The sequence below is a fragment of the Sebastes umbrosus genome, chromosome 9, assembly GCF_015220745.1.
Source record: "Sebastes umbrosus isolate fSebUmb1 chromosome 9, fSebUmb1.pri, whole genome shotgun sequence".
Classification (NCBI taxonomy): domain Eukaryota; kingdom Metazoa; phylum Chordata; class Actinopteri; order Perciformes; family Sebastidae; genus Sebastes; species Sebastes umbrosus.
In genome coordinates, this window is record NC_051277.1 from 20,039,624 (window position 1) to 20,111,712 (window position 72,089).

A 72,089-nucleotide genomic window follows, 5' to 3' on the forward strand; every position below is an offset into this window, starting at 1 on the left:
GTGTTTTCGTGCACACCGTACCATGTCCCGGCAGCAGAGGACGGTGTAGGGCTAATCAGACAGTGATCTTTAAGGGGGGATGCTCCAAATCTGAATTTCGCCAAAGGCACCCAAAACTATAGCCTGACCATATCTGAAAACTTTCCATTCACACATCAGCATTTGTTCATCCATATCTGAAAACTTTCCATTCACACATCAGCATGCATTTTCAGCCTTTTTGCTCATCCACTCTTTTTGTTAGTTTCGGGTCAGAGTGAGACCTCTTAGTGGCCTCTCTCCTATCTCTGCTGTCCACGTCCCCGCGGTGTCCGAGTCCTACCGGCTGCGATGCGTGTTGCGCGCACTACATCCAGGGTTACGCGCCTCCTCAGCTTCAAGCACAGAGAAAACAGAGAAGGAGAAACTTCATAGAAATGGCGGCGGAGGGTGCTACGACTCTCAAAGGCTTGCGAGCCCAAATGGGTAAGAAAACACTCAACGTTAGTGGTCGTTTATTTAACCCAGTTATGTCTAAACAAGGCAGTAACTCACTTTGTACCGCTGGCTGCCGTTGAACCGGGTTAATGAACGGTGAAGCTAGAAGAGGCTAGTAACGTTAGCTCTCTCTGTGTCCGGTTATCTGCTCACAATGGAGCCGGGAAACTCTGCTTCTTCTTCCAGCATGAAGTGTGTGGATTGAATGTAACCACCCTAGTGGATGGAGATGTTTATACGTTGTGGAAAAAGCGAGTTAAAGTGCTTGTTGTTAGCTGAAGTTGTGAGGTGTTGTAGCCTGAAAGCCGGTTGACGTATCACGACTATCTGGCGCCTAGCTTACCTCGCTTTACTTTAGCTTCACTTTACTTTACAGCGTTTTAATCACGCTGTTTTAACACAGTGCACGTTGTGTGACTGTGTTAGACTAGACAGACCAACTCTGATGAAAGCTAACTGTGTTGTAACCCACAGTAGCTTTAGATAACTCATCATCACTCAGGGGGATTATTGTCTGAAGTGATCATCTGCTATCCTGATCAGGAAGAGTTCAGGAAGTGCTTCTCTCTCTCTGTGTGACTTGATGCCAACAGTAGACACCCAACAAGACAACTTTATTCTAGCTTTACAGACAAACACTCCTCTTAATCTTGTACAAAAGTGGTTGCCAACAGTAGAAACCAAACAAGACAACTTTATTCCAGCTTTACAGACCAGCTTGCTTGAAAAACTCCTCTTATCTTGTACAAAAGTGGTGGCCAACAGTAGAAACCAACTTTATTCTAGCTTTACAGACCAGCTTGCTGAAAAAGACTCCTCTTATCTTGTACAAAAGTGGTGGCCAACAGTAGAAACCAACTTTATTCCAGCTTTATAGACCAGCTTGCTGAAAAAGACTCCTCTTATCTTGTACAAAAGTGGTTGCCAACAGTAGAAACCAACTTTATTCTAGCTTTACAGACCATCTTGCTTGAAAAAACTCCTTATCTTGTACAAAAGTGGTTGCCAACAGTAGAAACCAACTTTATTCCAGCTTTATAGAACAGCTTGCTGAAAAAGACTCCTCTTATCTTGTACAAAAGTGGTTGCCAACAGTAGAAACCAACTTTATTCTAGCTTTACAGACCAGCTTGCTGAAAAAGACTCCTCTTATCTTGTACAAAAGTGGTTGCCAACAGTAGAAACCAACTTTATTCTAGCTTTACAGACCAGCTTGCGTGAAAAAAACTCCTCTTATCTTGTACAAAAGTGGTTGCCAACAGTAGAAACCCAACAAGACAACTTTATTCTAGCTTTACAGACCAGCTTGCTAAAAAAAAACTCCTTATCTTGTACAAAAGTGCTGCTCTATATATCCATTGGACAGTTGTGCTCATTTGTTGACATATGGCATAACCCCCCTCTCCACTCTCCAGGGTTAGGGTATGTAAAGCATGTAAACATGTTCTAGTAGAAACACAAAATAGTATCAACCTGAAAAAAATAGCATAATATGGGACCTTTACGGTAAATTTTAGGAAAACTGTCATAGTATGAAGAACACACCAGAAATACACCATCAAAAATATCTCATTTATACTGCATGCTCCAAATCTGAATTTCGCCAAGGGCACCAAAACTATAGCTGGAAATGAAATAGATTCTTGTATAAAAATATTTTACTGCAAAAGTGGTTAAATTGACAGATATTGTGATACACCAGACAGACAACTTTATTCTAGTTTTACAGACCAGCTGCTTAAAAACTCTTATTTTGTACAAAAGTGCCGCTCTATATGCATTGGACAGTTGTGCTCATTTGTTGACATATGGCATAACCCCCCTCCACTCTCCAGGGAGGAGGGTAAACTATAACAATGTCTGACCTGAATTTGAGATAAAGTCTAGTGTGTCAGACACACTGCTCCGATAAGAAGGCTGCATATTTGCTTGCTTTTGATGAAGTGATAAAGTAGTTTTGGTTGGACCAGCAGCCCTGTATGTCATCTGTTAAGCAAAAGGCATGTTGCATTTTTGTAAGTAGTACTATGAATGCCAACTGCAGCAGCAAAGTCTGACCTGAATTTGAGATAAAGTCTAGTGTGTCAGACACACTGCTCTGATAAGAAGGCTGCATATTTGCTTGCTTTTGATGAAGTGATAAAGTAGATTCAAGATTCAAGCCCTTTATTGTCATTGTGTAGTACAATGAAATTAGATTGTGACAATCCCATAGGTGCTAAAAAAGATAATACAATAAAAAAAGAGTGCAATATAAATATAAAAGATAATACAATATAAAATATAAAAATATAATATGTATATTGATGAGATGACAGTTTTGCCAGATTACAGTTTTGCCAGATTATTGCACAAAGTGTCAGTCAGATAATCATATAATTATTGCACCGAGTGATCAGCATGTTATTGCACATATTCGTAACAGTAGAAGTAGTTTTGGTTGGACCAGCAGCCCTATATGTCACAAACTTGATCTGTTAAGCAAAAGGCATGTTGCATTTTTGTAAATAGTACTATGTATGCCAACTGCAGCAGCAAAGTCTCTATCAATGCTTCTCATCCATTGCCTCAGCTGGCCCCTTCCAGACGTAGACATGGATGTTTACTATGTCTGCATCTGTGGGCATGAATGCACAGTTTGTTATCACTCGAGCTGCAGTTGGGCTGACAGTTTTTTACTGTTTAAGGGTAAGAAAGGGGAGTTTTCTGCATACCCAGTGTGGGTGTAGGCATGTTTTACTCCTGGACCGTATTTAGTCCATATTCTTCCTGTTTCCCCTTCACTTTTCCATGCAGTATTTTCAATCTGGAATTTACATCCACCCAATTCTGTGGCTTTATGAAAATATCCACAACATTTAGAGTTGAAATGTGGGAATCCTGCCATTGCGAGGACTAAAAGGATGTCAGTTTGCTCTGCAGAGAGGACTGACAATAATAAAATAATGCTAGGAATCTAGCTCATGTGCACGGTCATTTCCACAAGAATGTGAGCAAGGATAAAAAAATGTACCCTGCGTTTATGAACACAACTGCAAGTCACATTGCAAGGTTATCCTGATCCTGGCGCAGCAATTGCTGCTGCAGAATTAAAAGCATGAGAAGTATTTCTGAATTGGTCGGATTTAACCAAAGGAGGAAATGGATCAGCCTCAGTTTCAGTGTGTATTGTAGTTTCTTGGATCTGTCCACTTAGCTTGGCTCTTCTATCACAAATGTCCCACCTTGATTTTATTTCAACCTTTTGAATTGACTGGCGGGATGTATTACAGTATAAGTGTGTGCGCTCACCAAAAATTTGAATAGCAAAACATGTTGATTTGTATAGGCTATAACTAAGGTCAGTATATTGTTTAAGGGCAGGAATCATTTGGTTCGTTGATTATTTCTAGTTTCTTTTTGGATTGTTCTTATTTTTCTTTCATTTCCCATTAGAAAAGACTTGCATGCAACACAGCTGCATGCACATACACAAGTTCCCTGACAACTTTGCCTAGAGATTTGGGGGTTTGAGGATAAATTCACATTTGCAACCAGTTCCAAATTGTCCAATTATCAAAAGTCAGTTACTCTTGTCGATGCTGACACATTGTAAACAACTACATAAAACTGCGAAGCACATCTGTGGCGTCTATGAGGCATGTGTCAAAGTTTGGTTTAATGTGGTACTCGAGCTACAGACAGCTAAAAGATAAGTTGTGTTAATTAGACAATGTATTTGTCACAAATAGTTAGATGTTTAGTTTGGCACTTTTGGTTCTAAGTTGTTAAATAATTACAGGTGAAATAATCTTATAAAGTCTATTTACAGTCTGCTTTTTGTATGGCTGCCCTTTCTTGGTGGATTAGTCAACTAATGGTTCGTTTTGGTCTTAGTCAAATAAGATTTCTTTAGTCGATTAGTTGTTTTTTAATGTTTTTTTCATGCTGAATGACTTGTTTCCAAGAAACTTATGAGCAGATCTCTGTTAAACACAAGATTTAAAAAATGGTGCTTTTGTGTGATTCTTTGTGGTGAAACTCAGTTTTACAGATCTGTCGATTAAATCAACTAATCGATAAGTCATCAAAATCGTATCATGAGTGTTAGTAGACTAAGAATTTCTGTGGTCGAGGACATCCCTACCTTTTTGGCATGTAACTAGTTATACCGGAATACTTGTAATTTATAGGTAACTTTTGTAGTATTCATAAAAAGAGTTGACCATATATTTTCTCAACAGAGATTGCTTAATGAAACTTAACACTGTACTGTACGTGCTCTGTTTTAGCTCCCAACTGATAATGCTTTTGGATATGATGATATCCTTTCAATGCCCATCTCCACTAGAGAATATGGTCGACCTGGAAGAGGAGACTCCCTGGGAAACTGGGATGTGTCATCATTATCCTGCCAGCACTGCAAATAGCCAAGGCTTACCTTTGCATGAACAGGTCCTGAGTAATCTCATTGAAGATCTGGTGTGTGTGTTTGTGCATGCATGTGTTTGTGCACGTGTGTGAGCGTTCATCAGCAGCAGTGTTCTCTGAGGACCTGAAATCTTGAGCCAGTGACGGGAAGCTCCGTGTGCCACAGGTGGCCAAGAAGGATGATGATTTTATTGAAGCCAAGTAGGACTACACAAGGCAGTTTCTCTGATTCTGGATACAATTAACAAAATTAATTGCTGGTTAAAGTTGTTTTGGTCGGTTAATTGACCTGTTGTGTTTTGGATGGAGTTGAGTATCTCTACGTACTTTTAGTACTCTGTGGCTTATGGTTGTCCATCCTTGCATTAAACAGCACAGACTACGGCTGCACAATTTATCGAATATTAATCGCGATCACGATTTTGGCTTCCCACAATTAAATGAATATGTTAGACTGCGATATTGACGTTTAAAATGCGTGCTCCACTCAGAAACATTTGTTGCATATCAAATGAAACGCTTCCTCAACCAGCCGCCAGGAGACAATCGACATGTTTTGGCTTCATTTTTGGGGAGAAGCTTTTTTCAGCTTGTGAAAAACTTTGCTGAATGTTGCGGCTGCAGTCCAGAGTAGAAGATTAATATACTGTATATTACTTGTATACTGTATATTACTTGTCTGCTCTCACTGAATTCAGGTAAAGAAGAAACTTATTTGAAGTCTTCTTTTGATGCAAAGATTTGTACATTAGCAGGAATGCAGCACAACGTGGAAGTGAAAGCAATAAAAACATTTTCTCCCTAATATCAATAAATAATCGTGATCTCAATATTGATTAAAATAATCGTGATTAGCATTTTGGCCATAATCGTGCAGCCCTAGCGCAGACACTTTCTGTGCAACAACCCACTTGATTGTACCTTGCAGGCAGCAAGGCTCATTAAGGGCTGCAGTTGGAAGGAGGGACTAAAAAGAGTCCTAACCCACTCTTGCTTCTCCACTATACCGACATTGTCTCTGTGACAGAGCCTGTAAAGATGCTTGTTATTTAGAGAAGTAGCATTTGATTATTGTTAGCATTCGACTAGACGTGTTATGATGTAATGCAGGCTGGCCTGTTTCCTGTTAAGTGTTCTCTTTTTTCTGGCCTGCAGAGCCGGGTCATCACCAGCCCCCCTGGTGGTCTTTACTGCTGCCATAATAACTCTGCAGCCTGAAGGTTGGATCTAATCAATATGTATATGTGCTGCACTCACAATGTTGTTCCAGTGTTTTTGAGCTATTACTATTACCTAAAACTGCTGGATGATACTGTAATCAGTATCACAATAGCTGTACTTATATGTATATTCAGTATACTAACTGTACACATGTCACAATATTACCAACCGGATTTGGCTGCAAGTAGACTGTTGATTATTTTGCTTGATTAATTGTTTGATCTAAAATGTCAGAAAATGGTGAAAAATGTTGATCAGTGTTTCCCAAAGCCCAAGATGAAGTCCTCAAATGTCTTGTTTTGTCCACAATTCAAAGATATTAATTTTCCTGTCATAGAAGAGTAAAGAAACAAGAAAATATTCACATTTAAGAAGCTGCAATCAGAGAATTTAAACTTTCGTTTTTCTTAAAAAATTACTCAAACCGAATAATTATCAAAATAGTTGCGATTAATTTAATAGTTGACAACTAATCGATTTATCATTGCAGCTCTAAACCAGATTAATAATCATAGACTATAATACATCACGTTAAACTAGGTCCACGTGATGACCTTTTTGATGACCACATGATGATTGAGTGGAAATGGCGCAGTTCGCCCACTGTAGACTGGATCTTTAACAGTATCTAACACTACTAGCTACACATACCTGAACAAATGATTAGAGCTGCAACCATTAATCGATTAATTGATTAGTTTTCAACTACTAAATTAATCGCCAACTATTTTGACAATTGATCCATCAGTTTGGTTATTTTTGAGTCACAATTCTCTGGTTCCAGCTTCTTAAATGTGAATATTTTCTGGTTTCTTTACTCTATGACAGTAAACTGAATATCTTTGAGTTGTGTACAAAACAAGACATTTGAGGACATCATCTTGGGCTTTGGGAAATACTGATCGACCATTTTCTGACATTTCATAGACCAAACAACTAATCAATTAATCGAGAAAAATAATCAAAAGATCAACCGACAATGAAAATAATCGTTAGTTTGCAGCCGTACAAATGATTATCTAGCTGTGATAATGCCATTGATCAACCTGGTGTATGATTAAGGGCCATGTTAATTACTAGTGGTTTTGTCCCTCTAATTTATTGAAGTGTTAAGCTGAAGTCTGTCGATGATGCAGCAGCAATGATTTATGTTAATGTATGCAAATCTCCATAGTGATGGATTGATGAGAGATGGCTCCTCTGATTGGCTCCTTTCATTTCCATGAGCACACCTGGCTCTCTTGAGGTCTGTTGGAAAAACAGGATCTCTTCCCCCGTCTCATTTAAGCACTTAAATCAACACATGAATGTGTGTGTGTCAGTGGAGAGGTCATTGTTCATTTATTCCAAAGTGCTGTTTCTGACTTGTTCTTATTTTTGCACGTATTTTAGGTACATCCACTGTAGTTGTGGCACCCAGAAAATCAGTATTCGATCGTAACAGAAAGGCTCATTAAACTGGATATTACAGCCAGGGATTTTATGCATAAGTAGTCTTGCTCCTACAGAAAGAGTCTGCATGGTTTTAGCTTAACAGTTGTTGTTAGCTACTCAGCCCCTTTGCTTTCCTGTCTACTTTTACTTCCCTCTACTGAAGTCGAAAACCTGTCATGTCACGTACTAAGAAGTCATACTATTAAAACTTAACATTTTAGTTCTCAACTAAATGGTTGACAGTATTTTGTGCAAGTCACTACGGTTTGAGCTGCACCTTCATAGATTTAATTCTAAATCTAATAGGGTTGCACAATTAATCAACATTGTTTTGAAATTGCAATATGCAATACTGCAATTTTCAAATCGCAGGATGAGGAGGAAATCGCCGTATTTGTTAAAGGCGAAATATGTGTCAAAATACCATTTTAAATTCAATATTGTGGTGCTGCAGAGATGACCTGGCCTACACATCATATTCTACCGACTTAAGAAAACATCTTTGTTTGGTACAGATCCAATCAAAAATCACACCATAACAATTTTATTGTGTTGTTTTTCAATGAAAATGAGAATAATCAAAAATTGTCATATGCCTCTCTAATATCGCAAATCATATCGCAATTCCAATATCAGTCAAAATAATCGCAATTATATATTTTTTCAAAATCATGCAGCCCTAAAATCTACCGATTATGGGTTGCGTTGCAATATCAGCATCAGGTCATTCACAGGGAGTTACTGTTGATATACTGTATGTTGCACAGCCCTAAGTAAGTAATTGTTGCTGGTAAATTAACGCATTAGTCTGATGAGTAAGCCTTCAAAGCTTTACCAATTTTTTTTTCTCTCTATTTAGCTATGAATCATCTCATTTCAGAGTCCATATCTACCTTGATACAGGCCTCATCATGGTTGAGAAGCTCTTCATCCATCCTGAGCTGCTGTGTTTATCACTTAGCAACAGTTACCCTGTTACACAGAGTGCTTGGCATTTATTTATCAAATCTTTTTTTGTCTTTATATGAAGGTGGAAAGAAACAGGGAAGGTTGTAGAAAAGAGATATGATTCTGGGCTAGATTCAAAGCCAGGACATTTCAGTAACATGATCTGCACCATTGATCCCTGAGCCATCAAGTTTCAACAGCTCAGTAACTTTTAACATATTTTTCTTTTGGAGAGATGAATGCGTTTTTTTCTATGTATTTCTGATTCATTCAATTCCCTAGAATTGGATTGCTTTTCCCTCTGAATATAGATCAGCTCCTTTAGCCCACAGAGCCCCGTCTGTTTTTCCTGTCTATTCCCATGAGTAAAGGAGAATGTGTTTGTGTTGTCAGAAGGTTTAACAGCAGTTTCATCAGTGTCCCAAAATCCATATGCGAACCTATACTGTCTGCACAAACAGTGTGATACTAGGGCTGCATGATTTTGAAAAAATATCTAATTGTGATTATTTTGACTGATATTGCAATTGCGATATATTAGAGGGAATTATAATCTTCACATCATCATCCTCATGTTCATTGAAAAACTTGCGTGGTTTTTGAGGGGCTCTGTACCAAAAAAAGCTGTTTTCTGAAGTAGAATATGAAGTGTAGGCCAGGACATCTCTGGACACACATCTATTGACACACTTTTGCCTTTAACAAATATTGCGACAAATATTGCGATTTTAACAATTACTGCGATTTTGAAATTGCAGTAGGCTATATTGCGATTTTGATAAAATTGATTAATAGTACAGCCCTGTGTGATATACTGTTTCATGCACCATAGCATGCTAAGTAAAATGTTTGCTTTGTATGATTCCCTACCACATATACAATCTAATGGCACAGGATTGGTGACTGATTCGAGCAGTGGTTCTCAACCAGGGAAAAATGGGGATATAGTTTATTTTCAATATATATAAGAAGTCATAAGAGTGACTATTCCGATTATAGGTTTCACTTTATCCATGGTTATCTCCTCAACTGTACTTGACAACTAGAATTCTTGTCTTAATCATATCTAAGAACTAAAATTTTATCAGATGGAGGTCCCTGAAGCAAAATCTTATCAAATGGGGGTCTGTGACCTAATGTTTATCAATTTAGGGGTCCTTGACATGAAAAAGGTTGAAAGCCATTGGATTAGAGCAATTATTTACTCTTTTGTATCATAAAAGATGGTAAAAGTGCAGTCAAATCACAGCCATTTTTTCTTAATTTACCTACTGTTTAGCCTACCAGTGGTTGAAGAAAGGAGTCTGAGAGCAAAAGTGAAGTGACCAGTACACTTTCCCTGGTCATTAGCAACAGACTTTGACCCTCATAAGCTACTACTTGACTGGAGAGCATTGATGCTGCTGCAGAATATAGATAATCAGTGCTTTGCCTCTGTCATCTGTCTTTGCTTTGTCCAGCTCCTGGTAACTCTGATATCTGGTTTGTTACAGCAACTTCAGGAGGATTGTTTGCTCAAAATCTCTGTGAAAGTTACGTAATCAGTCTTAAAATTATCTATCCAGATACCCTGTCATGTTTCTTATTTCTTCTTTTCTGCACTCAAAGCATATTCGATAGTGAACAAATGTTAGCTCTCATTTTGCCGGTGTTACGAAGGGCCCTTTGTCCTCTCAGCTTTCCAGAGAGTAAGGCAGTAGAGTAAATTTCCATACAGATAGGACATGCACACCATGCTGCGCCATGATCAGTGCCTGTGGTGGGCACAGCATGAGTATTTTCCATGCACTAAGACCGCACGGTAAAAGGTGTGGCTTACTTTGATGACGTCCAATAAGTGCCTTCATGTAACCATTTCAATTCTTTGTGGCTGCTTCTTTTGAATACAAATCTCTATAAGGCTGAACTCCCTATTCCTAAAGCTGCTTTATAAAGAAAAGCATTTTGTGATTTGCTGGTGGAAAGTGATGTGAAGTAGCAGGAAATCTTTGCAGCAGCATGTTAACGACTTTTCCAATTAGGGGTGGGTGAAATGACAATATTACAGGGAAACAATATAAATGTGTGTACCATCACAGTTGTATATATCACAATAGAAAAAATATATATACAGTATAATATTGTGAAATAAAATGACATAGCCCCACCCTTATTTCAGATACTATTCATGGCAAAGAAGAGCAGATCTGAAAACACTGCAGCTGCTTTATGTTGGAAAGAAAGAACAGAAAATGTAGCAGAGCAAAACTACAGTAGTAGTTGTCAGTGTTGTTACCCGCTGCTTGGAGGGTGCATATTTAACAGTGAATACAAATTGTTGACATCAAATTGGACATACAGATTTAATAAGTTTAGACAGAAGCACTCCTTTGTGCACCAGTCAATCCTCAAAATAAATATGAAGCCTAATCGCAGATCAAATGTACGTTGAAGGGTCCTGAATATATTGTCTATGTTAAATGTATGTTTCCTTTTTTAAACATAAAAATAATGCCTCCAGCCATGGCTGTTGCTGGCACTGAGGCAATATGTTTTCGGGTTATCCGTCCGGTCCATTCTCGTAAACGCGATAGGAACTCCTGGAGGACATTTCTGGAAATTTGGCATAAATGTCTGATTGGATTTTGGTGGTCAAAAGGTCAAAGTCACTGTGACCCCACGTCCATCCCACTCTCGTGAAAGCGATACCTCACGAACACCTGGAGGGAATTGTATTACATCTGGCACAGACATCCACTCAGACTTGAGGATGAACTGATTAGAATTTGGTGGTCAAAGGTCACTGTGTCCTCACAAAACATGTTTTTGGCCATAACTCAAGAATTCATGTGCCAATTATGACAATTTCACACAAATGTCTAATAGGATAAAATGATGACGTGATGACATTTTGGACAGACATGGATGTAAACTGCAACATGACTGGTTGGCGGAGGCATACAACCGCGAGGCGGTAATTCTACTTTTGACTTTGTAGAATTTGCAAATGGAGCTGCTGAGATGCAAGAAAAAATTCAGACTTTATCTGACAATAAAGTGATATCATCATCATCATGTGATCATGATTTGCCACATCATCCCACAAGCAATGGAAATGGGCCATTTCTTATCTTGTCTCCTCTCTGAAAGATGAGGGAGAAGCAGGACTTTTGTTCTTTAAGTACATTTAGTCGTCATTGGATTTGCCTTTCTGTGACACTACATCTGACATATGAGTGGGGGTTTTCAGGTTGACAAGCGAATCTGATCTTTATATTAATTTTTCCAAATTAAGGTACGTTATCAATTACCTAATATTTTGATGTTCTTCATCCAATTGAATGATGCCTGTACTTTTGCGTGTTCTAGTGCAATTACTACAAATTGCATACTCTGCACATGTGATTTGTAGCACCATAAATAGGAAAAAAACTTGTGAAAACAGTCTGGTCTTTTTAAAGAGACATACATAAGTATGATGTAATGATGATAACAGCAATTTTGTCAGAAACTTGCAAATCACAATTATTCAGATTTAATGGTTGTGGCTACAGTACGACTTGAGGTCAGTGATGGAGACAGTGAGAGAAAGTATTCATCAGTAATGTGAATATCACATGACTGACCATCGTTTTGCTTCTTCGTCAGCAGTTCTGTAATGCTGAATACACACTGACACAGAAGTAAAAGAGACGGGAGAAAAGGCTGATACCAGGGCACATAAAGCTTGATCACGTCCTCACTGTTTCCTTCCTTCCTTCCTGCCCCTGTATCTCTTAACCGTGATTTTCCTGTTAACAGTTTTGGCTTAAGAAAGTTCTATTGACCCTGTGGTAGTCCTGGTGGTAGAGTTGATTGTATTTGCTACCTTAAAAAATTGCTGCAAGCACAGGATGACTTGAAATTTATCATATATTGATTGTATTTAATGTTTATGTTTTATGGAGTAGTTATGTTAAAATGTGGTCCACTCCTGGGTATATTAGCTGTATACCAGGAAGCTCAAAAGGGTTTGATTCCAGACATGTTTCTCACAGCAGCCCATCCCTCCGAGCTTGTCACAGAAAGCAGTGTATGGCTGGCTGCAGGGTTGACCATGAGCGGGGGGTTATGTCAGATAGCTGAATAGCTGGATTGTTCTGTAGCTTCAAATCCGTTGGATCTCTCTAGAACTAGCATTCCTATGGAAAACAAAGCACAGACGAAAACGGCTGATTTAAACTTGATTGGTTTGGAGTACCCAAAGCAGTTCTGTTTCCTAGATATTATTTGATATACTGTACCTGCCTTGTCAGTCATGGCATGATGTGACTGTAGTTCTCTGTGTGTAAACTGTGTGTGTCTGTGTGCTTTCCTACATACAGCTGCAGCTGCACAGGCACAAGCTGAGGAGCGGCGCAGCCTGTCAGGGAACAGCCCAGGACCTACAACCAACGCAGCAGCAGCTAAACCTCAGGGGAATAGGCCAGGTAAATGACACCACACCTTGACACAGAAACAGATTGGTTCCCACAGATCCTGCCCTGTCACCGCTCTATTGTCATCCATAATCCGAACCATTAGATGCAACACAATCCACTTCCACCACCCTGTCAGTGTAGCTTACAGCAGGTAAACCATAGTCATCATCTTATTACTGTAACAGTTGACAAAGCTCACATGCACATATCTGCCTGCTTGATGCAAAGCTGTTGTAACAATATGCTGCATTGTAATCCCCCCCTCTGTTCTCTGAATATGAATTGCTGCATTTGTTTTACCTTTTAACCACATACACACACGTATGTGTTTGCAGTCATTGACGGTGCTGCAATTAGAATAGACGACCGACTGCGAGTGGCAAAAGAGAGGCGAGAGGAGGCAGACAGACAACAGGGTAAGAAGGCGATCCCAGTTTCTGTGTGAAATTATTTTAGCCCAAGACAACATACTAATAAGTGACTTTTTTTTCCTGCGTGCATGCACATACTGTACGTGTGTTCAGTTGTGCGAGACTCTCAGATCATGGAGCGGGAACGCAAGTCCAAGATGCAAGTGGAGCGTCAGCTGGAGGAGCGTCAGAAAAAGGTTGATGAACTGAGAAAAAAGGAGGAGCAGAAACGATTGGCTGTGGAGGAGAAGAGGAAGCAGAAACAGGAAGAGGAAAAGGTAGCTGCAGTATGGGTGGAGTCTTGTGTCTCTTGTGACTAAAATAATTGAATTTACATAAACACAGGTTTATGTTGCAGCAATTTTAAAAGGAGAAGAAGATCATTTTGAATAAGGGCAGTGTTACTGGGATAACAGCCTTGTTATGCATTCATTGTAGTACGATTATGACATCTTGTCCTCTGGTGTTGCTCTGTTGTAAATGACTTGCATTTTTCTCTTCCTCTGCTCCTGTAATGCTGCAGGAGCACTACGAGACAGTGATGCGGCGGACGTTGGAGCGTAGTCAGCGAGTGGAGCAGAGGCAGAAAAGATGGTCCTGGGGAGGACTATCCACAGACTCAGATGGGCGAACAGGTAAAAGCCCTTTCATCACCTTAATTAAAAGTTCACCCTTTCTTTTCTGTACAATTTGACTTTCATCTCTCACTTGCAGTGGTGCATCAAAGAGCCAGTTAGTAAACACCAAAAGCTCCTCACTTCTTCAAAATAAGACATGAAAGTGGTCAAGTTCACAATGTGATCATTTCACCACAGTAGCCACAATGTACATGAAAGGAATTCAATTTTTTTTGCCATCAGCAGATGATAATGCCAGATGACACTCTGTTTTCTTCTCTCAAGCTGGTATTGATACGCATGACACTCGGTCAAATGTGGTCATTCAGAGAAAGGCGCAGTAGTCTGTATGTTGTGTATTCTTAATGTGTTTCACCCCGATATCTAGCTGCTATGAGCTTGGTAGCTAAGGAGAATAACTTCCTGCCATATTCACACATTTGTGTTGAATTGCAACTCTTTTAAGTCATTTTCAGGGGCAGATATAATAACTCAGCCTTGTTATCAGTCGAGCATTAAAGTACCCATGAAATGAAAAATACATGTTCCCTGTTTTAATCCTGTGTTAATTGTTAATTTAGCTGTTACATGCCAAATATATGTAAAAATTCAGTATCAGAGTATTTTTACATCAAAATTTGATCAAAATCCCTGCCTTTTCTTTTCCTGTAAACGGTTTCAAATGTTTGATGACTCCTCACTCGGGGGCGTTTACCAAAATTCATCCAATCAATTAAGACTTTGGTCGACAAGCTAGACACACTGGTCATATAAAAACACTGAACAAATGATGACTCTTTGGTGCCACAATTTTAAATACTAAGGTGAGTATATTTATTGCTTTAGGCATTGGGTGTCGAGCAGTTGCTGGCAGCCAGGTTTCACCTCTTCTCTCTCTCCTTGTATGAAGGATGTGCCTCAGCATCTTGTATTTTTGCGTTCCTCTCTGAGAGCTTTCTTTTCCCACAGGAGACTCTGATGCCAGCACCTCATCTCCAGTAACTATAGTTATCTCCCCTGCCTCGCCAGAAAAGCCACCAAGGAGTCGACAAGGTTTTGTTTGTTGATAATTTGCTCACCTATGTAGCAACACAGCATGGAACACACACTGGCACTCCAGATGGCTTGGTTACCTACTACAGTATGCTTCCCACCAACCCTCACCCCACCTGCAGTCTAACTGGCAGCTTTTCACTAACAGTTTTTGTATGGTTCTTAATGTGCCTTGTACTGGGTGAATAGCTGGAAGTGTAGCTTTAGGTTTTTCACTCACTCACACTGTCGAGCACCTCTGGGTCACGTGGGCAACTTTGCATGGAAGCCCAATCGAATGGCACACACACAAAACAACACGACTAATATCACCTCTGGATTCTCTGGCACAGATCGTGTAATGTTGGTGATGCTCACCTCTTTGGAGTAGTCAAACATAAGCATCTGTTGTTTACTAACCACCATGCCTGGCTCTGAAACCACAACAATTTTGTTATGGTTTGTTAAAAATGTACATTTTCATGTTAAACATGATATTTACCAGCAAATTCATGCTGTATATCATGTTTTTTGCGTCACTAAATGTACGCTGCATTAGTAGCACATTAGATAAATGGGTTAATGGAGATAGTATTTCACTGTATGTAGTTTTTATGTATTTTTATTTTAGGTATATTAATGAAGCAGCATTTTACCCTTTGCATATTAGGGGTATTAGGATCTTGCAGAACCTTGTACTCCCTTGTGTGCACCCAAATGCCCTCCTCCATTGTCCAACCTCCAGTGTAAACCCCGCCTCCCTTGTCTGTCTCTCCTCCTCCCTCTTAGTGGACAAGCGCTCCACATCCACCATGAACCTGAAACAGCCGTCCGAGGCTGGCATCAGCAAACGCCTATCCTCCTCCTCCGCCACCCTTGTAAAATCTCCTGACAAACGTAAGTCTCCTGTCTTCCCTCCCTCCTTCCTCATTTGCTCCTTGTCCCCCTCCTTCCCTCCCTGCCTCCTTTCCTCCTACCCTCCTTGCATTCCTGTGCTGTGTCTTAACTAACGTAGTATGTTCCAAACAGTCTATTATCAGCCAGGTACATGTATTTCTGTGATGATTAATGTACTGAGATCTATCAGGTGATTAACTCTAGATTATCTGTAACACTCTCTCTTCCAACTCTTAAGCCTGGAGTGAACTCTGACCCCTGTGCTCTACATATCCAGGGTTTTACACACAGACTCACTGGAGCACTGACAGACTGGTAAAAAAAAAAATGCTTTAGCTCTCTGTTTCTGGTTCCAGCTAATCATAAATTAGCATGGCCTCCCAATTCTGCTGCATCCATGCACTGTGCACCTCTATGAAGCAGCATATGGTGATTCGTTATTAAATGTACTCATAGTGGTATAGAAGCCTGTCACAATATTCTTGAGCATATTTTGATTCACAAAAAGTATATTTGATTTCTTATGAAAAAATAATCAACACAATAATCACAATAATTCATATTTCTCCACAGCTTCTATGGGCTGCCAGTGCCACTCCTTCTTTTCTGATATTGTTGATTTCTCTGTATCTTTCAACTTGTTTAATATTTATGCTTTTTCTTTCCCAGGTCTATGAATATATTCTAAAAAAAGTCTGAGAGCCGTTGTACCATTCACAAGAGAGCACTGTAAATTCACCATTGGGTGTTTCGTCGTTGTCTCTCAGGTGTTAAGCAGAGGAGTTCGTCTTGTAACCGGTTGTCTAACAATGACAATGCTGCTCAGGCCACTAAGGAAGAAGGCAAAAAGCTTCAGGTGGAACAGACAGGTGCAAAAGATCCCCTCTCCATCCCACATCATGCTTTCATAACAAAGATGGGGTATAGTGCGCAATTTAGCAAACCACCACAGGTTATAGAGGAAATATTCAATAAGTTGAAGCTCTCTCATGGCTGTTAATACCTCAACAGGGGACTAAGATTGTGTCCTAATTATTATTATCCGATTGGGCCGTTACATCTCTCCTCTGTGTACTATCACTCGGGCCACACAGGATGCATGAGCAGCATGTGACGGCTACCTCGCTGAACTGTGCTTCGCTGCTATTGCCAGCCCTTTCTTTATACATAGTTTGCCTTTCATAATGGTAATTTTCTTTCATTCATAAATGTAATTTATATTTATTTTAGACAGAAAAAGGTAAAGAACTGTGCGCTTGTTTATTATTATTATTAATAATAATAATAATAATAATAATAATAATAATAATAATAATAATCTATAATTAAAAGCCGGTACTCTATTTATTTATGGAGCCGTACAAGTTATTGCATTTTTCTCAACACTGTCTTGCAAATATTTCAGAATAAAAGCCTCGTGTCAACAAATGAAAGAGTTCTGTCCACAGAAAAAAAAAAGCTGGATGGCTTTTATTTTGACACAGGAAATGTTGTTTAAATTATTTACTTTTTTTCAGCGGATATATACATTGAAATTGTAGTAATATTGCTGGTATGATGTCAATATACTGTTAGAAGAACAATTTCAATCTCTGTTGTTGCTGTGAACTGCGCGGCACACAGAAAAAAATCGGCGAGACCTCGAGTCTTTAGAAGAGAGGCAGCTGACACGCAACCGAGCCACGCCCGAGCTGCGCTTCTCACGTGGGCTATGTGGCTACTCAAATCTGTTAACATGGGCGAAATATAAAGCAAGAGGTTCCGCGACGCACACGCGCTGCTCACGCATCCAGTGTGGCCCGGGTGTAAGGCATTAAGGCATTGTCTATTATACTTCACATCAGCTGCTGTTTGCCCTAGCCTGGTGACTCACATAAGGCCAAATGAAGTGCACATGACTTGTAAACTGTCTTTGGGGATTCCTTGTTGACTCCTTCCCACTGCCCGCTTGGCTATAACTCCACTTTCATGTCCGTAGGCCGTTCCGTCAAGAAGAGAAGTTCCTCCCTCACACGAGTAAGTGTGGGCAGAGCACAGACCCCAACCAAGCCTGATAAGGGGACAACGGATGATCAAGGTGGCTAGCATGAACAATCAGAAATCATTTTTCTCATGCCCCTATCTGCATCACTCGGGCCTCCCTTTTTGAATAACAAGCATGTTGCTATGATGTTAACAGCTTGCTCATTCTGAATATGCTCGGTTTTTAAAACCTTATCAACACTGTCGGCTACTAAGAGGTCTTGGGGGATACTTGGCTAATTTCAGTGTCATCAGCTATATGGGACTCTTCTTTATGTGTTCCTTCCTTCTGTCCATGGTCTCTTCTAATTAAAAGTCTTGCTCACTGACTGCTGAATTACCCCGAGGCAGCTGCTAAGCCTCTCTAAACTGCTGTGTGTCTGTGATTTACTAGGAACACTGCTCGTTCCATGTATGCCTTAACCTTTCTGCTGTCAAACCAGATCCTGTGCTGTGCCATGTTTCTCACTGACAGCTTATCTTGTTTTAACGATTTTTTTGTTCTCTTTTCAAGTGACAACCCAGGAATGGTTTTGTTGCGTGCCGTGTCTGCACTAACACAATGTATTGTTTTGTTGTCACAAAGTGTTAATTGTTTTCTCCCTCCAAGATGACGTCATAGCTGGATTTAAGTCACTAGGCTCGTGCTTCAGTGTGGTGTGTGTCAGTGCCATCCCACCATAGAGCACAGAAATGACCATAGCAACTCACTGCACTCTGTGTTTTGCCATTAACTACCAATGCTTTTGTTTGTCCTATAGCCATGTCGTGCGGATGATCAGCTGTTAAAATGTTCTTGTTCTGTATACATGTTTGTTTTGTGCGGTTAACCTAGACAATAACACAACACAGCTACCATCGTTCATACTGACTTAATACTTCCCATCTGCATAAAATAACATTTTATGAAAGGTATTTAACCCCGAAACTCCCACACATTTTCATAACCGTATCTCAGACTAATAGCCCAGATTCTTAATACCTGGGTGCAGAGCAGCGAGCCGTGCTGTCATGCTCCAACGGCTAGCACTCAACAGCTAACAAACAAGTCTGTCTGCAACAGATGTCTTCTCAGTAAGGGGCTCCTAAGGGAAGTGTGTGACTCTCTCTTTGAAGAGCTAGCATTTAGGGACAAAATCAATCCATCAACACTTTACCTCTTCTTCTGGTGTGATTTCTACTTTGTAGCTTAGGTAGCAGCAACGACTTAAATGGGGAATTAATTCTTTCATTTCATCGAAGCAAGAGCTCTTTGTTTCTGCTGTGAGATCAGTGTCCACCATAGTAAGTCATAATAGAGTGCTACAGGAATGAGTCCTAAAACCCGGAAATGAGTTAGCATTTTAGCACTTCCGGTTCCCTCATCTGGAAGTCAATGGGTTTTTTGAATGGGTTTTTAGTTAGATGCCTGAGATAATCTGTGGTTATCACAAGCTTAAGAGATTTTAATGTTTTGTTCCACGATATAAATCACGTCAGTAAATATCCTACTGGTGAATTTTGAAGCCTTGTGTCTTAAAAAAAATACGGTTAACAAGTGGCTAAATGAGACATCTAAACATCATCGTGTTGTCTCGTCCGCCCCTTACAGCCTTGTTGTGTATACTTTCGCTCATGCGACCGTGGTGTAGTTCGTTTGTAGCCTAACGTTAGCTTTTTACTTCTGGCAATTGCATTTACACTTCAAAAATCACGAAAGAGGTGTTTGTTGGTGGAGAAACATGTAAGTATCTTACACGTTTGTTTGCCTCAAAGCTTATTTTCTTCAATAATCAAAAACCCTAAAAATGGAAAAATCCCATTGGCTTTTTGTCGAGGGAACCAGGGCGATGCTAACTTCCTGGTTGGGCTTCAACAGTACGTCATCCCTGGAGCACTCTATATGCTGACCATTGTAGTCAGCCTCTTTATTTTAATCACATTTGGCACCTTCTTTATATATTAACCATAGAACAGTTTGCACAGCAGAAGCTAAAGAACTCTTACCTGGTCACAGTCACTTACCCTATCACTTTTAGGTTTGTTTCACTTCTCATCTTCCTACCCAATAGTATTCTTCTGCCAACTTTGAAGTTCACTAATGGATTGTTTTTTCCCATCGGCACACTAGGGACCATTGATTTGACCTAATTGTCTCCTTTGACTACTGTTTTAACTGATCTTCAGTTACCAGTCAATCAGTCTTTGGTCTGTCTCAGCACTCCTCCATGGCATCCTTTCCTCACTGTCTCTTACTGACGATCCTCATTTTATTGATTATCACTGAAACTTAACTGGATAAAGACATTTGATAAGGAGGAGCCCATGTAAGATTACTGAGACATAACCTTTGGCTGTTTATGTTGATTCTCTCCTGTTGGTTAAATCACATGGTGACCTTTCTGAACTTCATTGACCCCCCCCCCTTACCCCCTTTCTTTGTTTTATCTTCATTCCCCATTCTCATCCACTCTTTCCTTCTTGGCCTCTTTGTTCTCCTCTGTTTTTTCGGGGGATTTTTCGGCCGTGTAGCTCGCAGGCCACCGGCCGGCACTGTGGACGGAGGGGTCCTTAGTCGCCTGCTCACCCCCACCCAGGCCTCACTAGCTAGGAGCAAGAGCGCCGCCGTCCTGTCAGCTGAAGGAACAGATGCTCCAGGTAACCTAGGAGACCCTGATAAGAGAGGAAGGATGGCGAGACACAGACCCATGTCCTTCCTACTTACCCTCATTGTATGGTAGAAAGTAGGCCCCGTCGCCGCCAGTATCACATTACTAGCTCTAAGCTCATATCCCAGTGCCCTGCTGCAGACCCTCATGCTTTTGGAGCAAGCCTCTCAAAGTGAATGGTGGCTTCTTGGAGGTGGTGGTGGTGGGATTACAGAAGTCGCTGTGTGTTTAAAAGCCACTATTGTAACGATCAGCTGTTTATGCTATGTATGTACAGTAATTATTTGCAGCAAAGTACACTCATGTGAGAGAGCATAGTTACTCAGTAAACATTTACAAACACACACACACACACACACACGGGTCCAGCTCACATGCACTCTAAGATCTGACACAATTGGCTGTTGTGTGCTGAGCTGATCTGAGCAGGGCTGACTTGGCTGGGAGTGTTTCTCTGCATCTGAAGAGCCTCAGGGTCCATGCTGGGAGATTTACTCTAAGCTGCTTACCTGTTGGTTGTTGTTACGTCAGAATGAGACTCTTGTGCTATTGCATGTGTTCTGGTAGTGAGACCAGAGTGCTGGGGACTCCAGTACACGTCGCTGAAATAGTAATTACTGGCATTATCTATAGAATATAGGAGCTTGAAGTCACTAATCGGTACGTCTCCATTCTGGTGCTAGATTTTGGTCTGACATTTAATAGTACAATATGTTCTGAAGTCATCTAGGTGAGGTTTTACGTCGTACCGGATGACTTGCATGCTTTACATTTTAGTGAAGTGTTTCTGTGTCATGCTATGATGGGTGTGAGCTGCAGTTGGCAGCGGTTGAACTTGAGGATATGCATAGTCCTAGACTCAGCAAGATAGAAAGAACCATACTGTAAAGCACTGACTCACTCCAAAGCTGCAGCTCTATTCCCCGTGTTGGTTTTAGGTTGTCGTGTTTATTGACCGTCCATTACAAACCCATTAGCGGCTATAGATCTTCTGCTAAGTATAGCCCCAGTAGAAACATGACACATCTGCATTAGCAGCAGCAGCAGCAGCAGAAGCAGCAGCAGTAGCAGTAGCTCATGACAGGGTAAATTTCCTAGTCACCGTAGCTGCTCAGTGCGCAGTCGGAATGAATTACAAAACCCATTTGTGAACAGGCTGTGGCAGGGAGAGTTCTCCAGGTCTCAGGATTATAATGGCTAATCCCTCAATCTGACACAGCAAGCTCATAGCCAGTGGAGTCTTTACTCTACTCGCTAACTACAGGCAACAGTTAAACTCTGTGGTAAGGACAGTAATTGTTATGTAGCAGGTCGGCATTAACTGGATCAGTTTTTCCTGTTTACAATACAATTGAGATTTGCTTGTGTGTTGAGTTCTTTAGAAATTGTAAGGCGATGCTTGTGCCAGAGACGGCTTTGTAGTGAAACCACAGCAAATGTTGCATTCAGTGTCTGATCTGCAGTCAGGAGAGTTGCAATATGTTGACAGGAAGGTTGCAAATTACCCTCATTTTTTTAGTTACCATAACTGAACACCACAAACAACACTTATCAAGATAAATTGTGCGTTTAGTGTACTAATATATCTGTGTGATATGTGTTTGCAGTGTCAAGTGTTTGATGTACTGTGTTGGTGGTAGGTTTTGTGTAGTGTGTGCTGTGCTGCTTGGTGTTCAGGTGTGTTCATGTTGTGGCCAAAGGCTTTGGCACCTGTAGAGTGTCTGGAGATTTTGTGAGATTGTTGCTCTCTGCTGCTCATGTCTTCTGTAATCTCCAGCCTAACTAAAGAAATCCAGCTGTTGCCTCCCCAAAGTGCTACATCTAACAAATCGCTTTTTTGTGCTCTTGTCCCCTTACAAATCACTCTCCTGCATTTCAACCATCATCTGCCCTCCCTTCCTCTCTCTCCCTCTTTCCCTCTCTCTTTTCCTCCACTCTCTTCATTCTTCTTTCCTTTCGCTCTTTGCTGCTTTGCTGCCCAACTCGGCCGCTTATCACGCCTCCCATTGGTTGTGCTCCTACTGGCCCTGCGATGACTGTGTCCTTTACCAGAGTGTCACCTGTGTCCTCGCTCAGCCTCTGCCAATCCCCTTCACCCACCGCGGGGACCCGTGCGCAGCCGCAGCATTGACCGACAGAAGAGCGGCATGACCACCTCCGTGTCGGCCGACGGAGCCCTCGACCCTTCACTGGTGAGAACTTCTCTTGACATTAATGTTACTAACACCACTGACCTGAATCAGACATTTACAAATAGGCACACATAATATTTCCTGAATGCCCTCCCTGTGCTCCTCTCCTTAAGCTGTGTTTTTGTCTCCTTATTGAATAAGTACACCGATCAGCCTTAACATTAAGACCACTGACGGGTGAAGTGAATAACATTGATTATCTCGTTACAATGGCAGCTGGCAGTGGGGGGGATATATTAGGTAGCAAGTCAACATTTTGAACTTTGTGTTGGAAGCAGAAAAAATAGACAAGCGTAAGGATGTGAGTGACTTTGACAAGGGCCAAATTGTGATGGCTAGACGCCCGGGTCAGAGCATCTCCAGAACTGCAGCTCTTGTGGGATGTTCCTGGTCTGCAGTGGTCAGGACCTACCAAAAGTGGTCCAAGGAAGGAAAACCGGTGAACCGGTGACAGGGTCAGACCCGAGGCTCATAGATGCACGTGGGGAGCGAAGGCTGGCCTGTGTTGTCCGATCCAATAGAAGAGCTACTGTAGCTCAAATTGCTGAAAGTTAATGCTGGTTCCGATAGAAAGGTGTCAGAACTCAGTGCATCGCAGTTTTAATGCGCATGGGGCAGTTAGGATGCCCATGCTGTCATAATGTTATGGCTGATCGGTGTATAATATGGCTATGTAAGTATAGCTACTTAAAACGGAAGTGCATGAGGTAGCTGACAGACTGATATTGTTTCCAAGAGGAGGTCCGTTTGCTTGTACGATTTGATAACGTTTCATTTAGTGAGAGTCCAGTCACTTTGGATTCCCAAATATCTGAGTTGTATGGAAAACCTTATTGTGACTTGACATCTGTTTGTTAGATTTGAACTGTCAACAATGATATCTCAATTTTATGAATTAATTTACGATACAACTATGTGATCAGAAGGATAGTGTTGAATTATTTTACAGCCCTGTCAGTCAGTCAGTTTGCATTTATTGATGGAGTAACCTGGCTTTAGATGGTGTCTTCTAATCTAAACTACAGGCGGTTTGTAGAAATTAATTAGATACTATACATCATCATTAATAAGTTGTAAATTGATAAGAAAATAAACCTTAGTTAATAGTTATTTTACAGTTATCAAAAAATGAAATGATGATTAATAATGTTTACTAAATTAGTTATTTTAAAAGTTTATTTTTGCACGCATTATGACATTTTATATAATATATTAAGTATTTGTTAATGAGTACGAAAAGATTTGTAAACCTTTATTAATCGTCTGTAAAACATCTATAAACATTACATAGACCAGATATTTGTAACACTTTAATGGTTAATAATTGGTTTGTAAACCATCTTTAAACATTATTTGGAGGGCTATTATAAAGTTGCAACTGATGATTATAATATCTTATAGTTAATAAATACTTTGTAAAGCATCTATAAATATTATTTAAATAGATAGTTAATATTTTGTCAATGGTTAATTGGTATCTGGTACATCTGTCTATGTAATGTTTATAAATGTTTTACAAACAATTTCTTAAAGGTTTATCATTTGGTTATCATTAACAAATACATAATATGGTATATAAAGTTATAATTTGTGCAATAAACTGTTAATAAATAGTTTACTAATGTAATCAGAATGTAACTGTTATCGTCTCTTATAAGCTATGATATATATATATATATATATATTTTATAAACTAATTATTTCACATTACAAAAACTAATGATAAAATAAGATTAATTATAGCATTAATAATAATAATTAGTAAACATTATTAATTATTATTTCGTTGTTAACAGTAAAATAACTTAGAGAATACTATATTGTACAGAACAAGGTAATTGCTGGAGTATAACATAGTGCTGTGTTTTGTAAAACCATGTTAAACCTTTTAATTACCAGCAGTAGTATGGTTTTTATTTCCATGGAAAAGTCATTGAATTTGACTTGGAAAACATGGATAGACTATAAAAACATTTTTGCAGTGGACACATGATTTAATTGTTGGTAACACTGGAAGAGAGGGACACCTTTTGACAGCACACAGATGTCTTATGTAGTGACAACAAATGCATTCTTTCCTAAATTGAAATGACATTGCTCAGAGAAATAAGCAGATGGCACCAAAGACTCTGATTTATATGCACATATCCGGCTACATTTGCTTGTCAAAGTACTTCTGCAGGATGCTAACCGTAGGGAAATGTTGTTCCTCCAGCTGTTCTTTGCTGGTCACTCATAATATGAACTTGTTGATACATTGTCAACAAGTTATCCTTCTGACTGCTACTCATAAGTGATGTGTCAGATGTTCTCCCTTGGTGGCCCGTAGTGCCTAGCTCTGTCTCTATTGTAACCTGCCTGTCCTCCTCCTCTGTGGCTGTGAAGGCACTCATTGTCATCGCATGAGACAAAGGGATCCACAGTGGCCTGATTATGGACAGATCAGACCATGCAAAACAGACCCCACCCTCACCCTAGGGCCTAATGCCAAAAGCCTTTGACTTTCCTCACTATTTCATTGTCTTCTCTCTACCACACAATGCACAGATTGGTGTGGAGATAATTGAAATTCACAGCCTATCACTCAGGTGTTGCAAGACTTGAGTTAACCTTTAGGGGGAGATGGCAGGTCAGGAGTATATGTCACATAGAAGTGATGTACATCATCTGAAAGCTGGGAACCTGAAGATTAATTTGAGATACTCAAATGTGTCAAGTTTTAATACATTTTTAGTAATTAATTAATTAAATTACATTTTGAATGTGTATAAAGGTTTATAACATTATGATAGAAGTATATGATGGTCATCCCCATGCTCACTTACTGTATGTCTCATAAGTTGTTGGAGTGATAACATTTCTTACACAGATTTGGTGCTAAATTTAACCATTTTTTTACCACTCGATAATTGATGAAAAATTATAAAGAATCCCTCCAAAATACTACATTAAGACGCCAAGACCTTGAGGAACACCATAGAAAAGGCTGTGCTGTGATTTAGTATTGAAAACTTGGAGACATTTGGAGATTTCTGCAAGAATTGCGTTTCTCAGCAATTGGATAGCGAGCGCTTCTTTTCTGGAAACTGCTCAGAAACCCCTTTATTGTCAATCTAACTAGGAAAGCCATCCATCCTCCGAATACCCTAGGTCTCTAGTTTGTGGTTGTAAAGTCTCATGAGGCTGTGATTGTCCTAGAGGTCACCACAGGTCATTTTATACAGTGAGGTCAAGTTTACAAAATGGTCTCACTACACTGAAATGGCTACTCTGGAGACTAATATCATCACACATGAATACAATTGGGCTCATTGGATCCTTACAGCTTTACAGTGATACCCAATTTATGTAATTCTAAGACTGTTTAGGTACTCCAGTATGCAGAAATATTCAAACACATAATGTTAGAATAGGTGAAAATAACACATTTGTACTGCATGCAAAAACCCTTTTTTCCCCCCTAAACTGCATGTGATTATCATAAAGTGGGCATTCATTCACATATCTGGAGGTCGTAAGTTAAGGGACTCCTTTAAAAATCGCTATACCAATTTTCTCCTGCCAAAATTCAGCGTAACTTCATAGTGTTATTTAGTGTTCTTCCCAACATGCTAGCTGGTTAGCTAGGTTTTCTAGTTTCATCTAGTTCTAAAACTGAGCCCGCTACAGCCTCTGAAAAAAGTAAAGCCGCCCAAGTAGTGGAAGAGGTTAAATTGTGTCTTTCTAGTCAGCTGAGTTAGGCCTCTGCCAACAGTGGGGGTATTTCTTTTAACAAATGATCAAAAGTTTTATAAGAAAACAACTTTAATGATGCAAAAATACACTATGTAGGTTTTCTGCACGCTTCCATCCTTTGCTTATGAAAGGATATCATTAGGGGTTTTGGGTCTTTATGGTAAAGTTACTGCTGTGTGTCTGCTGAGATGATTTCTGGACCTCTCCTTTGTACAAAGACACTGTGTCTATATACTCTTCTTGCTCCATTGCTATATTGACATAAATAGGAAATGGATGTCTTGTCCCTGCTATGAAACTGTACACCAATTGCCTGTTTACTGTCCTGCTTTTCCTCCCCATCCTCCCAACAGAATGATTGTCAAGCTGTGTAACCAAAGCTAATGCAGTTTATTATAAGAGCAATGTCTTACATAGATGCATAAAATGCATTTATATCTCACTTTTGTTTACTTGGCATTCAGCACTAAAGGCGTAGGGTGTGACAGTACTGTATATTTATGTCTGTCACATGGTTGACCTTGCTGTGTCCTCCGTCATCATGTTTACAGTGCCAAACATAGCACGTGATGAGCATTAAAAATAGATGAATTAAAACCTGACCCGTGGCTCCTTCACACCAGCATTGTGTCAGTCTTTAAAAAGCCAGTGAAACTTAAAGAGGAAGACTTAAAAGGGAGTTAAATTATCAATTTTCATTTTAGTTACAGTTACTCCATTAGAAAAGGCAACCTTTGTTTTCTGTATTTCCTTCAGGTATTTTATCTTTTTTTACACAAACTCCTGAGTCTGTCCAAATGTAAAGATAATTCAGTTTCATAGACCAGTGGTTGCCAACTTAGCGGGGCAGACCCCTTTTTTGGGTCCCAAGATTAACATTAGGGATCACAAGATGATTCATGGGATGAATTAGAAAAAAAATTGTATTTCTGCTGCACAAAATATTTAACTTTTTACTACTTTTTTGCCTTTTTCTTCCCTAAAATACTGGATACTTTCACCTCTTTGGGGCCTCTAAGATATTTTAAATGATACAATCTGTGAACAAAAAAATCACTGTTTGGTTTAAGTACTTACAATTTATGTCCAAATTAAGGCCGTGAGCTGTGATGAGTGTTACAAGTAAATCCTGTTTAATTTGAAGGAGTCACAAGCCAAAATGTTGGGAAACATTGGCATAGACCCAACAGGTTTTAGTGAGTAATTATAAGGTTTTGTGGACTGATCCTTTTTTTTATGTCAATGCAACTTAGTTACATGATTTACAACAGTTTTGTTTCTGATGCAGTGATATTTAAATTAACAATGTCATAATGCAAATGTGTTTGTAGGGATAACTTGTGAGATCTTAGCATGATTGTCATGAATGACTTCCTCACTTCTGTCCCATCTCTGTGGGATTACAGAAGGACAAGCAGTTAACATCGCCTGGAGGGCAACGTCCCGCCTCCCCATCTACTACCCTGGGACGCAACCGTTCACCTTCCCCAGCCCCCAACCCAGCTCCAAAGAGGACCCCCTCCCCATCAGCATCCAAGTAAGACTTCAAGGCTTCTCCAATACAGCTTTAGGGATATTTTACTTCAAAGAGGCTATATGTAAGAATCAGAAGTTGCTTGTTAACAGTGACACCTGTGTCCGTTAAGTCAACGACATTTTGCCAGCCCGGGGTCCGTTTTGATACCCAAAACCAAACGAAGGTCCCGCCATGAACTGAAGGCTCGGCCGATGTTGATTCTAGTTTCCCCCCGACGTCGGTCACATTCCTGTTTTGCAAGACGGGCTTCTCTAGATATAACTTTGTTTTTTTAAGCTTCCGTGGAGTTTACGTTGGAGTCTGAGTAGAGGTGGGTGCTGGTCGTTTGTTGGCCTTAGCGGACTCCATTTACGTTAGCTATGGTTGCACACTGTTAGCCCTGTAAGCAGAGCTTAAAATAAAGGCACTTGCAAGTCGCGCATGATGTAACATCCGTTGGATTTTCCCGGAAAAAACATCACGGTGTAAAAACTTGCATAAAGTCCCTCTAATTTTTGTGAGAGTTTGAATGCAGCCTTTCATTTTGATTTCATTATAAAACACAAACAAACACAATTCTCACTTTGTTCTTACAGGCAAAGTCCCAAGACACGCCCACCCTCACCGGGTGCAATGAAACAACGCCCCCCGTCCCCCCAGCCTACGTCGGCCAAACCTCCACCTATCCAGAAACCAGCTCTCACTCCAACAGGGCCCCCCACCTTGCGAAAGAGGGACTCCAAGTCCAAGGATCTGTGTCCTGTCCAGGCTGTGTCTCCACTGTCCTCTGATTCCAGCAAGACCAAAGAGAAAGATGGTGAGCAATTCTCAGTGACAAGAATACAGTCCACGATTGAAATGTTTTATTGTACTTCATAAAAATATATCTAACACCAAAGAAGGTCTTTCATATAAGTATAAAACATGTAAAACAGGTCCATATAGAGGCAGGCTTAACAACCATGGTCAGCTTTTTAATTAGTCTGTATCAATATTTACCAAGGCCGATCGTTCTTCTAGCAACCAGGATGTTTGCACTGGTACCGAGACATGCTTTCAATTTCAGGGAGAGGAAGCGACCCAGCGAGACATCTTTTTTTTTTATCTTAACTGTATTGTTATTACTGGTGCAGGTCCAAACCTACTTACACTCCCAAAAAAGGTTAAAGTAATTTCTTCGTTGACATTTTACTGAGGCACATCTTGTTCCAGATAATCGTTTATGAATAATTGGGTGTCCCTTAGTCTGTTACAAGCTCTTTCCTGTCATCCTCCACGTATTAATTGTACAGACACATGTTCCATTTACACTTTACATTAGGGCTGCAAGAAACGATTAGTGTCATTGTTAATTAATCTGTTGATTATTTTCTTGATTAATCGATTGGTTGTTTGGTTTATAAAATGTCAGAAAATGTTCACATTTAAGAAGCTAGAATCAGAGAATTTTGACTTTGACTTTTAACCGATTAATCGATTATCAAAATAGTTGGCAATAAATGTAATAGTTGACATTAATTGTTGCTGCTCTACTTTACATTATTCATACTGAACTAAGGTTGTGTAAAAGGGAATGAAAGGAGGAGACAAAGAGAAGCTCCTTTGTTCTCTCTCTATCTCTCTCTGTCTTATCAGCGATGATCACAGCAGCACCTTGACTTTGAGCAGAAGAAATATTAGACCTCTGTGATCATGGTTTAATACTGCTTCATGGAGCAGTCAGTTTGGGTTGAAGATAATAGAGTATTGTCATCTGTTTTAATAGACAGGCCATACACAGAACTGTGTGTGTGTTTGTTTGTGTGCAGCAAACTGACGTGGCAGCAGCTCAGTTTGCAATAAATCTCAGAGGAGCAGACCTATTAAGTTCCAGCTGGGTCACATCCTGTTAGATGTGGAGTTGTTGCTGCTGCCTCCTGCTGGAGAGAAACATGCTCTGCAAGATAAAATAGATTAGTAATGATCTAATACTACATGTAACCAGGCAAAGACTGTTGTCCACTGTGCATTAGAAAGATGTAAAAACAAAATTGTTGTAGGTGGCACAGTTTAGGTAAACACATTTATGTTTAAGAGTGTATGAAAAGGTAAATGCATAAAATGTATATCATCAAATAATGGCTGAAATAACAAGAGAAGAACATCTGTTTTTCAGCCAAACTAAAGACTTCAGATAGAATATAATATTTCCATGTAGCAGTCCTGCTTATCGTTTTGCAACGTTGGGCCTCATGTAGCAACATTCTCTTAAATTTTCTATTAGGAGGAAAAATAACAGAAGTCAACTCCAGATGCACCAGATGTTCTTAACCATCCAAATCTGCTCTTACCCAGTTGTGCTGAATGATGAATCCCACTTGATCATTGATTGGAGGCGTGTGGCCGATTGTTTATTATTAGCGTAACGTCCCCTAAACACTATATGATGGCAGGTGTTTTGCCTTTATGCAAATAATCTGGCACATGCCCAAGAATTGGAGAGATGCAAAGTCAACATCATGTGATTTTCCAGAGCGTCAGGCGGCGTTACAGGAAAATCAAAAAGCATCTAAGAGCAGTATGTACGCCATTCAGAAGCTGAACACACACAATATCACTCAAGGGTTTTTATAGTCTTAATTATTTTATTTTATTTTATTTCTTTAGCAAACCAATTAAATAATCCAATCATTATAATTACTCTAAAACACATACTAATCTAAATTTGATTTTACGACATTCATGCGTTTTTTATGTTCATCAAATTTAAAACTTATGTTTCCTTGTGTTGGACAAACTATTTGTATACAATTTTCTCTTAGTAAGAGAAGAGCAAAAATAAGAAAACATTGGTGAATCCCAGAAATCAATGGATTCTAACAAAATAAGAAGAAATCCTGGATATGAGACTAATGCACTCAAAGATATTAGGGATAAATGCTGATATTATGCTAATGATATAAATGGATTGACAAAAGCTCTGATCATAGTTAAGTTGTTTTCATCTCATGGTATGTATTATCATATTGCTCAACCCTGTGACTGTATGTGACTGTCTTCCCACGTAGTTCTTTCAAAGAGTACATAGATGATCATGTGAAAGCCACACAGCTCCGCATCAGGCGGCTCGCTTCTCTATTCTGCTCCCGTCTTTCTCTGTCACAACTAACCTCCTCCACCAGTCTGGCTTCCTCGCCTCTCTCAGTCATCCTCCAGTCACTGCGTCCTCTGGATGGCCAGACACTGCGCCCTCGGGTCAGCAGTACATAGAGAAATGGGTGACAGGGTGACATAAAGTGCTAAACGTATTTTCTATATTTGTCTTTCCGTCAGACTCTAAAGGCTCGGCGGGAACCAACTCGGCCGCGGAGGCATCCAAGATCCTGGCGGAGAACCGCAGACTGATGCGAGAGCAGAAAGAGAAAGAGGAGCTGCTCAGGGTACAGAGGGAGGAAGAGGAGAAGTAAGATTGTTGAAATTGTTCAATGAATCTATTATTCCTATCTCTTAAAAAAATTATCTTTTACCATTTTGTCATAATTTTACGTATGACAGCGATGCATTAGATATGATAACAACAAAGCACCATCGACAACACTGTGGTAATTGCTGTAAAATTGCTCTCAAGGGAATTGTAGTTATTAAGTGAAACCAAGTAGATTGAAACACAACAACTAGTTTCAACCAGTAAAACTCTACTAGTTTTATTTTATGGGTATTAAAAGTACGATTCAGCTTTTTTTTTTCTATAGCTAATAAGACGTCGAGGCTAATGCTGTGAAAATTCACCTTGCGTTACACAGGCAAGTTTGACTGCGGGACATTTGTGTTCATTCACGTCACTTGCACTAGACGCGCCAGAGAGGAGGAGAAGCTGACTTCCATGTAGATACCAACAACGTTTCATCAACCATGGCCGAAATAATCACTATTGCTGCTTTGTACATGCTGTGGAAGTCCCAGATACGTCGGAAAACCAAACACTGTCATGTCTGGGTTCATTACATGATCCGGACACGCTCTGTGAATGTCACAGTGCTGTATTCACTGTATCCACACGTCGGCTGCATTAATCTGGTTTACTACAGCGGTATGAAGACAAAATAAACAGATGTTGCTGTGATTTAATTTCAATAAACAGATCGAAAGTAACCCGAAATAACTACATAATGATTCAGATTTGTAAAAAGTCTGAATTCATGCTTTTTCAGGTCTGTCCGCAAGATGCCAAGCAAACCACTTTTAAAATGCCTTTTTTCTGAATGGAGTTCGGATCGCTCAGTGCCAGGCTCTGCTAACATTGTAGCTGCTCCATCAACACTCAACATCATCCAGGCATAAATAGGGCAACAATGTTATTATTTAGACCATACACACATTTTACACATAGTTTTGTCCAGTCTATGTACGAATGTGAAGTACTATCGCTCTGGGTGCCCACAGATGGCTACTTATACAATACGCGAATGATGTGAATTGCGCATATTTGCGTCATCCGGCGCGGCGCCTATTTGCATTGACTTTGTAAGTAATCGCGCTGTGCGTAAAGTTCGCTTAACGTTTGGTGTGAATGCACCATACCCCCTCTTTTAGAGATTACCTGTATTTGTGAGTACGCTTTTAAGGCATTTAATGCTGTTTCTTTACTGTCCCAGGCTGAGAAAGGAAGAAGAGATGCGTTTAGCGGAGGAAGCTCGACTGAAACGCGTGGAGGAGGAGAAGATTCTTGCAGAGGAGAAGAAAATAAAAGACGAGGCAGATGCTCTCGTAGCAGAGGAGGAGCGGGTGAGAATGGCAGAGGAGGATGCAGTGAAACAGGTCGAGCTCCAGAAGGAGCGGGAGGAGGCTGAGGCCAAGGCCCTGGAGGAGGCAGAGAAAGCCCGGCAGGAGAGAGACCGCATCATGCAGAAGAACCAGCAGGAACGAATGGAGAGGAAGAAGGTATGGATCAACTGATGAAGGAGAGAATCTTCTCTTTATTTGCGTCTTATCTAGGGTTGACCCGAATGCGTTGAATTTTGACCGTTGCCATAGTAATCAACCTTCAAATCCATATTTGAATGCTTTGTTTTTATTTATATGAGTGTAATAATGTATACATCTCAAATTAGCCCAAGAAATAATCACAGAAAACTAAATGATTTTTAAATAATCTGGCATATTGATCACCATAAACTTAGGCATTTACTTCATACACTACTTTTATTTATATTTTATTTCACTATTTAACCAGCCTCTTCTTCCTGAGAGTCCTGACAAAAATTGCAACATAATATTTGAATTGATTTATTCAATGTCCAACATGATAGATGTCAGTGAAACAAATTATTTACAAAAGATATGCTCCTTTTTCCACTTCAGAGAATTGAAGAGATAATGAAAAGAACAAGAAAGGGTGACATGAAGGTGAGCTCCCATTCATTCAGCCTGTGGAGAACATCATCTACACTGAGAGCATGTTAACACGTTGTTTGTGTCTCCTGTGTAGAGCGATGCAGGAGATGATGATGATGATGATGATAAAGAGGAAAATGGAGAGGAGGGAGAGGACTGTGACACTGATGGTAGGTTCAGGATGTCAGAGTGCATCAAGATTTATGCCTCACTGTATTTTTGAATGTGGTATTTTGTCACAGAGAGTGAAGGTGTGTCTTCCCCTCTTTGTTTGTTTGCATATACTTTAAATAAATGGCTAGTTTGTGTGAATTTACATAATTCTCAATGTGACTTTATGACTCATCTAATTCCGTTTTCTCCATTGACATCGTAGGCCAGACAGATGACATCGGCATGGAGGACTACAAAGATGAGTGTGGTCTGTCCTCTGGTGAGCCGGGGGCACAACGAGAGGAGCCCCTGGGCAGCGTTAACGGAAAACCAGAGACAGACGACAAGGAGAATAACAACGGCATAAGCACAGATGAGACTCAGGCAGTGAGGTATGACTAGAGAAAAGATAATGAAACACTCCCAGAAATTACTCAGAGTAGTGTTGACAATATTGTAATTGTGAACTGCTGAAAATGTTGCATATAGTCTGAAATCAAGAACATAAGGGGTGAAATAAATGTGTTTCCCACACGCCAGCGGCCACACATTAACTCCAGAAAAGCACCAATGTCGCCACATTTGCTTGTTTTATCATTTGTTAAAATACTACAGCGCCCAGATGTTTTTAAGAAATAACTTTTCAAAAAAATGAAGCTACATATTTGTGACACGTTTTTGAAGGAATCGATGTAAATCACTTTTCAGGAAGAACGCTAAATAACGCTCCAAAGTTAAGCTTAATTTTGGCAAGGAAAAACTGGCATGGCCATTTTCAAAGGGGTCCCTTGACCTCTGACCTCAAGATATGTGAATGAAAACTCTGAGATGAACAGAGTGAAAACTGTATCTTATTAGAAAAAACAGATGTTGACATCATTTGCAGTTAAAAAAAAGGTAACAAATAAAAATATATTGCAATATATATACTGTATAATCGCAATACTCAGCATATCACAAAACTTCTAAAATCACAATAAGATCGAATCGTGACTTAAGTATCGTGATAATATTCTATCTCCTCCCCTCTCCAGTCCTGTCCCTAAGGGCTGCCTCGTCGAGGGCTCAGAGTTCCTGAATGAGCAGGATTCAGCCAAGGTGGGGTTGGTCTCAGGTCTCAACGGTAAATCCAACCAGTGGAGCTTTGAGGAACTCATTGACCTCAACGTCCACTCCAAGACTCGGCCCCTCATCGAGGCAGAGGACTGTAACCAGGTCTTGATCAACTGTGACGGGGGCACAGACGGGTCCAGGGTAGCCTTTGAGGACAAGGGAACCCCCGTCAACACCCTGCATTCCTCTAATCAACCCATAGAAACCCTGTCAGGTAAGGAGTCACTTACACTTATTCACCTATTAGGAATCTATACTTTTTCACATAATGGGTCTCATGCAAGAACATTTTCGTCTTGTCATTTTCGACAAATTAACTTAGTGCGTAGTCTAAGTCGTTGTGTAGTTTGAGATGTTCATATTGTTATTGTAGTGTTATACATTAGCATCATTGGCGAATTTAAATTAATGATATTGTTAGACTATTTGTATACATGTAGAATTATATTAGACTTCCAATTGCAGAGTCAAACAGGGTAATGTCAACATAATTATGAAGTGTAATTTATATAGGATTTTCTAACTTTGTTAATTGTGTTCGTACATAAGAGAAAATTCCAAATACGAGAAAATTGTTGAATGTGACAAGTTGTTCTAAATCACTCGTACAAGCCACTTAATAACAGATCGGTTTGTACGAGTGGTTCTTGCATGAGGCCCAGTCTTCTTAAAGATAAACCGTAACTCAGTCCTTCTGTGTCTCTGCAGAGATTTGATGCTGCCGCCGTCGCTGAGAAGCCTCTTAACTGTTGCACTCGTAAAGTTCCTGTCCAGCTGAACTCCTTAAAAAATGTCCTTTACTAGTTCTCAACAGCTTCCTCCTCTTTCTCCTCCTCCTCCTCCTCCTCCTGTTCCAGAGGAAGGAGCACAAGGTAAAGCGGAAAGACCCCCCCCCCAAGTGCTACTTTTGCACCCTACATTATGAGGAAACAAATATATTAAAATTAAATATATATATATTACATAAAAAAAAGTTATGCTTCAGGGAAATTCCATATATTCCTTCAACATGCTCTCTTCCGGTCTCTTTCCTCTTCCTCTTGTGTTTAGTTCTCCCCATTGTTTTTTTTTTTTTTTCTATGTTGTGTCCAAATTTGCTGATGTTTTTTAAGAGTTTTGTCTTTGTGTCAGGGGTGCATTTGTTGTAATTTATTAATTTTGGCTTCTTTGTTATTGTAATTATTGTTATCATATGTTTAGTCTTTTTTGTTTTCTCTCGTATGAGAATATTCCAGGACACATGCACATCCGGCTGTGTGAAGTGAATAACGTGAGTTAAAGGAAGGAACGTTAATACTGTACATTCTGTTCGGTCGGGGGTTTGGTGGGGATAGCATCCCAGGTTTCGCATGTGATTTATCTAAATTTACTTGACCGGCTGCAGCAGCCAGCAATATGGCCTTACCATTTTTTCCCCCCCAACTTCTAATTTTGAAGTGTCAACATACTAAATTCTCATACAAGCACAGTTCAGCAATCGCCCGTCGTGTGCTAACACTTGTTAGTGGCTTCTGTATTCATACTTCACTTCATAGAGCTCTGTCCTTTCAGCCCCATTTTTCCGTCTCCCAGTTTTCTCTCACCGTGTGTTTCCTTCTGTGGCCACTAGATGGCGTCAGGAGCTCAACTCCAACTGTTACATCTGAAGCTGAATAGTGTTGCGAGCATTCACAACACTGTAGTGAACTCTCATGTCCAGTGGCGTTTGTTCATTTAGGGCTCGTTTAGGTTTTGTTAATTTTTACATATGTATATAGAATTTATGTTTACTAACTTACTTTACAGAATCTGAGTTTTAAGTCTCCACTGTTTGAATAACCATAACTGCAATATACTATCTTAACAGGTGAAGACCATTAGTTTAATTCATAGCTGCTTCTGAGCTTCTTAAGGCGGTATGTGTTTGTTACAGATCTGAACTTGAATGTAAGGCTGAAACTAAAAATCAGATTTGAAATGATTTGGTTTTAACTTGAGCCATACCAACACATTCACGCGGCACTTTTCCATCTACTCTTCTGTCTGTGCGGCTCTTTCATCAGTTACATTTACTTCCCATTTATTAATCGTCGATGAAAATTCCCAACACACCTAGCTGCTACATCCGACAAAATGCATTTCAATTATTTTTTATGATATAAAAATTTGGCTGTTATGTTTATATATGAAAATACATTTCTACATATATTTAAGTGTTCTTGTATTGTGTATATAATCAGTATTAGGCAAATGAAGCCATGTTTAGGATGGAGTGGCGTCAGGATGTGGATAATTGAAGTGTCTGTGTATGTGACTGTGCTGTGAGTTTTCTGTTCGACTCGTGCCCGGTGACGGGGTTGTCAGGTTACGTTTGGGCAGCCTGTAAAAATTTACATAAAGCGCTCTTCCACATGGGCTCTGCAAAAAAAACAAGGGGCCAATTGGGGACCCACTATTTGTTTCTCAAAAATACGGTGTGTGTATGTTTGAGCGCTTTCAGTCCCATATCCCCAAAGCCCTGATTCTGAATATTGCCTCACAGAGACTAAACAAGTTGACATTTTGACGGCCAGTTGTTACAGCCCTCAGCAACATTTCTGACTCATGATCAGTCAAGGCTGTGCCTCTTTATGATGTCATCAAAATATGTTCATATGATGTCAAAGGATGTAGGCATATCAGCTCAGGTCTTAACTATACTTCGTAGTATGAAGCAGGGCGCATCCACCAAACAAAATATGACATGGGTCAGACTTGTTTTTGTTCTCTTCTGGACTTTTTCATGAAGTGTATTGAAATCTTGAAATTCCCTATGCTTGAACAGTCCAAGCACGAGGTTTTGGGGACCTTTTATTTTTGCCTTGTTCTCTGCTGGCTAACTAAAATCTCTTTGTACATAAAGACTAGGGGGCTTTAGGTCTTAACTTTGATTAATGAGCTCAAAGAATGTAACGGACTCCATAAACCGTCCTTCATTATTTACCGTGTCTCTCAAGAGCTGCCCGCTTTTTGTCTTTCATCCATTATTCATTTAGAAAAACATGAGACTCCTTGCACTGTCACAAATTACACGCTATGTTTAGAGAAGGGTTACTGAGGAGTAGCTTTACTGTAATGACTCGTAGGAGAGTTGTGTGGCATTCTGGAAGAAAAGAAAAGGTCATTTGTTCCTTCCCAGATGTTTTAGAAGACTCATTCATAACCCAAAACTTGCCTACACCCAAACTCCCCCCAAACCTTTTCCACTCATGAGTAACACCATTTGGGGGGCTGTTGTAGCTGCTGCTTGAACAGATACTGTATCTATTCCAGGTCCTGCTGCATCTTTGAGGGCTCGAGCACAGAGACTGCTCTAAGTCCTTAACGTTGTCTATAACAATAGGATAGAATGGTGCCTTAGATTGAGATTAGTATTTTTATTGTATCACAGTTAACTAAGAAAGCTTTTCCTTACCTCGGCCTCGACAATCAGTCTACCCAACCAGGGCGACTTTGTGAATATGAATATTTCTCTGGAAGATTTACAAACCTAACAACACCCTGTCCAAGTATAATTTGTACTGTAAATATATCTAAAGTGTACGGAGATGATACAAAAGAAATAAAGTCTTGCAAAAATACTCTTTTGCCATGTTTTTCATTTCATGCTTTAGAGAAATAAGACTTCACATCACTTCCTCCTTTTATTCTTGTTTTGCATTTAACTTCACTCAAAGTCTGAATACACGAGCAGTTGATATTTTATCATCAATCTCAAAAACCGGATTATAAAGTCAGGATTTCTTTTCAAGATTTTTGAAAATTCTCATAATCCATTGAAACATGAATGTAACAGATTATTAATGAAAGCTGGTATTTATGAGCAGCAGTATGCATGTTAAAGTAGGGCTGTGTGATTAGGGACAAAATGATAATCAAGATTATTTTGATCAAAATTGAGATCACGATTATTTATAGATTGGGGACATTCCAATCACATTTAAATAAACCGAGCGCTGTATTCACTTCCGTGTTGTGCTACATTCTGACCGTCAAAAACTCTAAATGTTATCCTTTTACTTTAACATCTTTAGTGGTTATTTGCATAAAAACAGACAATTCAAATGATTACGAAATAAATTATTGTATTTTAATTTAAATATTTGCTTTGATTAAAATAAAATACTGGCATTAGTAGATCTAATTACATATTAGAAGCTTCTTAGAGATTATGTTAAATATATTTCATATTCCCCTCTATCTATTTTATATTACTGTGAAAACATCTCCCTCAAACAACTTTATTAAAGTTTCTCGCCAAAAACTACATTTAACAAGATTACATTTGACTTTTTAAAATTTTTTCGACATACTAAACTGACTTTTTTGCGACATAGTATACTATGACTTTTTTTTACATTTTTTTTCTGCATACTATACTCTGCCCTTTTTTTCGATATTATATACTATGACTTATTTTTTTCGACATACTATACTATGACATTTTTCGACATACTATACTACTTTTTTTTTTTTTTTCGACAGTATACTATGACTTTTACATTTTTTCGACAAAATATGCTATGACATTTTGTCAACATACTATATTACATTTTTAAAAAGAAATTTCGACATAGTATACTATGACTTTTTAAAAAAATGTCAACATACTATACACTTGCTTTTTTCAAGATACTATACTATGACTTTCGACATACTGTACTGACCTTTTTTTTTGACATGATATACTACTTTTTTTTCCGACATACTATACTATGATTTTTTTCAACATACTTTGCTATGACTTTTTTTGACATACAGTATTATACTATGACTTTTTATTAATTTTGGACATACTATCACTTTTTTATTTTTTCAACATACTATACTATGACTTTTTTCGTCAAATTTTTCGACATACATTGACAAACTAATTTACAGGTAGAAAAATATAAATCTCATAATTCTGTTTTGAATTCAGTCTTGCAGGTTACACATGTCCAAGATGATCGAGGTCTGCTGTGAATCTTCTCCTGGTACCCTATGACTTTTTTTTTGCCAATTTTCCAAACGCCAAACCATACTATGAATTTCTTTTTGTCAAATTTTTCGAAATACTATACTATGACTTTTTTAAATGAATTTTTTTCGACATACTATACTATGACTTTTTTTCAGTCACATTTTTCGACATACTATACTTTGACTTTTTTTTTGTCCAATTTTCCAAACGCCAAACCATACTATGAATTGTTTTCATGAAATGTTTGAACATACTATACTATTACTTTTTCATGAAATTTTTGGACAGCAATATTTTTGTAAGGGGGGCATTGAGGTGTTCTTGGGGGGCGTTTGAACTACATCAAAGATTCATGAGAAGATGAGTTGAAACTACTTGCAAAAGAATGTGGTCTGCAACATTAGAAAACCTGCCAGTTTACACCAAAACAACCAGATGAGACGGTGCATCATCTTTACTTCAGTGTTTCTGTCAGCTTTCTGTATCTGCTCCACATGCTGCCTTCACTGGATCAGGACGTCAGAGGATCATCTCTATAAACTTTCACCAACATGGCGTTTACTGTGTTAAGTCAGGAAAATGGACGCTCTCTTCTTTGGTAATACCCTTGGAATAAATAAAGAGTTTCTTCCTCTTGAAAGCATTCATTTCTCCCGAGGATACACAGTGAACGTTTCATTCTCCCTGTTTCCTCCCGGAGTCACTCTTTACCTGTCTCTGGAACTGAACAGTGTGTAAAGTCCCTACTGTTTCCACCCGTTGTGAAACACTGTAGATAAAACTGAATTTTTCTTTAGCTAGACAGCAACATTTTGATTTTAAAGACTTTAGTTTGAAAACTCAGAATGCTAAAAAAAGTTTTAAATTGAACTGTCTAACAATAAACTTTATTTTGAAAAGCCTCCATAAATACAGTATTGATTATTGATTGGGTCCGTGTCCAGCTTTCATCATGTCTGTAAAGTAAAGTTCATGTGAGCAGCAGCAGCAGCCGGCATCTACCTGGACACTGATGACATCACGTCTCTCTGCTCTCTGATTGGCTGTTCTGTGTGCAAGCGCTCAGCTGCTGCTGGCGTTTCTGTCAGTCATCCTCAGATGAGTTCAGTCTCAGACGGGTTCAGAGTCTCAGACAGATTCAGGACCACAGACTCTCAGATGGGCTTTTTTTCATGAAATATTTCGACATACTATACTTTGACTTTTTTTTTTGTCCATTTTTCCAAACGCCAAACCATACTATGAGTTGTTTTCATGAAATTTTTCGACATACTTTACTATTACTTTTTTTACGTCAGATTTTTTGACATACTATACTATGACTTTTTTTCATGACATTTTTCAACATACTATACTATGACTTTTTTTCACTCAAATTTTTCGACATACTATACTTTGACTTTTTTTTTTGTCCAATTTTCCAAACGCCAAACCATACTATGAATTTTTTTTCGTCAAATTTTTCAACATACTATACTTTGACTTTTTTTTGTCCAATTTTCCAAACGCCAAACCATACTATGAGTTGTTTCCATGAAATTTTTCGACATATACTATTACTTTTTTTACGTCAGATTTTTTGACATACTATACTATCACTTTTTTTCATGAAATTTTTCAACATACTATACTTTGACTTTTTTTTGTCCAATTTTCCAAACGCCAAACCATACTATGAGTTGTTTTCATGAAATTTTTCGACATACTATACTATTACTTTTTGTCCGTCAGATTTTTGGACATACTATACTATGACTTTTTTCCATCAAATTTTTCGACATACTAAAATATGACTTTTTTTCATGAAATTTTTCAACATACTATACTTTGACTTTTTTTTTGTCCAATTTTCCAAACGCCAAACCATACTATGAGTTGTTTCCATGAAATTTTTCGACATATTATACTATTACTTTTTTTACGTCAGATTTTTTGACATACTATACTATGACTTTTTTTCATGAAATTTTTCAACATACTATACTTTGACTTATTTTTCCAATTTTCCAAACGCCAAACCATACTATGAGTTGTTTTCATGAAATTTTTCGACATATTATACTATTACTTTTTTTACGTCAGATTTTTTGACATACTATACTATGACTTTTTTTCAGTCAAATTTTTCGACATACTATACTATGACTTTTTTTTTGTCCAATTTTCCAAACGCCAAACCATACTATGAATTTTTTTTCGTCAAATTTTTCGACATACTATACTTTGACTTTTTTTTGTCCAATTTTCCAAACGCCAAACCATACTATGAGTTGTTCCCATGAAATTTTTCGACATATTATACTATTACTTTTTTTACGTCAGATTTTTTGACATACTATACTATCACTTTTTTTCATGAAATTTTTCAACATACTATACTTTGACTTTTTTTTTGTCCAATTTTCCAAACGCCAAACCATACTATGAGTTGTTTTCATGAAATTTTTCGACATACTATACTATGACTTTTTTCCATCAATTTTTTTCGACACCAGTGTTGCCTTCACTGGATCAGGACGTCAGAGGATCATCTCTATAAACTTTCACCAACATGGCATTTACTGTGTTAAGTCAGGAAAATGGACGCTCTCTTCTTTGGTAATACCCTTGGAATAAATAAAGAGTTTCTTCCTCTTGAAAGCATTCATTTCTCCCGAGGATACACAGTGAACGTTTCATTCTCCCTGTTTCCTCCCGGAGTCACTCTTTACCTGTCTCTGGAACTGAACAGTGTGTAAAGTCCCTACTGTTTCCACCCGTTGAGAAACACTGTAGATGAAACTGAATTTTTCTTTAGCTAGACAGCAACATTTTGATTTTAAAGACTTTAGTTTGAAAACTCAGAATGCTAAAAAAAGTTTTAAATTGAACTGTCTAACAATAAACTTTATTTTGAAAAGCCTCCATAAATACAGTATTGATTATTGATTGGGTCCGTGTCCAGCTTTCATCATGTCTGTAAAGTAAAGTTCATGTGAGCAGCAGCAGCAGCCGGCATCTACCTGGACACTGATGACATCACGTCTCTCTGCTCTCTGATTGGCTGTTCTGTGTGTAAGAGCTCAGCTGCTCCTGGAGTTTCTGTCAGTCATCCTCAGATGAGTTCAGAGTCTCAGACAGATTCAGGACCACAGACTCTCAGACTGGCTTTTTTTCATGAAATTTTTCGACATACTTTACTATTACTTTTTTTACGTCAGATTTTTTGACATACTATACTATGACTTTTTTTTTGTCCAATTTTCCAAACGCCAAACCATACTATGAATTTTTTTTCGTCAAATTTTTCAACATGCTATACTTTGACTTTTTTTTTTTGTCCAATTTTCCAAACGCCAAACCATACTATGAATTTTTTTTCGTCAAATTTTTCAACATACTATACTTTGACTTTTTTTTGTCCAACTTTCCAAACGCCAAACCATACTATGAGTTGTTTCCATGAAATTTTTCGACATATTATACTATTACTTTTTTTACGTCAGATTTTTTGACATACTATACTATCACTTTTTTTCATGAAATTTTTCAACATACTATACTTTGACTTCTTTTTTGTCCAATTTTCCAAACGCCAAACCATACTATGAGTTGTTTTCATGAAATTTTTCGACATATTATACTATGACTTTTTTTCAGTCAAATTTTTCGACATACTATACTATGACTTTTTTTTTGTCCAATTTTCCAAACGCCAAACCATACTATGATTTTTTTTTTCGTCAAATTTTTCGACATTCTATACCCTGACTTTTTTTTTGTCCAATTTTCCAAACGCCAAACCATACTATGAGTTGTTTCCATGAAATTTTTCGACATATTATACTATTACTTTTTTTACGTCAGATTTTTTGACATACTATACTATGACTTTTTTTCATGAAATTTTTGGACATACTATACTATGACTTTTTTCCATCAAATTTTTCGACAAACTATACTATGAAAGAAAGTCATGTCACGGCATGTCGAAAATCGTACAAAAAAAGTAATGTCGAAAATCATAAAAAAAAAAAGTCACAAATCATGAAATATAAAGAAAGGAACAGAAGGGAGGAAATCATCATAACAAGACTCAGACTGGATCACACAGGTCTTAATAGCACTTTGGCTTTAACGGGGAAAAGGAACAGTGACAAGTGTGGGGATTGTGGTGTTAAAGAAAATGTGCAGCATCCTAATTCATTGTAAAAAGTATGAGGCTGAAAGACAAAGACTACAGGACCAAGTCAGAGAGGAGGGACGGGACTGGGATCTGATGGGGATACTGGGAACAGAGGGTGAGGGGGTTGAAGGCACCAGGAGGGCAACTATTAATGTTCTTAAGAGATACAGGATTGGTGGGTAGAATTTAAGAGTAGCAGTAATGTGTAAAATGACATGATGTTACACACTCTTGTACAGTAGGTGGCGGTCTGCAGCTTAAAGTTGGTTGCGATCCGCCAGAAAGATGGAGAAGGAATGTTCTGAGAGTTTTGTTTCCTCAGAAACAAAACTGGAAGGAAACGAGACGCACCGTGTCCTCATTGCTCCTGTTCTACTTGCTTCATACTGGTTGGTAAACTGTAAGTAAACCACTACTATCTATGTTATAAGGTCGGGATGTATTAATGAGATGGTTCGCTAAATGTTTACGGAGTTTGTAATGATTTTTATATGCATAGAAGACCAAAGAAAGCGAAGTGTTCGCGTAGTTTATTAATGTGTTTACTGATGTGTTTATTAAGTCTAATGCACTTTGTTAATGTTGACTGAAAGTTGTGAATTGAATGTAAGTGGTTAGTTACACCAGAGTATGTGTCTGTAACTAGCACAGCATTTTCTTGTTGATACATTTGTGTGGCCTGTAATTATTACAGAAGCCTAATGTCAAATGTGGCATAGCTAAAGGGGCATTGTGTACCACTTCTGAATTACACTTAATAAGAATAGTACTGTGAATACTGTGAATACAGAAGTATTTTAAGTACTAAAGATGTTTATGGAATATAAAAATGAATGAAAATGGATGTTCATCACAGAGAGAGTAACTGACTATAGTGAATGTGTGTTTTATTGAGACTGTGAAAATACTGAAGTAAGTAATGGACTGTAATGAAGAGAACTGAAATGCAGATAACATGTACTGACATTAGGGATGAGTTATGATTTTCGATTTTTCGAATAGTCGTTATTTATAAAAAAAAATTAATAATTAATGCAACTATTCGTCCCATCTTAAAAAATATAAACTGATGAAAAAAAGTTTGGACACTTGTGTTTGGTGGATTATTTCTCTGTTGTTACAATGCTAATTAGGGCCCGAGCACCGACAACGTCGGGTCCGAGGACCTATTGTTCTTCAAATGATTATTAGGGCCCGAGCACCGACAACGTCGGGTCCGAGGACCTATTGTTCTTCAAATGATTATTATTATTATTATTATTATTATTATTATTATTATTATTATTCTATTATGTCTTTGAGGGTAAAAATGAGGTGCTTGGGATACTACACGCTTTTTGAAATTTTGCACACGTGTCAGACGTGCGTGAAATAAATATCTGATATGGGTTTTGTGCTCGGGTGTGGCAAATTGGCTCGCTAGCGCCCCCTATTGAGTAGCCCCGACGACATGTTTCACCTAAATTTATGAAATTTGGTAGGTATATGTACCATGATGAGACGTAAATAAAACCCTCTTGGAGGTATACCGTAAACCCAACCGGAAGTCGGCCATATTGGATTTTATGGCGTTTTTTTACCATTTCCAGGCGCTGTACTTTAACGAACTCCTCCTAGAGATTTAACCCGATCAACTTCAAATTTGGTCAGTAGTATCTTAAGACCTTTGGGATGAAAAGTTACTCAAAGATCAAAAAGTTATCGAAATGTTGCTGTGGCGTGGCGGCGAAAAAGCGCCTTTCGCCAAGAAACAGGAAGTTGTTGTAACTTTGTCGTACATTAACCTATATGCTCCAAATTTCTCATGCCTGATAAAGGTCCCTGTCTGACACCATCCATATGTACCTAGTGGTAACAGGAAATATCATGTTTTACACATTGATGTACTCTGCCTCAGAAATTAATCACATCTACCTGAAACTTGGTCAGTAGTATCTTAAGACCTTTGGGATGAAAACTTATCAAAAGATCAAAAAGTTATCGAACCATGTTGCCGTGGCGTGGCGGCGAAAAAGCTTCTTCGCCAAGAAACAGGAGGCTGTTGTTACTTGACTTTACATAGTCCAATCTGCTCCAAACTTCACAAGCTGGATAATGGACCAGGCCTGAAGACATATATGTGGTATTATGCGTGATAGTCATAGCGCCCCCTACAGGAAACAGGAAGTTGTTGTAAATTGGCTGTACATTGTCCAATCTTCCCCAAATTTGACATGTTTTATAAGAGTCTTGCCCTGAAGACATGTACGTGCCCCGACGTGCGCGTTCCCCCGACGTGCGCGCGTGGGCGAGGGCCCGATCATCGCTGCTTGCAGCTTTAATTGGCATTGTATTTTATATCGTTGGAAAGCCTGTTTATTTACCTTCACAATGATGTTCAACTTGTAAGGATCATGCATTTGTGGGTTGAGCAGCACAGCTGATTATGTGGGTAGCGCCCAAGAAAAATGTGCCAAAATGCTCTGCCAATGGTAAACAGTGTATTTTCCTGTTGGTGTTGACTCTTGTTTTGAGTTGTTTGGTGGATTGGATGATTGAACTCTCTATCAGTAAAAAGGAACAAACAAGACATATTGGCTATTTTACACTTTATTAATTTAAAACAACGTCAGGAGCCTCAGTAGAGGTGGAAGATCCATACACAGCCACAACAGCCTGGCACTTCCTCCTCATGCTTGTCACCAACCTGGTCACACATTGCTTTGGGATGGCGTTCCATTCCTCAACCAGGATTTGTTGCAGGTCAGCCAGCGTGGTTGTCATCTTGGAGGATGAAGTTAGGTCCCAGATTGTGGAGGTATGGGATCGCCACTGGCTGCAAAATCTCATCCCGATATCTCACTGCATTGAGATGGCCTTCAATGATGACAAACCTTGTTTTGCCAGTGAAGGAGATGCCCCCACCAAAAGCTGTTACTCCATCGGTGCAACAATCAGCATAGCGTTCTCCGCGTCGTCTCCATACTTTGACCCTGCCATCCAACTTTGGCAGACAGAACCAGGACTCATCACTGAACATGACATTCCCCCACATGTTCAGGTTCCATTGTCTGTGTTGTCGACATCAGCGCACACGGGCCTGACGATGAAGGGCAGTCATTGCAGGCTTCCTGGTAGCCTTATGAGAATACACTGTTTACCATTGGCAGAGCATTTTGGCAAATTTTTCTTCGGCGCTACCCACATAATCAGCTGTGCTGCTCATCCCACAAATGCATGATCCTTACAAGTTGGACATCATTGTGAAGGTAAATAAACAGGCCTTCCAACGATGTAAAATACAATGCCAATTAGCATTGTAACAACAGAGTAATAATCCACCAAACACAAGTTTCCGAACTTTTTTTCCCCAGTTTACATTTCCCTTGTATTATGAGGAGCACCTTCAGCCACAGACTCATCCCCCCTCGGCACAACACAAAGCGCCTGGGTCAGTCCTTCATGCTGGTAGCCATCAGACTCCACAACCAAGACTGACCCCCATATGAGAACTATTAGGACTTTAAGAAGTTTAAACATGCACTATCTGCAACCATCTTGGACACTAACCACTGGCGCACTTTACACTCACTTTACACTATACATCCTGTTTACCACTTTATTGCTGACAGCACATATGTACATATTACATTTATTTATTTATTGCACATTCTACATTTATTTATTGACGGACTGTACACACTATGTTCACCCATTCACTCTTTATGTTTTATACCTCTATTATTGTTTTTATAATTTTTGTATACCTGTACCTCTCCTGTGATTCACTCTGTTTGCTGATGTTGCTGCTTTGACACCTGAATTTCCCTCCGGGGATTAATAAAGGTTCATCTTATCTTATCAACCGTTTGACCAACAGGTGGTTTCGTGTACATATGAAGCCTCGTGGGTTGATCCTTTTTTGCGGAAAAACTACGTACTGATCCATGTTCATCACCTTCAGGTACACAGCAGCACCATACTTATTTTCTCTCATACACAGCACCGTCCTCATAACATGGATGTATGACTCATACCCGCTCTTACGCAACTTCCTGTTGCAGGACGTGTATTTCAATTTTAGTATTTTAAAATGAAAATCAAATAACCACTAATTTTTTTGTATTTTAATATCCTTTTGTTACAGGAAAATCGAATGACCAAAAGATACACTGACCGGGCTGGCTTGGACTTCGAGGTGCTACTGTACTATTAATAGAATATATATGAATACACAAATACAAATGAATACAAATCTGACTTTAGAGACCGCAAATCAAGTACACAACAGAAGTGTACAAGAAATTGATATTTGTACAGATGTGATGAGTATTCAGCTGTTAAAAGACAGATGGAAACAAAACACAAACTGTCGTGACAAAACAGAAATGTATCGTCGCATAATGGGACTGTTTACATCTAACGGAGAGGAAGATGGTGATGCTGCTGTGTACTTTGGGACAGTATGGCAATCATGTAAAGAAGATCTAAATACAAAAGTACATGAAGGAGACAAACAATATGCCACTGCCATCGTCCTCATGAAAGACAACGAGAAAGAGGTTTTTCAAGCAGTTCTTCCAGATTTTCCAGACAAGAAGAAAGAGTCTGGATCGACTACTAAAAAAGTAACACACAGTGAAGAAATTTTAATCAAAAAACTGGATGACTTTCTACGCCGTAATGGAACAATGGCGGAACACATTTTAATATATACACATAACAGCCCCTGTTTGAAACAATGTATGTTTCAGCTTTTAGACAAAGCCTATGAATGGCGTGAACATTATGAAGTGTCTACAGATGTGGCATTCACAAAGTTTTGGGGACTAAGTGGTCCAAATTATTTTAGAAATCTCAAATATTCCATCATCTCATGTCCCACTAATGATTTTCATTCATATATTGAAAAATGCAAGGACATCGATTTCAAATTGGATCATAAGAGCTTGTGGGGCATTTTTAATAAAAGGGATATCTACAACACTCTGTCACACGTCAAAGACAAGGATAAAAACACACTCCTCGAGGATATTAAATCTGCTCGAAAGAGTCTCGTGAGCCTGGCAGAAAGTTCATTTGGCCTGCGTGACGATCACTTGAACCGTGGAAAGCAGAAGATTGATTCTTTTATATTTCTGCCAGCAGTACACGATAACGTTTGTGAAATATTACAGACAAAGTGGAAAGAAATGGTCAACAACAGTTCCATGACACCCATCAGAGAACACATCACTGAAGAATTCAACAGTGCTGTAGTTCATCTTTTTAGAGAAGAGTTAAAATCATTTCTGGGGAACAGCAGCCCCCTGCAGCTTCACCGTGTTCCTCTCATGTGATTATGTGAGAGTTTGATGAATTTATAAATGTGAAAAAGATCTTATTCAAATGAATTAGTAGAAGAATTGTATCAACTGTTTAAGCCAATTAAAGATACATTAGCACTTGACAACCACATAAAAAGCTTGTATCCTTAAACCACATTGTACATTAAAGTTCCAAGTGTAAAGGAAATGTGTCTGTTTCATTATTTCAAAAACACTTGCACATATGCTCATTATGAATTTAAATGGTCATATCACATTTTTGAATTGATAATAAATAATAACTTTGATTTGAATAAAAACAACTTTAAAAAAACTCATTTCAATGTGCCAAAGGTTTATGTTAATGTCCTAGAAGAGTCATTGTTTCCTTCGCGTTGGCTTGGACTTTGAGGTGCTACTATTAAGCTAAAAAATACTAAATGGGTGCAAACTTCTGACTGCATGAAGAGTCATGTTGACAGCTTCTTTTCGTCTGTTACAGAGAAGCACTGTGCTAATTTTCTCTCATACACAGCACCGTCCTCATACCATGGATGTATGCCTCATACGCGCTCTTACGCAACTTCCTGTCGCAGGAAGCGACTTGTATTTCAATTTCAATTTTGGTATTTTAAAATGAAAATAAAATATCCACTAACTTTTTTGTATTTTAATATCCTTTTCTTAAAGGAAAATCAAATGACCAAAAGATACACTGACTGGGCTGGCTTGGACTTTGAGGTGCTACTGCACTATGAAACTATAAAATACTAAATGTGTGCAAACTTCTGACCGCATAAAGAGTCATGTTGACAGCTTTTTTTTCTCTGTTAGTTAAAAAGAAGAGCAACGTCTTCACCAGTTTCAATGAACTACTGACCAACAATGTAGATGTAAAGATTGATTGACATTCTGAGAAGCAACTGGATCACTAAAGTCCTCTACTGTAGTCTGATATTACAACACGAAGACATTTAACTTGAATAACCAGGTCATTTTACACACCGTAGCAGAACAACAGTGGAAGGTTTTTCATTACTAAAAATGTTACAACACTCGGCGCTATGCCTCGTAGTACAGCGGTTAGCTGCCGCTCTACAATGAGGAAATCGAGAGTTCGAGCCTGCCTGCAGTCTACAGAGATCTCTGTTCATCCTGAAATGCTTTTCACTCATACATTGAAAATGCACAATCTGGAGTATTTAACTGTTTCTCTCCACTAAGTGATGATAGTCTGTATTGAAAAGATAGAAAACTTACATATATCTGAATGAAAACATAGAAAACTTATATATATCAGACCTCTCTACGGCCACATACAGTTGATCGGTGGACTAGCACAATGCAATTAGCAGAACCTCCAGTAAAATCAACTGTCTGGTCTCACAAATAGACTGAGCTGCTAGAGCATAAACAATTTATCCCTGAAATATAAGTCAATATTCACAATATTAATATAACAATACAAAAATATATACAAATACAAATGAATACAAGTCTGACTGTACAGACCGCAAATCAAATACACAACAGAAGTGAACAAGAAATAGACATTTGTATAGATGTGATGAAGAGTATTCAGCTGTTAAAAGACAGTTGGAAACAAAAACAAACTGTCGTGACAAAACAGAAATGTATCATCGCATAATGGGACTGTTTCCATCTAAAGGAGAGGAAGATGGTGATGATGCTGTGTACTTTGGGACAGTATGGCAATCATGTAAAGAAGATCTAAATACAAAAGTACTTGAAGGAGACAAACAATATGCCATTGCCATCGTCCTCATGAAAGACAACGAGAAAAAGGTTTTTCAAGCAGTTCATCCAGATTTTCAAAACAAGAAGAAAGAGTCTGGCGCTCCGTACACCAAAGCGGACCAAAGCGGACCGACTATTAAAAAAGTCACACACAGTGAAGAAATTTTAATCAAACAACTGGATGACTTTCTACGCCGTAATGGAACAATGGCGGAACACATTTTAATTTATACACATAACAGCCCCTGTTTGAAAAGGGAGAACCAAAGTGTGCCTTGTATGTTTCAGCTTTTACACAAAGCCTATGAATGGCGTAAACTTTATGAAGTGTCTACAGATGTGGCATTCACAAAGCTGTGGGGACTAAGTGGTCCAAATTATTTTAAAAATCTCAACTATTCCATCATCTCATGTCCCAGCAGTGATTTTCATTCACATATTGAGAAATGCAAAGACATCGATTTCAAATTGGATCATAAGAACTTGTGGGTCATTTATAAGAAAAGTGACATCTACAACACTCTGTCACACGTCAAAGACAAGGATAAAAACACACTCCTCGAGGATATTAAATCTGCCCGAAAAACTCTCGTGAGCCTGGCAGAAAGTTCATTTGGCCTGCGTGACGATCACTTGGACCGTGGAAAGCAGACGATTGATTCTTTCAACTTTCTGCCAGCAGTACACGATAACGTTTGTGAAATATTACAGAAGGAGTGGAAAGAAATGGTCAACAACAGTTCCATGACACCCATCAGAGAACACATCACTGAAGGATTCAACAGTGCTGTAGTTCATCTTTTTAGAGAAGAGTTAAAATCATTTCTGGGGAACAGCAGCCCCCTGCAGCTTCACCGTGTTCCTCTCATGTGATTATGTGAGAGTTTGATGAATTTATAAATGTGAAAAAGATCTTATTCAAATGAATTAGTAGAAGAATTGTATCAACTGTTTAAGCCAATTAAAGATACATTAGCACTTGACAACCACATAAAAAGCTTGTATCCTTAAACCACATTGTACATTAAAGTTCCAAGTGTAAAGGAAATGTGTCTGTTTCATTATTTCAAAAACACTTGCACATATGCTCATTATGAATTTAAATGGTCATATCACATTTTTGAATTGATAATAAATAATAACTTTGATTTGAATAAAAACAACTTTAAAAAAACTCATTTCAATGTGCCAAAGGTTTATGTTAATGTCCTAGAAGAGTCATTGTTTCCTTCGCGTTGGCTTGGACTTTGAGGTGCTACTATTAAGCTAAAAAATACTAAATGGGTGCAAACTTCTGACTGCATGAAGAGTCATGTTGACAGCTTCTTTTCGTCTGTTACAGAGAAGCACTGTGCTAATTTTCTCTCATACACAGCACCGTCCTCATACCATGGATGTATGCCTCATACGCGCTCTTACGCAACTTCCTGTCGCAGGAAGCGACTTGTATTTCAATTTCAATTTTGGTATTTTAAAATGAAAATAAAATATCCACTAATTTTTTTGTATTTTAATATCCTTTTGTTAAAGGAAAATCAAATGACCAAAAGATACACTGACTGGGCTGGCTTGGACTTTGAGGTGCTACTGCACTATGAAACTATAAAATACTAAATGGGTGCAAACTTCTGACTGCATAAAGAGTCATGTTGACAGCTTTTTTTCTCTGTTAGTTAAAAAGAAGAGCAACGTCTTCACCAGTTTCAATGAACTACTGACCAACAATGTAGATGTAAAGATTGATTGACATTCTGAGAAGCAACTGGATCACTAAAGTCCTCTACTGTAGTCTGATATTACAACACGAAGACATTTAACTTGAATAACCAGGTCATTTTACACACCGTAGCAGAACAACAGTGGAAGGTTTTTCATTACTAAAAATGTTACAACACTCGGCGCTATGCCTCGTAGTACAGCGGTTAGCTGCCGCTCTACAATGAGGAAATCGAGAGTTCGAGCCTGCCTGCAGTCTACAGAGATCTCTGTTCATCCTGAAATGCTTTTCACTCATACATTGAAAATGCACAATCTGGAGTATTTAACTGTTTCTCTCCACTAAGTGATGATAGTCTGTATTGAAAAGATAGAAAACTTACATATATCTGAATGAAAACATAGAAAACTTATATATATCAGACCTCTCTACGGCCACATACAGTTGATCGGTGGACTAGCACAATGCAATTAGCAGAACCTCCAGTAAAATCAACTGTCTGGTCTCACAAATAGACTGAGCTGCTAGAGCATAACAATTTATCCCTGAAATATAAGTCAATATTCACAATATTAATATAACAATACAAAAATATATACAAATACAAATGAATACAAGTCTGACTGTACAGACCGCAAATCAAATACACAACAGAAGTGAACAAGAAATAGACATTTGTATAGATGTGATGAAGAGTATTCAGCTGTTAAAAGACAGTTGGAAACAAAAAACAAACTGTCGTGACAAAACAGAAATGTATCATTGCATAATGGGACTGTTTCCATCTAAAGGAGAGGAAGATGGTGATGATGCTGTGTACTTTGAGACAGTATGGCAATCATGTAAAGAAGATCTAAATACAAAAGTACTTGAAGGAGACAAACAATATGCCACTGCCATCGTCCTCATGAAAGACAACGAGAAAAAGGTTTTTCAAGCAGTTCATCCAGATTTTCAAAACAAGAAGAAAGAGTCTGGCGCTCCGTACACCAAAGCGGACCAAAGCGGACCGACTATTAAAAAAGTCACACACAGTGAAGAAATTTTAATCAAACAACTGGATGACTTTCTACGCCGTAATGGAACAATGGCGGAACACATTTTAATTTATACACATAACAGCCCCTGTTTGAAAAGGGAGAACCAAAGTGTGCCTTGTATGTTTCAGCTTTTACACAAAGCCTATGAATGGCGTAAACTTTATGAAGTGTCTACAGATGTGGCATTCACAAAGCTGTGGGGACTAAGTGGTCCAAATTATTTTAAAAATCTCAACTATTCCATCATCTCATGTCCCAGCAGTGATTTTCATTCACATAGTTGAGAAATGCAAAGACATCGATTTCAAATTGGATCATAAGAACTTGTGGGTCATTTATAAGAAAAGTGACATCTACAACACTCTGTCACACGTCAAAGACAAGGATAAAAACACACTCCTCGAGGATATTAAATCTGCCCGAAAAACTCTCGTGAGCCTGGCAGAAAGTTCATTTGGCCTGCGTGACGATCACTTGGACCGTGGAAAGCAGACGATTGATTCTTTCAACTTTCTGCCAGCAGTACACGATAACGTTTGTGAAATATTACAGAAGGAGTGGAAAGAAATGGTCAACAACAGTTCCATGACACCCATCAGAGAACACATCACTGAAGGATTCAACAGTGCTGTAGTTCATCTTTTTAGAGAAGAGTTAAAATCATTTCTGGGGAACAGCAGCCCCCTGCAGCTTCACCGTGTTCCTCTCATGTGATTATGTGAGAGTTTGATGAATTTATAAATGTGAAAAAGATCTTATTCAAATGAATTAGTAGAAGAATTGTATCAACTGTTTAAGCCAATTAAAGATACATTAGCACTTGACAACCACATAAAAAGCTTGTATCCTTAAACCACATTGTACATTAAAGTTCCAAGTGTAAAGGAAATGTGTCTGTTTCATTATTTCAAAAACACTTGCACATATGCTCATTATGAATTTAAATGGTCATATCACATTTTTGAATTGATAATAAATAATAACTTTGATTTGAATAAAAACAACTTTAAAAAAACTCATTTCAATGTGCCAAAGGTTTATGTTAATGTCCTAGAAGAGTCATTGTTTCCTTCGCGTTGGCTTGGACTTTGAGGTGCTACTATTAAGCTAAAAAATACTAAATGGGTGCAAACTTCTGACTGCATGAAGAGTCATGTTGACAGCTTCTTTTCGTCTGTTACAGAGAAGCACTGTGCTAATTTTCTCTCATACACAGCACCGTCCTCATACCATGGATGTATGCCTCATACGCGCTCTTACGCAACTTCCTGTCGCAGGAAGCGACTTGTATTTCAATTTCAATTTTGGTATTTTAAAATGAAAATAAAATATCCACTAATTTTTTTGTATTTTAATATCCTTTTGTTAAAGGAAAATCAAATGACCAAAAGATACACTGACTGGGCTGGCTTGGACTTTGAGGTGCTACTGCACTATGAAACTATAAAATACTAAATGGGTGCAAACTTCTGACCGCATAAAGAGTCATGTTGACAGCTTTTTTTTCTCTGTTAGTTAAAAAGAAGAGCAACGTCTTCACCAGTTTCAATGAACTACTGACCAACAATGTAGATGTAAAGATTGATTGACATTCTGAGAAGCAACTGGATCACTAAAGTCCTCTACTGTAGTCTGATATTACAACACGAAGACATTTAACTTGAATAACCAGGTCATTTTACACACCGTAGCAGAACAACAGTGGAAGGTTTTTCATTACTAAAAATGTTACAACACTCGGCGCTATGCCTCGTAGTACAGCGGTTAGCTGCTGCTCTACAATGAGGAAATCGAGAGTTCGAGCCTGCCTGCAGTCTACAGAGATCTCTGTTCATCCTGAAATGCTTTTCACTCATACATTGAAAATGCACAATCTGGAGTATTTAACTGTTTCTCTCCACTAAGTGATGATAGTCTGTATTGAAAAGATAGAAAACTTACTATATATCTGAATGAAAACATAGAAAACTTATATATATCAGACCTCTCTACGGCCACATACAGTTGATCGGTGGACTAGCACAATGCAATTAGCAGAACCTCCAGTAAAATCAACTGTCTGGTCTCACAAATAGACTGAGCTGCTAGAGCATAAACAATTTATCCCTGAAATATAAGTCAATATTCACAATATTAATATAACAATACAAAAATATATACAAATACAAATGAATACAAGTCTGACTGTACAGACCGCAAATCAAATACACAACAGAAGTGAACAAGAAATAGACATTTGTATAGATGTGATGAAGAGTATTCAGCTGTTAAAAGACAGTTGGAAACAAAAAACAAACTGTCGGGACAAAACAGAAATGTATCATCGCATAATGGGACTGTTTCCATCTGAAGGAGAGGAAGATGGTGATGATGCTGTGTACTTTGGGACAGTATGGCAATCATGTAAAGAAGATCTAAATACAAAAGTACTTGAAGGAGACAAACAATATGCCATTGCCATCGTCCTCATGAAAGACAACGAGAAAAAGGTTTTTCAAGCAGTTCATCCAGATTTTCAAAACAAGAAGAAAGAGTCTGGCGCTCCGTACACCAAAGCGGACCAAAGCGGACCGACTATTAAAAAAGTCACACACAGTGAAGAAATTTTAATCAAACAACTGGATGACTTTCTACGCCGTAATGGAACAATGGCGGAACACATTTTAATTTATACACATAACAGCCCCTGTTTGAAAAGGGAGAACCAAAGTGTGCCTTGTATGTTTCAGCTTTTACACAAAGCCTATGAATGGCGTAAACTTTATGAAGTGTCTACAGATGTGGCATTCACAAAGCTGTGGGGACTAAGTGGTCCAAATTATTTTAAAAATCTCAACTATTCCATCATCTCATGTCCCAGCAGTGATTTTCATTCACATATTGAGAAATGCAAGGACATCGATTTCAAATTGGATCATAAGAACTTGTGGGTCATTTATAAGAAAAGTGACATCTACAACACTCTGTCACACGTCAAAGACAAGGATAAAAACACACTCCTCGAGGATATTAAATCTGCCCGAAAAACTCTCGTGAGCCTGGCAGAAAGTTCATTTGGCCTGCGTGACGATCACTTGGACCGTGGAAAGCAGACGATTGATTCTTTCAACTTTCTGCCAGCAGTACACGATAACGTTTGTGAAATATTACAGAAGGAGTGGAAAGAAATGGTCAACAACAGTTCCATGACACCCATCAGAGAACACATCACTGAAGGATTCAACAGTGCTGTAGTTCATCTTTTTAGAGAAGAGTTAAAATCATTTCTGGGGAACAGCAGCCCCCTGCAGCTTCACCGTGTTCCTCTCATGTGATTATGTGAGAGTTTGATGAATTTATAAATGTGAAAAAGATCTTATTCAAATGAATTAGTAGAAGAATTGTATCAACTGTTTAAGCCAATTAAAGATACATTAGCACTTGACAACCACATAAAAAGCTTGTATCCTTAAACCACATTGTACATTAAAGTTCCAAGTGTAAAGGAAATGTGTCTGTTTCATTATTTCAAAAACACTTGCACATATGCTCATTATGAATTTAAATGGTCATATCACATTTTTGAATTGATAATAAATAATAACTTTGATTTGAATAAAAACAACTTTAAAAAAACTCATTTCAATGTGCCAAAGGTTTATGTTAATGTCCTAGAAGAGTCATTGTTTCCTTCGCGTTGGCTTGGACTTTGAGGTGCTACTATTAAGCTAAAAAATACTAAATGGGTGCAAACTTCTGACTGCATGAAGAGTCATGTTGACAGCTTCTTTTCGTCTGTTACAGAGAAGCACTGTGCTAATTTTCTCTCATACACAGCACCGTCCTCATACCATGGATGTATGCCTCATACGCGCTCTTACGCAACTTCCTGTCGCAGGAAGCGACTTGTATTTCAATTTCAATTTTGGTATTTTAAAATGAAAATAAAATATCCACTAATTTTTTTGTATTTTAATATCCTTTTGTTAAAGGAAAATCAAATGACCAAAAGATACACTGACTGGGCTGGCTTGGACTTTGAGGTGCTACTGCACTATGAAACTATAAAATACTAAATGGGTGCAAACTTCTGACTGCATAAAGAGTCATGTTGACAGCTTTTTTTTCTCTGTTAGTTAAAAAGAAGAGCAACGTCTTCACCAGTTTCAATGAACTACTGACCAACAATGTAGATGTAAAGATTGATTGACATTCTGAGAAGCAACTGGATCACTAAAGTCCTCTACTGTAGTCTGATATTACAACACGAAGACATTTAACTTGAATAACCAGGTCATTTTACACACCGTAGCAGAACAACAGTGGAAGGTTTTTCATTACTAAAAATGTTACAACACTCGGCGCTATGCCTCGTAGTACAGCGGTTAGCTGCCGCTCTACAATGAGGAAATCGAGAGTTCGAGCCTGCCTGCAGTCTACAGAGATCTCTGTTCATCCTGAAATGCTTTTCACTCATACATTGAAAATGCACAATCTGGAGTATTTAACTGTTTCTCTCCACTAAGTGATGATAGTCTGTATTGAAAAGATAGAAAACTTACATATATCTGAATGAAAACATAGAAAACTTATATATATCAGACCTCTCTACGGCCACATACAGTTGATCGGTGGACTAGCACAATGCAATTAGCAGAACCTCCAGTAAAATCAACTGTCTGGTCTCACAAATAGACTGAGCTGCTAGAGCATAAACAATTTATCCCTGAAATATAAGTCAATATTCACAATATTAATATAACAATACAAAAATATATACAAATACAAATGAATACAAGTCTGACTGTACAGACCGCAAATCAAATACACAACAGAAGTGAACAAGAATAGACATTTGTATAGATGTGATGAAGAGTATTCAGCTGTTAAAAGACAGTTGGAAACAAAAAACAAACTGTCGTGACAAAACAGAAATGTATCATCGCATAATGGGACTGTTTCCATCTAAAGGAGAGGAAGATGGTGATGATGCTGTGTACTTTGGGACAGTATGGCAATCATGTAAAGAAGATCTAAATACAAAAGTACTTGAAGGAGACAAACAATATGCCACTGCCATCGTCCTCATGAAAGACAACGAGAAAAAGGTTTTTCAAGCAGTTCATCCAGATTTTCAAAACAAGAAGAAAGAGTCTGGCGCTCCGTACACCAAAGCGGACCAAAGCGGACCGACTATTAAAAAAGTCACACACAGTGAAGAAATTTTAATCAAACAACTGGATGACTTTCTACGCCGTAATGGAACAATGGCGGAACACATTTTAATTTATACACATAACAGCCCCTGTTTGAAAAGGGAGAACCAAAGTGTGCCTTGTATGTTTCAGCTTTTACACAAAGCCTATGAATGGCGTAAACTTTATGAAGTGTCTACAGATGTGGCATTCACAAAGCTGTGGGGACTAAGTGGTCCAAATTATTTTAAAAATCTCAACTATTCCATCATCTCATGTCCCAGCAGTGATTTTCATTCACATGTTGAGAAATGCAAAGACATCGATTTCAAATTGGATCATAAGAACTTGTGGGTCATTTATAAGAAAAGTGACATCTACAACACTCTGTCACACGTCAAAGACAAGGATAAAAACACACTCCTCGAGGATATTAAATCTGCCCGAAAAACTCTCGTGAGCCTGGCAGAAAGTTCATTTGGCCTGCGTGACGATCACTTGGACCGTGGAAAGCAGACGATTGATTCTTTCAACTTTCTGCCAGCAGTACACGATAACGTTTGTGAAATATTACAGAAGGAGTGGAAAGAAATGGTCAACAACAGTTCCATGACACCCATCAGAGAACACATCACTGAAGGATTCAACAGTGCTGTAGTTCATCTTTTTAGAGAAGAGTTAAAATCATTTCTGGGGAACAGCAGCCCCCTGCAGCTTCACCGTGTTCCTCTCATGTGATTATGTGAGAGTTTGATGAATTTATAAATGTGAAAAAGATCTTATTCAAATGAATTAGTAGAAGAATTGTATCAACTGTTTAAGCCAATTAAAGATACATTAGCACTTGACAACCACATAAAAAGCTTGTATCCTTAAACCACATTGTACATTAAAGTTCCAAGTGTAAAGGAAATGTGTCTGTTTCATTATTTCAAAAACACTTGCACATATGCTCATTATGAATTTAAATGGTCATATCACATTTTTGAATTGATAATAAATAATAACTTTGATTTGAATAAAAACAACTTTAAAAAAACTCATTTCAATGTGCCAAAGGTTTATGTTAATGTCCTAGAAGAGTCATTGTTTCCTTCGCGTTGGCTTGGACTTTGAGGTGCTACTATTAAGCTAAAAAATACTAAATGGGTGCAAACTTCTGACTGCATGAAGAGTCATGTTGACAGCTTCTTTTCGTCTGTTACAGAGAAGCACTGTGCTAATTTTCTCTCATACACAGCACCGTCCTCATACCATGGATGTATGCCTCATACGCGCTCTTACGCAACTTCCTGTCGCAGGAAGCGACTTGTATTTCAATTTCAATTTTGGTATTTTAAAATGAAAATAAAATATCCACTAATTTTTTTGTATTTTAATATCCTTTTGTTAAAGGAAAATCAAATGACCAAAAGATACACTGACCGGGCTGGCTTGGACTTTGAGGTGCTACTGCACTATGAAACTATAAAATACTAAATGGGTGCAAACTTCTGACCGCATAAAGAGTCATGTTGACAGCTTTTTTTTCTCTGTTAGTTAAAAAGAAGAGCAACGTCTTCACCAGTTTCAATGAACTACTGACCAACAATGTAGATGTAAAGATTGATTGACATTCTGAGAAGCAACTGGATCACTAAAGTCCTCTACTGTAGTCTGATATTACAACACGAAGACATTTAACTTGAATAACCAGGTCATTTTACACACCGTAGCAGAACAACAGTGGAAGGTTTTTCATTACTAAAAATGTTACAACACTCGGCGCTATGCCTCGTAGTACAGCGGTTAGCTGCCGCTCTACAATGAGGAAATCGAGAGTTCGAGCCTGCCTGCAGTCTACAGAGATCTCTGTTCATCCTGAAATGCTTTTCACTCATACATTGAAAATGCACAATCTGGAGTATTTAACTGTTTCTCTCCACTAAGTGATGATAGTCTGTATTGAAAAGATAGAAAACTTATATATATCTGAATGAAAACATAGAAAACTTATATATATCAGACCTCTCTACGGCCACATACAGTTGATCGGTGGACTAGCACAATGCAATTAGCAGAACCTCCAGTAAAATCAACTGTCTGGTCTCACAAATAGACTGAGCTGCTAGAGCATAAACAATTTATCCCTGAAATATAAGTCAATATTCACAATATTAATATAACAATACAAAAATATATACAAATACAAATGAATACAAGTCTGACTGTACAGACCGCAAATCAAATACACAACAGAAGTGAACAAGAAATAGACATTTGTATAGATGTGATGAAGAGTATTCAGCTGTTAAAAGACAGTTGGAAACAAAAAACAAACTGTCGTGACAAAACAGAAATGTATCATCGCATAATGGGACTGTTTCCATCTAAAGGAGAGGAAGATGGTGATGATGCTGTGTACTTTGGGACAGTATGGCAATCATGTAAAGAAGATCTAAATACAAAAGTACTTGAAGGAGACAAACAATATGCCACTGCCATCGTCCTCATGAAAGACAACGAGAAAAAGGTTTTTCAAGCAGTTCATCCAGATTTTCAAAACAAGAAGAAAGAGTCTGGCGCTCCGTACACCAAAGCGGACCAAAGCGGACCGACTATTAAAAAAGTCACACACAGTGAAGAAAATTTAATCAAACAACTGGATGACTTTCTACGCCGTAATGGAACAATGGCGGAACACATTTTAATTTATACACATAACAGCCCCTGTTTGAAAAGGGAGAACCAAAGTGTGCCTTGTATGTTTCAGCTTTTACACAAAGCCTATGAATGGCGTAAACTTTATGAAGTGTCTACAGATGTGGCATTCACAAAGCTGTGGGGACTAAGTGGTCCAAATTATTTTAAAAATCTCAACTATTCCATCATCTCATGTCCCAGCAGTGATTTTCATTCACATGTTGAGAAATGCAAAGACATCGATTTCAAATTGGATCATAAGAACTTGTGGGTCATTTATAAGAAAAGTGACATCTACAACACTCTGTCACACGTCAAAGACAAGGATAAAAACACACTCCTCGAGGATATTAAATCTGCCCGAAAAACTCTCGTGAGCCTGGCAGAAAGTTCATTTGGCCTGCGTGACGATCACTTGGACCGTGGAAAGCAGACGATTGATTCTTTCAACTTTCTGCCAGCAGTACACGATAACGTTTGTGAAATATTACAGAAGGAGTGGAAAGAAATGGTCAACAACAGTTCCATGACACCCATCAGAGAACACATCACTGAAGGATTCAACAGTGCTGTAGTTCATCTTTTTAGAGAAGAGTTAAAATCATTTCTGGGGAACAGCAGCCCCCTGCAGCTTCACCGTGTTCCTCTCATGTGATTATGTGAGAGTTTGATGAATTTATAAATGTGAAAAAGATCTTATTCAAATGAATTAGTAGAAGAATTGTATCAACTGTTTAAGCCAATTAAAGATACATTAGCACTTGACAACCACATAAAAAGCTTGTATCCTTAAACCACATTGTACATTAAAGTTCCAAGTGTAAAGGAAATGTGTCTGTTTCATTATTTCAAAAACACTTGCACATATGCTCATTATGAATTTAAATGGTCATATCACATTTTTGAATTGATAATAAATAATAACTTTGATTTGAATAAAAACAACTTTAAAAAAACTCATTTCAATGTGCCAAAGGTTTATGTTAATGTCCTAGAAGAGTCATTGTTTCCTTCGCGTTGGCTTGGACTTTGAGGTGCTACTATTAAGCTAAAAAATACTAAATGGGTGCAAACTTCTGACTGCATGAAGAGTCATGTTGACAGCTTCTTTTCGTCTGTTACAGAGAAGCACTGTGCTAATTTTCTCTCATACACAGCACCGTCCTCATACCATGGATGTATGCCTCATACGCGCTCTTACGCAACTTCCTGTCGCAGGAAGCGACTTGTATTTCAATTTCAATTTTGGTATTTTAAAATGAAAATAAAATATCCACTAATTTTTTTGTATTTTAATATCCTTTTCTTAAAGGAAAATCAAATGACCAAAAGATACACTGACCGGGCTGGCTTGGACTTTGAGGTGCTACTGCACTATGAAACTATAAAATACTAAATGGGTGCAAACTTCTGACCGCATAAAGAGTCATGTTGACAGCTTTTTTTTCTCTGTTAGTTAAAAAGAAGAGCAACGTCTTCACCAGTTTCAATGAACTACTGACCAACAATGTAGATGTAAAGATTGATTGACATTCTGAGAAGCAACTGGATCACTAAAGTCCTCTACTGTAGTCTGATATTACAACACGAAGACATTTAACTTGAATAACCAGGTCATTTTACACACCGTAGCAGAACAACAGTGGAAGGTTTTTCATTACTAAAAATGTTACAACACTCGGCGCTATGCCTCGTAGTACAGCGGTTAGCTGCCGCTCTACAATGAGGAAATCGAGAGTTCGAGCCTGCCTGCAGTCTACAGAGATCTCTGTTCATCCTGAAATGCTTTTCACTCATACATTGAAAATGCACAATCTGGAGTATTTAACTGTTTCTCTCCACTAAGTGATGATAGTCTGTATTGAAAAGATAGAAAACTTATATATATCTGAATGAAAACATAGAAAACTTATATATATCAGACCTCTCTACGGCCACATACAGTTGATCGGTGGACTAGCACAATGCAATTAGCAGAACCTCCAGTAAAATCAACTGTCTGGTCTCACAAATAGACTGAGCTGCTAGAGCATAAACAATTTATCCCTGAAATATAAGTCAATATTCACAATATTAATATAACAATACAAAAATATATACAAATACAAATGAATACAAGTCTGACTGTACAGACCGCAAATCAAATACACAACAGAAGTGAACAAGAAATAGACATTTGTATAGATGTGATGAAGAGTATTCAGCTGTTAAAAGACAGTTGGAAACAAAAAACAAACTGTCGTGACAAAACAGAAATGTATCATCGCATAATGGGACTGTTTCCATCTAAAGGAGAGGAAGATGGTGATGATGCTGTGTACTTTGGGACAGTATGGCAATCATGTAAAGAAGATCTAAATACAAAAGTACTTGAAGGAGACAAACAATATGCCACTGCCATCGTCCTCATGAAAGACAACGAGAAAAAGGTTTTTCAAGCAGTTCATCCAGATTTTCAAAACAAGAAGAAAGAGTCTGGCGCTCCGTACACCAAAGCGGACCAAAGCGGACCGACTATTAAAAAAGTCACACACAGTGAAGAAATTTTAATCAAACAACTGGATGACTTTCTACGCCGTAATGGAACAATGGCGGAACACATTTTCATTTATACACATAACAGCCCGTGTTTGAGAAGGGAGAACCAAAGTGTGCCTTGTATGTTTCAGCTTTTACACAAAGCCTATGAATGGCGTGAACATTATGAAGTGTCTACAGATGTGGCATTCACAAAGCTGTGGGGACTAAGTGGTCCAAATTATTTTAAAAATCTCAACTATTCCATCATCTCATGTCCCAGCAGTGATTTTCATTCACATATTGAGAAATGCAAAGACATCGATTTCAAATTGGATCATAAGAACTTGTGGGTCATTTATAAGAAAAGTGATATCTACAACACTCTGTCACACGTCAAAGACAAGGATAAAAACACACTCCTCGAGGATATTAAATCTGCCCGAAAAACTCTCGTGAGCCTGGCAGAAAGTTCATTTGGCCTGCGTGACGATCACTTGGACCGTGGAAAGCAGACGATTGATTCTTTCAACTTTCTGCCAGCAGTACACGATAACGTTTGTGAAATATTACAGAAGGAGTGGAAAGAAATGGTCAACAACAGTTCCATGACACCCATCAGAGAACACATCACTGAAGGATTCAACAGTGCTGTAGTTCATCTTTTTAGAGAAGAGTTAAAATCATTTCTGGGGAACAGCAGCCCCCTGCAGCTTCACCGTGTTCCTCTCATGTGATTATGTGAGAGTTTGATGAATTTATAAATGTGAAAAAGATCTTATTCAAATGAATTAGTAGAAGAATTGTATCAACTCTTTAGGCCAATTAAAGACACATTAGCACTTGACAACCACATAAAAAACTTGTATCCTTAAACCACATTGTACATTAAAGTTCCAAGTGTAAAATAAATTTGTCTGTTTCATTATTTCAAAAACACTTGCACATATGCTCATTATGAATGGTCATATCACATTTTTGAATTGATAATAAATAATAACTTTGATTTGAATAAAAACAACTTTAAAAAAACTCATTTCAATGTGCCAAAGGTTTATGTTAATGTCCTAGAAGAGTCATCGTTTCCTTCGCGTTGGCTTGGACTTTGAGGTGCTACTATTAAGCTAAAAAATACTAAATGGGTGCAAACTTCTGACTGCATAAAGAGTCATGTTGACAGCATTTTTTGCTCTGTTAGTTAAAAAGAAGAGCAACGTCTTCACCAGTTTCAATGAACTACTGACCTACAATGTAGATGTAAAGAGTGATTGACATTCTGAGAAGCAACTGGATCACTAAAGTCCTCTACTGTAGTCCGATATTATAACACAAAGACATTTAACTTGAATAACCAGGTCATTTTACACACCGTAGCAGAACAACAGTGGAAGATATTTGATAACTAAAAATGTTGCAACACTTGGCACTATGCCCGGTAGTACAGCGGTTAGCGCTGCCGCTCTGTAAAGACAAGGTTGAGAGTTCCTGGGCTTGTACAGTTCCAAGAGTAAGCTGCGGCTGCCGATGAAGTCAGCCGCGCAGAGAAGTACAACACCGCGCGGAGAAGTACAACACCAACACCAATGCTGCGAGACAGTGAGGACGAGCTGGTCCGGCAGGCAGATATCATCGTCCGGACAGGACGCAGGCCTACGGTTGGCAGAAGAGTGGCTTCAGCATGCTGACATCGTGTGGACGGTGAACCAGGGAAGGATGGGCTTGGGCTGCATCGCCAGATCAAGCTGGAAGGACGCAAAGCAAGAGGACCGGCGGGCTATGTTGCAGAAGGATATCCAAGTGTTGCGCATGAGACAGCAGGACTATTGGACCAGTGTGCGAGGATGATCTCTGCTTTGTTTCGTCTAGGATGTCCTACCAACACACTTCCAAAAGATAGAGGCTAACTGAGAGTCCCTGCTGTTTGCTGTGTGAGAGACCAGCCAACCTGGAACACATCCTGTCATCATACCGAGCAAGACTGATGGACGGGAGATTCAGATGGCGGCATGATCAGGTGCTGGCCCAACCGGCCGAGGGATTAGAGAAAGAGAGGAATGGAAAGAACACCAAGCTCCGAGCAAAAGGCCCTCGACTCATCAGCTTCCTCAGGCCAGGGGAAAAGGCAAGCAAGGAGGCTGTTGGTACACGGACCCTCTCTACGGCAAACAACGAGGAAATGAGAGCGGCCTTTCGCCCTGGATTAGTAGGAGAATTGTATCAACTCTTACAATTAAAGATACATTAGCACTTGACAACTACATAAAAAACTTGTATCCTTGAACCACATTGTACATTAAAGCTCCAAGTGTAAAGGAAATTTGTCTGTTTCATTATTTCAAAAACACTTACCCATATGCTCATTATGAATTTATACATATTTTCATACAGAAATAGATTTCAAATCACATTAACAGTCATGTATTATCTGAGGTAAAAGCCACATGCTGTGCAACAGCTGGTTCATTCTGGCTCCTTTTTGGTTCCCAAACAAGTACTGGTGATATTCAAAACATTTTTAGTATAAATTATTAAATGGTCATTTTAAATGTTGAATTGATAAGATGGCTTATCAAGTTAAAATCAGATTTTCCATGTCTGAACTTTCTCTGCCACCACACACCAGTTGGGTTTTTAATAAAAAATGTAAAAAAAAAAACAACCTCCGATTTCAATGTGCCAAAGGTTTTTCTTAATGTCATAGAAGAGTCATTGTCTCCTTTGTGTTGGCTTGGACTTTGAGGTGCTACTATTAAGCTATAAAATACCAAATGGGTGCAAACTTCTGACTGCATAAAGAGTCATGTTGAAAGCTTTTTTTCCTCTTAATTAAAAAGAAGAGCAACGTCTTCACCAGTTTCAATGAACTACTGACCTACAATGTAGATGTAAAGATTGATTGACATTCTGAGAAACAACTGGATCACTAAAGTCCTCTACTGTAGTCTGATATTATAAAATGAAGACATTTAACTTGAATAACCTGGTCATTTTACACACCGTAGCAGAACAACAGTGGAAGGTATTTGATAACTAAAAATGTTGTAATACTTGGCACTATGCCTGGTAGTACAGCGGTTAGCGCTGCCGCTCTGTAATGAGAAGGTTGAGAGTTCAAGCCTGCCTGCTGACAAGAGAAGTATCTGTTCATCCTGAAATGTTTTTCACTCATACATTGAAAATGCGAAATCTAAAGTATTAACCTGTTCTATCCACTAAGTGATAATAGTCGGTATTCAAGATTCCGAAAAATGAATACCGAAAAACAAGTCCGACAAACGTATCCGAAAAACGTATCCGAAAAACGTATCCGAAAAATCGTAAATATATCAGACCTCTCTACGGCCACAAACTGTTGATCGGTGGAGTAGCGCAATACAATTGGCAGAACCTCCAGTAAAATCAACCGCCTGGTTTCACCATCAGACTGAGCTGCTGGAGGATAAACAATTTATCCCTGAAATGTAAGTCAATATTCAGAGTATTAACATTAAACAATAATAATACATAAGTACAACAAATGAATAAAAATCAGACTGTACAGACCGCAGATCAAGGACACAACAGAAGTGAACAAGAAATGGATATTTGGGAAAATCAAGGCTTGGAGGATGTTGAACATTCAAACCTCACAAACAACTCAGATGTGATGAAGAGTATTCTGCTGTTAAAAGACAGTTGGAAACAAAAAACAAACTGTACAGACGAAACAGAAATGTATCATCGCATAATGGGACGGTTTCCATCTAAAGGAGAGGAAGATGGTGATGATGCTGTGTACTTTGAGACAGTATGGCAATCATGTAAAGAAGATCTAAATACAAAAGAACTTGAAGGAGACAAACAATATGCCACTGCCATCGTCCTCATGAAAGACAACGAGAAAAAGGTTTTTCAACCAGTTCATCCAGATTTTCAAAACAAAAAGAAAGAGTCTGGCGCTCCGTACACCAAAGCGGACCAAAGCGGATCGACTATTAAAAAAGTCACACACAGTGAAGAAATTTTAATCCAACAACTGGATGACTTTCTACGCCGTAATGGAACAATGGCGGAACACATTTTAATTTATACACATAACAGCCCCTGTTTGAAAAGGGAGAACCAAATTGTCCCTTGTATGTTTCAGCTTTTACACAAAGCCTATGAATGGCGTAAACTTTATGAAGTGTCTACAGATGTGGCATTCACAAAGCTGTGGGGACTAAGTGGTCCAAATTATTTTAAAAATCTCAACTATTCCATCATCTCATGTCCCAGCAGTGATTTTCATTCATATATTGAGAAATGCAAAGACATCGATTTCAAATTGGATCATAAGAACTTAAGGGGCATTTATAATAAAAGTGATATCTACAACACTCTGTCACACGTCAAAGGCAAGGATAAAAACACACTCCGCAGGGATATTCAATTTGCTCGAAAAAGTCTCGTGAGCCTGGCAGAAAGTTCATTTGGCCTGCGTGACGATCACTTGGACCGTGGAAAGCAGATGATTGATTCTTTTATATTTCTGCCGGCTGTACGCTATAAAGTTTGTGAAATATTACAGAAGGAGTGGAAAGAAATGGTCAACAACAGTTCCATGACACCCATCAGAGAACACATCACTGAAGGATTCAACAGTGCTGTAGTTCATCTTTTTAGAGAAGAGTTAAAATCATTTCTGGGGAACAGCAGCCCCCTGCAGCTTCACCGTGTTCCTCTCATGTGATTATGTGAGAGTTTGATGAATTTATAAATGTGAAAAAGATCTTATTCAAATGAATTAGTAGAAGAATTGTATCAACTGTTTAAGCCAATTAAAGATACATTAGCACTTGACAACCACATAAAAAGCTTGTATCCTTAAACCACATTGTACATTAAAGTTCCAAGTGTAAAGGAAATGTGTCTGTTTCATTATTTCAAAAACACTTGCACATATGCTCATTATGAATTTAAATGGTCATATCACATTTTTGAATTGATAATAAATAATAACTTTGATTTGAATAAAAACAACTTTAAAAAAACTCATTTCAATGTGCCAAAGGTTTATGTTAATGTCCTAGAAGAGTCATTGTTTCCTTCGCGTTGGCTTGGACTTTGAGGTGCTACTATTAAGCTAAAAAATACTAAATGGGTGCAAACTTCTGACTGCATGAAGAGTCATGTTGACAGCTTCTTTTCGTCTGTTACAGAGAAGCACTGTGCTAATTTTCTCTCATACACAGCACCGTCCTCATACCATGGATGTATGCCTCATACGCGCTCTTACGCAACTTCCTGTCGCAGGAAGCGACTTGTATTTCAATTTCAATTTTGGTATTTTAAAATGAAAATAAAATATCCACTAATTTTTTTGTATTTTAATATCCTTTTGTTAAAGGAAAATCAAATGACCAAAAGATACACTGACTGGGCTGGCTTGGACTTTGAGGTGCTACTGCACTATGAAACTATAAAATACTAAATGGGTGCAAACTTCTGACTGCATAAAGAGTCATGTTGACAGCTTTTTTTTCTCTGTTAGTTAAAAAGAAGAGCAACGTCTTCACCAGTTTCAATGAACTACTGACCAACAATGTAGATGTAAAGATTGATTGACATTCTGAGAAGCAACTGGATCACTAAAGTCCTCTACTGTAGTCTGATATTACAACACGAAGACATTTAACTTGAATAACCAGGTCATTTTACACACCGTAGCAGAACAACAGTGGAAGGTTTTTCATTACTAAAAATGTTACAACACTCGGCGCTATGCCTCGTAGTACAGCGGTTAGCTGCCGCTCTACAATGAGGAAATCGAGAGTTCGAGCCTGCCTGCAGTCTACAGAGATCTCTGTTCATCCTGAAATGCTTTTCACTCATACATTGAAAATGCACAATCTGGAGTATTTAACTGTTTCTCTCCACTAAGTGATGATAGTCTGTATTGAAAAGATAGAAAACTTACATATATCTGAATGAAAACATAGAAAACTTATATATATCAGACCTCTCTACGGCCACATACAGTTGATCGGTGGACTAGCACAATGCAATTAGCAGAACCTCCAGTAAAATCAACTGTCTGGTCTCACAAATAGACTGAGCTGCTAGAGCATAAACAATTTATCCCTGAAATATAAGTCAATATTCACAATATTAATATAACAATACAAAAATATATACAAATACAAATGAATACAAGTCTGACTGTACAGACCGCAAATCAAATACACAACAGAAGTGAACAAGAAATAGACATTTGTATAGATGTGATGAAGAGTATTCAGCTGTTAAAAGACAGTTGGAAACAAAAAACAAACTGTCGTGACAAAACAGAAATGTATCATCGCATAATGGGACTGTTTCCATCTAAAGGAGAGGAAGATGGTGATGATGCTGTGTACTTTGGGACAGTATGGCAATCATGTAAAGAAGATCTAAATACAAAAGTACTTGAAGGAGACAAACAATATGCCACTGCCATCGTCCTCATGAAAGACAACGAGAAAAAGGTTTTTCAAGCAGTTCATCCAGATTTTCAAAACAAGAAGAAAGAGTCTGGCGCTCCGTACACCAAAGCGGACCAAAGCGGACCGACTATTAAAAAAGTCACACACAGTGAAGAAATTTTAATCAAACAACTGGATGACTTTCTACGCCGTAATGGAACAATGGCGGAACACATTTTAATTTATACACATAACAGCCCCTGTTTGAAAAGGGAGAACCAAAGTGTGCCTTGTATGTTTCAGCTTTTACACAAAGCCTATGAATGGCGTAAACTTTATGAAGTGTCTACAGATGTGGCATTCACAAAGCTGTGGGGACTAAGTGGTCCAAATTATTTTAAAAATCTCAACTATTCCATCATCTCATGTCCCAGCAGTGATTTTCATTCACATGTTGAGAAATGCAAAGACATCGATTTCAAATTGGATCATAAGAACTTGTGGGTCATTTATAAGAAAAGTGACATCTACAACACTCTGTCACACGTCAAAGACAAGGATAAAAACACACTCCTCGAGGATATTAAATCTGCCCGAAAAACTCTCGTGAGCCTGGCAGAAAGTTCATTTGGCCTGCGTGACGATCACTTGGACCGTGGAAAGCAGACGATTGATTCTTTCAACTTTCTGCCAGCAGTACACGATAACGTTTGTGAAATATTACAGAAGGAGTGGAAAGAAATGGTCAACAACAGTTCCATGACACCCATCAGAGAACACATCACTGAAGGATTCAACAGTGCTGTAGTTCATCTTTTTAGAGAAGAGTTAAAATCATTTCTGGGGAACAGCAGCCCCCTGCAGCTTCACCGTGTTCCTCTCATGTGATTATGTGAGAGTTTGATGAATTTATAAATGTGAAAAAGATCTTATTCAAATGAATTAGTAGAAGAATTGTATCAACTGTTTAAGCCAATTAAAGATACATTAGCACTTGACAACCACATAAAAAGCTTGTATCCTTAAACCACATTGTACATTAAAGTTCCAAGTGTAAAGGAAATGTGTCTGTTTCATTATTTCAAAAACACTTGCACATATGCTCATTATGAATTTAAATGGTCATATCACATTTTTGAATTGATAATAAATAATAACTTTGATTTGAATAAAAACAACTTTAAAAAAACTCATTTCAATGTGCCAAAGGTTTATGTTAATGTCCTAGAAGAGTCATTGTTTCCTTCGCGTTGGCTTGGACTTTGAGGTGCTACTATTAAGCTAAAAAATACTAAATGGGTGCAAACTTCTGACTGCATGAAGAGTCATGTTGACAGCTTCTTTTCGTCTGTTACAGAGAAGCACTGTGCTAATTTTCTCTCATACACAGCACCGTCCTCATACCATGGATGTATGCCTCATACGCGCTCTTACGCAACTTCCTGTCGCAGGAAGCGACTTGTATTTCAATTTCAATTTTGGTATTTTAAAATGAAAATAAAATATCCACTAATTTTTTTGTATTTTAATATCCTTTTGTTAAAGGAAAATCAAATGACCAAAAGATACACTGACCGGGCTGGCTTGGACTTTGAGGTGCTACTGCACTATGAAACTATAAAATACTAAATGGGTGCAAACTTCTGACCGCATAAAGAGTCATGTTGACAGCTTTTTTTTCTCTGTTAGTTAAAAAGAAGAGCAACGTCTT

The 72,089-nt window shown here is 38.4% G+C and overlaps 1 protein-coding gene and 1 long non-coding RNA gene across 2 annotated transcripts; both read left to right on the top strand.

Moving 5' to 3' along the window:
• The first annotated feature begins 317 nt into the window (after positions 1 to 317).
• map7d3 (MAP7 domain containing 3) lies at positions 318 to 38,236 on the top strand. The gene is made up of 20 exons (XM_037780017.1): positions 318 to 465; positions 12,834 to 12,938; positions 13,265 to 13,345; positions 13,454 to 13,617; positions 13,863 to 13,974; positions 14,926 to 15,009; positions 15,778 to 15,885; positions 16,653 to 16,754; positions 17,864 to 17,962; positions 20,419 to 20,544; positions 22,608 to 22,747; positions 27,889 to 28,019; positions 28,595 to 28,815; positions 31,311 to 31,440; positions 32,633 to 32,918; positions 33,339 to 33,383; positions 33,466 to 33,541; positions 33,748 to 33,916; positions 34,559 to 34,851; positions 35,346 to 38,236. Exons 1-20 carry the CDS (start codon positions 417 to 419, stop codon positions 35,351 to 35,353), a joined length of 2,529 nt encoding a protein of 842 aa, XP_037635945.1. The 5' UTR covers positions 318 to 416; the 3' UTR covers positions 35,354 to 38,236.
• A 9,310-nt stretch (positions 38,237 to 47,546) lies between these two features.
• LOC119493783 lies at positions 47,547 to 48,351 on the top strand. The gene is made up of 2 exons (XR_005208020.1): positions 47,547 to 47,726; positions 47,910 to 48,351. It is a non-coding gene; the product is annotated as an uncharacterized LOC119493783 (long non-coding RNA).
• The last annotated feature ends 23,738 nt before the right edge of the window (positions 48,352 to 72,089 follow it).

Excerpts from the sequence above, each read along its gene's own strand:
- map7d3 (XM_037780017.1), top strand. The coding sequence starts at position 417 with ATGGCGGCGGAGGGTGCTACGACTCTCAAAGGCTTGCGAGCCCAAATG. Across the intron at positions 13,346-13,453 it reads GGAGGCAGACAGACAACAGG|TTGTGCGAGACTCTCAGATC; the intron begins GTAAGAAGGCGA and ends ACGTGTGTTCAG. Across the intron at positions 20,545-22,607 it reads TGAAGGAACAGATGCTCCAG|AGTGTCACCTGTGTCCTCGC; the intron begins GTAACCTAGGAG and ends GTCCTTTACCAG.